A 72089-nucleotide genomic window follows, 5' to 3' on the forward strand; every position below is an offset into this window, starting at 1 on the left:
AGGGCTGTTCTCAGCCCAAGTAACATCAATATTGCATGATATTGATTCTGCGGCGTTGTCCTACGTGGATGACATCTATCTCACAGATGACAACCTCAACATCTTGCCAGGGTCGATCGGATCGTCTTAGGATTCACAGCCTTGGCTACAAATTTAATTTTAGGAAAACTAAAATAGCCTTTTTCAGCATACTGTTCCTGGGGTACAAGCTTTCCAAAGAGGGGAAGAGCCTGGCCCCAGACTTTCTAGTGAAATGTGCACAACTTCATCCACCTAACACTCTCAAGAAACTACAGTCTTTACTTGGTTTCCTAAACTTTGGCAGAACTTACATTCCTGACTATGCGCAACGTATCAAGTCACTCCATGACTTAATATGCCCTGATGTTTCTAGCAGACACTGGACAATTGAACACACATGCATTCTTAGGGAATTGCAACAGGGCATGCACACATGTGACAACAAAACAAATGTGGTCATCAGAATAATTGCTGGTGCCATTGGGTTTAATTATGTCACCTTTAACGAGGGCGACACAGTGCCCATAGCATACAAATCTCATTTATATTCTAACGCAGAACAAAGTTTTACATACACAGAAGAAATTCTAACAGCAGTTCAAATGGCTGTCATAAAGGAGAGGCCACTTGCCCAAGGGAAACGCATCACTGTTGTTACCCCGGTGCCAGCCTTAGAGGCCATCACCAAAGCAAGTGTTCCTAACGCTAAAGCATTACATCCACACTGGATTCAGTGGGCAACCTCCCTCACTTCCACCGATGTTGACTACATCTTTGATCCAAAACTTCAGACACATGATTTTCTCCAATACGAACAGGAGTACCCCGCTTCTCTAGATATCTGCCTCTTGACAGATACCATACTTTCATTTACACTGATGGTTCAGCACAACCAGCTGTAGGTATGAAACATCAATATTCAGCTGCTTTCGCAGCCATGAGTGGAGTGATGAAGGATGGAGTTCTCCACCCTCACAATACCTACACGCAAACTCTAGGGGACTGCACAGCTCAGCTGGCTGAATTCAAAGCCTTTATTCCAGCGCTAGAACACACAGAGCCAGGATTGCAGACTTTAATTGTCTGTGACTCATACTACTGCATCCAGTCCTACAATGATTACCTCAATCATTGGAGCGGAATGGGTTTAGAGATTCCAAAGGGAACACCATAAAACACAAAACATTGTGGGGAAGGGTGGCTGATCTTAAAGATAAGCTACCGTGTGTCCATGTAGTACATACGCTGGGCAACCAACATGTCGGAGTACATGTTATCGGCAATACTTTACCTGATGAAGCGGCCAAATCTGCAGTAGCTACAGCTTCTGTGGCTGCAGTGACTCGTTCCCAGACGAGGTTAGTTAATCAATCAATCAATCATAGTATTTATAAAGCGCGCTATGTACCCGTCAGGGTTTCGAGGCGCTGAGGGTGGGGGGGGGGGGGGGGAGTGCTGCTGGTTTAGCGGTCGAAGAGCCAGGTCTTGAGGAGCCCTCTGAATGCGAGGAGGTCCTGGGTCTGGCGAAGGGATGTGGGGAGAGAGTTCCAGGTCTTGGCGGCGAGGAAGGAGAAGGATCTGCCGCCGGATGTCTTGCGCTGGATTCGGGGTACGATGGCGAGGGCGAGGTTGGCGGATCGGAGTTGACGTGTTGGGGTGTAGAAGTGGAGTCTGGTGTTGAGGTAGGAGGGTCCGGTGTTGTGAAGTGCCTTGTGAGCGTGGGTCAGGAGTTTGAAGGTGATCCTCTTGTCTACCGGGAGCCAGTGGAGTTCCTTTAGGTGAGGGGAGATGTGACTTCGGCGGGGTATGTTGAGGATCAGTCGGGCGGAGGCATTTTGGATACGTTGGAGGCGTTTGATGTCTTTGGTTGGGATGCCAGTGTAGAGTGCGTTGCCGTAGTCAAGTCTGCTGCTGACGAGGGCCTGGGTCACCGTCTTTCTGGTTTCTGTTGGAATCCACTTGAAGATTCTGCGGAGCATTCGGAGGGTGTTGAAACAGGAGGAGGAGACGGCGCTGACCTGTTTGGACATGGTGAGGGCGGAGTCCAGGATGAAGCCGAGGTTTCTTGCGTGGCTGGCAGGGGTGGGTGGGGGTCCGAGGACGGAGGGCCACCATGAGTCGTTCCAGGCCGAGGGAGTGCGTCCGAGGATGAGGACTTCCGTCTTGTCGGAGTTGAGTTTCAGGCGACTGTTGTTCATCCAATCGGCGATGGATTTTAGTCCCTCGTGGAGGTTTGTTTTGGCGGTGAGCGGGTCTTTGGTCAGGGAGAGGACGAGCTGGGTATCGTCGGCGTAGGAGATGATGCTGAGATGATGTTGGCGGGCCAGTTGAGCGAGGGGGGCCATGTAGACGTTGAACAACGTGGGGCTGAGGGAGGATCCTTGGGGGACGCCGCAGATGAGGTTGGTGGCTTTGGAGCGGAAAGGGGAGAGACGGACTCTCTGCGTTCTGTCGGAGAGGAAGGATGAGATCCAGTGGAGGGCTTTATCTTGGATGCCGGCTTCCTGGAGGCGGGTCAGTAGGGTGCGGTGGCAGACGGTGTCAAAAGCGGCTGATAGGTCGAGGAGGATGAGGGCTGAGGTTTCGCCGTTGTCCATTTGATGTCTGATGTCATCTGTGGCGGCGAGGAGGGCGGTCTCAGTGCTGTGGTTTCGTCTGAATCCGGATTGTGAGGGGTCCAGGATGGAATTGTCTTCGAGGAAGTGGGTGAGCTGAGTGTTGACGATCTTCTCGATGACTTTCGCTGGAAAAGGGAGGAGAGAGATCGGACGGAAGTTTTTGAGGTCGTTGGGGTCAGCCTTGGGTTTTTTGAGGAGGGGTTGGATTTCTGCGTGTTTCCAGCTGTCCGGGAAGGTGGCAGAAGTGAAGGAGAGGTTGATGATCTTGCGGAGTTCGGGGGCGATGGTGGCGTTGGCTGAGTTGAAAACATGATGGGGGCAGGGGTCCGTGGGGGAGCCTGAGTGGATGGTGTTCATGGTTGCTATGGTTTCTGCCTCGTCCACGTGGGTCCAGGCGGTGAGGCGGCAGTCGCGGGAGGAGACGTCGGGGGTGGGGTCTGGCGGTGGACCGGTGATGAAGCTGTCGTGGATGGTGGTGATTTTCTGGTGGAAGAAGGTGGAGAGGTCGTCGCAGAGTTTCTGGGAGGGCGGGATGTCGTTGGAGTTGGCTTTCGGATTGGAGAGTTCCTTCACGATGCCGAAGAGTTCTTTGCAGTCGTGGGCGTTGTTGTTGATGCGTTCGGTGAAGTGGGCGCGCTTGGCGGTGCGGATCCGTTGGTGGTGTTCGCGGTTGGCGTTTTTGAGGGCGGCGAGGTTGTCGGGTGTGCGTTCTTGGATCCATTTCTTTTTGAGTTTCTGGCAGTTGCTTTTGGAGGTGGTGAGATCGTCTGTGAACCAGGCTGGTTTTCTCTTTCCTTGGGTGGTGGTGGGTTTCTTGAGAGGGGCAAGGGTGTTGGCGCAGTCGAGGATCCATTGATGGAGGTTGATGGCGGCTGTGCTCGGGTCGATTGCGTCGGGTGGAAGGTTGTTGACGAGGGTGCTGGTCAGTTGTTCTTGGGTGATTTTGCCCCAGCGGCGGTGGGGAGGTAGCTGGATGCGGTGTTGCTCTGTGGTTTTCTTATAGGTGAAATGGACACAGTGATGGTCAGTCCAGTGGAGTTCGGAGGTGTGGCTGAAGGAAATGTGGTTGCTAGAGGTGAAGAGGGGGTCAAGGGTGTGTCCGGCGATGTGGGTAGGTGTGTTGACTAGCTGGCGGAGACCGAGGTTGAGGAGGTTGGAGGTCAGTGACGCGGTGTTGACGTCGTTGGCATTTTCCAGATGGTAGTTCAGATCTCCCAGGAGGATGTAATCCGGGGAAGCGAGGGCGTGGGTGCTTGCAAGGTCGGCGATGGTGTCGTTGAAGGGGGGTCTTGGTCCTGGAGGGCGGTAAATGAGGGTTCCTCTGAGGGTCGTGTTGGGGTCCGTGTGGATCTGGAAGTGGAGGTGTTCGGCTGTCCTGAGGGTGTCGTCCGAGTGGGTGTGGATTTTGAGGGTAGCTTTGTGAGCGATGGCTATTCCGCCGCCGATTCCGTTGGTTCGATCTTTTCTGGTGATTTTGTAGCCGTCCGGTATGGCGATGGCGATGTCCGGAGACGAGGAGTCGTTCCACCAGGTTTCGGTCAGGAAAGCCACGTCAGGAGCAGTGGTGTCGAGCAAATCCCAGAGCTCGATGGCGTGTTTTCGTGCGGAGCGGGTGTTGATGAGGATGCAGTTCAGGTGGTTGGGGTTGGATGTTTTCGTAGTTGGATTGGTCGTTCTGATGCAGGAGAAGTTGCAGGTACGGCAGGAAAAAGGTCCTTTAGTGTGCTTCGGGGATGCCCGGTAGCATTCAGTGGAGGGGCCGGGGTTGAAGGCGCGGAGTTCGTTGATCGAGTAGCGGATGCGGGGGGCGCAAGGGCCAGGGGGTGTGGCGCTGGGCGCGGTCCAGGCGCGGACGGGCGCAGACGGGCTTGCCTCTGGCGCGCCTCCGGCGCAGACGCGCAGCGCCAGCCATTAAGAAGGGAGGGGGGAGGGAGGAGCAGCTGGGAGGCGGGAGGCGGGAGGGAGCGGCAAATGGGGGCGCGAGGGGGGCGGGGCCGCAGGGAGGCAGCGGCAGGGAACGGGGAGCGCACAAGGGGCAAAACACTGAAAACGAGCAAAATACAAGCAGTTACAATAAGAAAAAGCACACAATCAGAAAAACAAAATGGCACAATATACGATCGGGGAGACAGCAATCAGGGGGGCACAAAGGGGGCAGAAGCGCCGGCGGCGAGGCGCTGAAAAAAGCGAAAAAAACGAAAAACACTTACGGGACGGCGGAAAGCGGCACACGGGTCAAGTGAAGCTAGTCAGAGCCCACTAGACCCCAGGGATGAGGCGCAGGAGGATGCCTGCGGGTGGAGGAGGGCCTCGAACACGCAAACAGCAGCGTGGTCAGGGAACAGAGGCAGGAGGCAGCAGGTTGGTGCTGCGGTCGTGGGGGGCGAGCTCAGGACCTGAAACAAGTCAGAGGTCGCTCACTCGCGACGCGCAGCGCCAGCCATTAAGAAGGGAGGGGGGAGGGAGGAGCAGCTGGGAGGCGGGAGGGAGCGGCAAATGGGGGCGCGAGGGGGGCGGGGCCGCAGGGAGGCAGCGGCAGGGAACGGGGAGCGCACAAGGGGCAAAACACTGAAAACGAGCAAAATACAAGCAGTTACAATAAGAAAAAGCACACAATCAGAAAAACAAAATGGCACAATATACGATCGGGGAGACAGCAATCAGGGGGGCACAAAGGGGGCAGAAGCGCCGGCGGCGAGGCGCTGAAAAAAGCGAAAAAAACGAAAAACACTTACGGGACGGCGGAAAGCGGCACTCGGGTCAAGTGAAGCTAGTCAGAGCCCACTAGACCCCAGGGATGAGGCGCAGGAGGATGCCTGCGGGTGGAGGAGGGCCTCGAACACGCAAACAGCAGCGTGGTCAGGGGACAGAGGCAGGAGGCAGCAGGTTGGTGCTGCGGTCGTGGGGGGCGAGCTCAGGACCTGAAACAGGTCAGAGGTCGCTCACTCGCGACGCGCAGCGCCAGCCATTAAGAAGGGAGGGGGAGGGAGGAGCAGCTGGGAGGCGGGAGGCGGGAGGGAGCGGCAAATGGGGGAGCGAGGGGGGCGGGGCCGCAGGGAGGCAGCGGCAGGGAACGGGGAGCGCACAAGGGGCAAAACACTGAAAACGAGCAAAATACAAGCAGTTACAATAAGAAAAAGCACACAATCAGAAAAACAAAATGGCACAATATACGATCGGGGAGACAGCAATCAGGGGGGCACAAAGGGGGCAGAAGCGCCGGCGGCGAGGCGCTGAAAGAAGCGAAAAAAACGAAAAACACTTACGGGACGGCGGAAAGCGGCACACGGGTCAAGTGAAGCTAGTCAGAGCCCACTAGACCCCAGGGATGAGGCGCAGGAGGATGCCTGCGGGTGGAGGAGGGCCTCGAACACGCAAACAGCAGCGTGGTCAGGGGACAGAGGCAGGAGGCAGCAGGTTGGTGCTGCGGTCGTGGGGGGCGAGCTCAGGACCTGAAACAGGTCAGAGGTCGCTCACTCGCGACGCGCAGCGCCAGCCATTAAGAAGGGAGGGGGGAGGGAGGAGCAGCTGGGAGGCGGGAGGCGGGAGGCTGTAAGGCCTGCTAGAGGGGTGACTTACCTATGCCACAGGCAGCATTTTGAGTGCATGGCATCCTGAGGGGGATGCCATGTCGACTTCCCCTTTTTCTCCCCAACACACACAATCTGCAATGGCAGTGTGCATGTGTTAGGTGAGGGGTCTCTTAGGGTGGCACAACATATGCTGCAGCCCTTAGGGACCTTCCTTGGTCACAGGGCCCTTGGTACCACTGGTACCTTTTACAAGGGACTTATCTGTGTGCCAGGGGTGTGCCAATTGTGGAAACAATGGTACATTTTAGGTGAAAGAACACTGGTGCTGGGGCCTGGTTAGCAGGGTCCCAGCACACTTCTCAGTCAAGTCAGCATCAGTATCAGGCAAAAAGTGGGGGGTAACTGCAACAGGGAGCCATTTCCTTACACCCAAGCTCTCATGACTCACTGTGTCTCAGCCGACGAGGAGTGAGTTCCTGTACTAGCAGCGCCAGGCAGGACACCCAGCAGGCGATGCCGGGGTGCCGGCGTCTTTCACGTTCCAGAGTGCTGTCCCGTTCAGCCGGCCAGCTCTGTGTTCAAAGGGCAATCCAATAATGTTTAGGCACCCAGGAGGTGGGTCAGGAGACAGCACCCATGCAATCGGCCCACTGATGGGCCCCAGCTGCCTCCCAGGTCTCTCCGGTCCCCTCTCCCAGCTCAGCACCATGCCTCACCAGCCAGCAACATCCAGGCCGAGTATGCTCCCCGAGGGATCAAGCGTCAGAGCAGGTGTACTTCACCTCCTCATCCGCGATGTTCTCTGCATCTCTGTCTCTCTGCCGGGGTTCCCCTGTCTCATCCGCATGAAATTCTGACTCCCCTATAAGCTTCAGCTGAAGGCAAGTCTCTCCCAAAAGCATACCCTACAAAATATTCTTACCACATCAGTGTGCAGAATGTTGCCTATGCAAGACCAGAGATTAGATCTAATAAAAGCAGCACATGAGGGTGTCGCTTCTGCTCATGCTGGGATCTTGGCCACAGTAACACTCTTACAGAAATGCTTCTGGTGGCCAGGTCTATAGGTCTATACAAACAGACAAAACAAAACATCCTTTGTTGTGACATTTGCCAGCAAATCAAGGGCTCAAACATGAAATGCCCACAGCAGGCATCCCTCTTAATGTCCAGCAGGCCACTACAATGTGTGTACCTGGACCATAGTTGTCCGCTCCAACCTGATGGTGCATACAAATACATTTTAGTCACTGTAAATTCTTGTTCTAGATTACTATGCGTAAGGCCTCGGTGGTCGGCTGACGCTCGAACTGTTATAAAAGACATGCAGATCTTCATCGGTACATATGCGGTTGCAGCATTTCATTCGGACCAGGGCCTTGCATTTGCCTCTAAGACATTCAGGGACACCATAGGGATGATGGGTGTTGAACTCCATTACTACTCACCATACAATCCCAAGGGAAATTTGGTCGCTAAACCGTGATTTAAAGCAGTCCTTAACAGCTAGAACATTAGGTTCTGGCCGCAGCTGTCTTCATCACCTATATGGGGTCCAGAGAGCACTGAATAATCTGCCAAAACGTTCCTTGGGGGGATGCATTCCCTATGAGGTTCTCTTTGGGATACCTATGTATGTCCCAGATCTTGATGGCCCTGGTTTGGTGTCAGCAGACACACCTTTTGACATAAATGTACATCTCACTGTTTAACAGGAGCTTCATCAATTTTGTGATGATAAATCATCCGCCAGTGCTGCCACTTTAGGAATAAGGGATTTACCAACAACTTCCACCGGCAAGATTCCTAAAGTCAGGGATCTGGTTCGTGAGAAGATCGCTGTGAAGAAGGAATTCAGTCCATCCTACAGAGCACCGGTCCCAGTCCTGGGAGAACAAGGCTCTAGAACTGTCATCTTACCACCACTGCCTGGTTCCAGAGCAAATGGATTCATTTCTAATGATTATGTCAAAGTTCACCATGTGGCCGATCCTTCACAGTAGACCCAGAGGACCCTTGGGTAGTTCCTGGTCCCCTCTCACTACCCAACAGGATATACCTCTTCAAAGCAGAAATAACAACCCTACTTCTGACTACACAAGCATGTCCAATGATGCCACAAATACCTCCTCGACCGTGGGGAGGGCAGAAACTGAGCTCTTGCTGATTCCAGTTACCACTTCAATGACAGCACCTGTCCAAGATTTGGCTGTTTTCTACACCAACACTACACAGACTGACTACACAGTCTACTATGAGCCTCCACGCGAAGTGGATCCATCCACCAGTGATGCACCTGCTTCTGCGTTTGCAGAGACTGCCTTTGGCTATTTCATCGACATTGATGACTTTTATTCAGACTCATCCACTCCAGTAATTGAAAATGTATCAAACACACGTAAGCTGTATCTGTGGCTTAAAAATAACTATTTTATTCACTCATGGAACCATTTACGTTCTGCTTGAAATTATTTGCATTATTTCTATGGATTGGTTTCATGACTGTTTTCTTTTTTATTATAAATGGTCAATTCCTTCCTGAACCCTCCTCTGTTGCACCTGTGGATGAGGTCTTAATTCTATATCATTCCTCACATAAGGTCCGAAGGGACTTGTCCATTGTGAACATTTCGGCTGTACCAATTCCTGATGGGATTGTGTGGGACAATGTTCGTTTTGATATATACGGGCCTACTGAGGTCATTCAAATTCCGTATGTCTTCAAAATTTCTATGAATGATGTAATTATACCTGGACCTGGTGTTGTATCTGATGATTGGGATGACAGTTGATTTGGTGTTAACTGAAATGAACAACTATTCATTGATTGAAAGTGATGATATATATGGACATACAATGAATTATGGGGAAATGTTCTGCTATAATAACTGGGGACACTACTACCTGCACCGTGCCACTAGACACAGACCAGTACTTAACTACACACAGTGGAAACACTGTTTAACACCACCTGTGGGACCCCAAAACGTTATACAGATAAATGTACTTATTTTTCTGGGCATGACATAAAACATCCACAATCATATTAATTAAAATTACCTGCATCATGAATTAGAAATGTTTTGCTAACTGATACAAAGCTGATTTATTTTGATTCCTTTGTTTCCTGTCTTGCAGTTGAAGGTTATGAATACTGGAGGAAAACTGTTGATTTAAAGAGTGTATGGGGAACACAAGGTTGGCAAATACAGGGTAGGGAAGCTTTATTTAGAGCATGCCTGATTCTGTGCAAATGATCTTTTAAATTACACCATTCAGCAGACATCCTGTCTGGGGTTAGCAAAACTAAAAGAAATGAACACACCCAGTATCCGCACACAGGCAAAGTTTAACGATTGGCCATTCTTCCTGAATGTCACTGAGGAAGATCTAGATGCAAAGGTTCAGACTGGTACCTATAACTCTTCTCTTTCCAGTCACGGCTGGGGGTTGATTTGGCCAATAGACACAAATGAATGTCAGACACATTTTTGGAATTCCTCAAGGGGTTTCAAGATTAGCCAGCCAGACCATCGCTTTGTCTCGGGTGAACACACATGTATAGTTACAACATGCAGTGTGGGTAAACTGTACCAACAAGGGATACAATCTAATACATTAGCCACAGCTAAAGAACATCTCAACACTCTCTCTGAGGATATAGACTTGCAGGACTTTTTGCTAGGTTGTAGGAAGCCACGTTCTTAAAGATTCATCTATGCTATGTATAATGAGGACAACAGAAAGTCAGGGCACTCATGAATAAAAGTTCAATCAATCATATGCTCCGTGTCTTGGTATCTTGTTCTCAATCGTCCAGCAAAAGTCGGACCAGGATATACGTGAAGAAAGTTCAGTTTATTCTTGAAATGAAATGTCCCTTTAGAGCAAAAATAACCATGAGGTGTCCATTTAGAACAACAACAGCCAACACGTGTTTCGTCTTGTGAGGAAATTAATCCCAAAAAGACTTCATCAGGGCTTATGCTATTATTGTATGAGACCACAGCTCCTAAGGTTTTATAAACCACTCTCCTGGCAATCTATTGGCATATATCCCATAACGTCACGTCCATACTCAGGCACATATTCCCAAACGGTGTGTGTATAAACCCATAAGTATCTGCAGAAATTGAAAGGAGAAGGATCCCCATTCCTTGTCTCCTATGGTGCTCTCATGTATCGTAAAGCCCTGATGAAGTCTTTTTGGGATTAATTTCCTCACAAGACGAAACACGTGTTGGCTGTTGTTGTTCTAAATGGACATCTCATGGTTATTTTTGCTCTAAAAGGACATTTCATTTCAAGAATAATCTGAACTTTCTTCACGTATATCCTGGTCCGAGTTTTGCTGGACGATTGAGAACAAGATACCAAGACATGAAGCATATGATTGATTGAACTTTTATTCACGAGTGCCCTGACTTTCTGTTGCTGAGATTTGTTTCCTATGAAACTTAGGAGTTTGGGGGATCCTCCTGTCATGAGCACCGTGCATGTACTTAGTTAGTGTCACTACTGTCAATTTTGGTGACTTACTGTGAGCGCTGACTCCTATGTTGTTTCTTCCATTGCGCATTTCTGTTTTCTGTCTATGTATAATGAGATCTGTAAGCTTTCTCAGAAAAAAGCTGCTGCTCATTTAAGGCAAATAGACAAGGAAAACTCAGAAAAGGCTTTAGCTGTTGTTGAGAACGCCATGAACACTCTGTCCAACAGGATTTATTCCCTATCAAACATAGTGTTGTCCGCGATTGATATCATTCAGACAGACATGTCCCTTTTATACCATGGACAAAGTCAGCTGCGTTCCATCATGCAGTTGGGTTGGACGCTACAGACTTTGAAAAATGGCCGAATTCCATGTAAGTACAATAACGGTATTGAATTGTTCACTGCTTTTAATTTATCCAGGGAACAACAGACAACGGCTAAAAGGGAAGCAAGTTTCACTATGCTTCACATAGAGAAGTTAAAAAAGTTGCCTTTCACAGTTGCAGAAAGTCCTTCAACAGTATGGCTCCCACTTGACAACATTAATCTGCCTAGTTCCACTTTTCGCTTTTTGAAATACCTGAAACATCTTGCTGTGGGCAGGTACGAGCGATTAGGTGATACCTATAATGAAGAAGAGTGGGAGTTGCCCTTTGAATACAAATGTCTGAACAGAGAAACAGAGGCCTTTCTCAGCGGAAGTAAATGCGAGAATACTGTTAGTCATTCAATGATCTCCAAACAGGTGTCTCTTCACCGCCTTTGCAATGCGGGGGTCGTAAACTTGGCCTGTTTTCTGAAGAATACTCCAGTCCCTTTGATTTGACCAGCATTTCATGTACTTTCGAATGGAAGTTATGTGGTGCTGAGCAACCAAAGCTGCTGCGGTATGCGACCAGGAATTGCCTACGTAATTTCAGTCTCATGTCGTTACGTGTTGTGGACAAGTTTTATTTCCCCCCACAAGAGAGATAAAAGTATCAGAAATGTGGCCTCATATTGATACTGATAATGTAAATTATGACAAGCTGAGCAGACTACAGGCGCTACTGTTCCAAAAACAAGTCATGTTGACATCAGCTAGAAAGACATGCTCTCCAGATTGCGAGATCATCAGCCAAGGTACAATCCCTATTAAATACCAACTTCCCCAAGCACTTTGGAGAGCTTGTGTCCAGAATTTTTAACTCCTCGAGCACTACTGGGATTGTCTACTTCTTTAAGGCTGTTGGGTCTGGATTTGTGTCCATCTTCTCAACTGTCTACTGAGTCATCCCATCGGCCATCCATTCACTCTTTTCCAGGGTGTTTGGAGGCTTTCCTATAATTTTGGCATTGATTGGCGGAGAACTACTGCTATTTCTTTTGGTTCACAGTGGTTCTGTGTTCCAGCTATGCGAAGCAATGGAGCCACTGCCACTAGCTCAACTGTGCCGTGAATGCATGGTTTAGGTCTTTAATGCTTCGTTGCTGGAGGAATCGGAGCGTGATTGGTCATTGTCATTCCGACCACTCCAATGGTGCGCGCAACCAGTCCTTCACTGTGTATGGTGCCTCTTTGAACACTTGCCTACTGTGTGTCTTGCTGTTATGCCAGTGCCTCAGGTGGACCAAGCACTGATGATGTCCCCGATGAGGGTTCATTCACAGTCGTGCCCCTTGAGACTAAAGCTGATTTGTGAGGCCACTTATGAGCCACCCTTGGTGATCAATCTGGCTCTTTTTGGCGCTATGGAGAGTGCCACTCCTGCAGGTGGACCTGAACAACAGACTGCTACGCACTACTGCTCCGTGGATCTGTCTGCCTATCCTGTGATCGATATAACATCTGACGATGTGGCCTCTTTCCTGAGGTCCTTTCCGTTTGATGGCTTAGAAGATGCTCTTTAAGATCATGACTATTGTTTGAAAATTTGATGATTGGATTATACCAAATTCAAAGTTTACATTTTTTGCCCTTACTTTGGCCTGCTGTGCTTGTCATGATCGACTTTATATCTCTTTGTATGTTTTTAGCTATTGATTTTTAACACATTTTTTAATGTGATTTTTATCTAGTTTTTATGCTTTTAGCTTTTAGTCCAGAACATTTTTAGCATTTGGATTCAATTACCTTCGGTGGCGTAAAGTTATGGCATCATACATTGTACGGCAATGGGGAGGGTGTAGTGAATCCTAGTTTGTTTTACTGGGATACAAGAGTTAGCTCAGCCTTTGGCTTGCAGACTCGTGCCCCGTCACCTAGTGACTTTTACCCTACTTAGCTTGCTTTGTTTTAGCGCATATATTTAATTAAATCTTTTAAGATGGCTGCCTTGTTTTTAGTTAGACCATTGTTTTAGTCTTGCGTTATCAGTGCCACTGCGCTAAGGCGCCAATATCAAGTGACAAAGATAAACAAACTGTAGGTGTTCACATCAGGTACTTTCCCTTGTCACGCTTTCAAGGGAATTGTTTACATAAATTACTGACCCAAGCATGTCTTGTTATCTATTGTTTGGGAACAGACCTACGTCAGGGGTCCAAGCAGATCTGTATAAATACTCCTCACTTAAACAGATAGTCAGAGTGATTCCGACCAGATGCCATCGCTGCTATAGATGCTACACATCGCCTTGACGCTGACCCAGTCTTCTCATCCCTACAGAGTCTGAGCTCGAGACCTCATTTCAAGTTAACGAGGGTTGGGGGCTCTTCTCATGAACATGGCATTGGCAGATTAGGTTTAACATACCTAGCTCTCTTTTAGGTTAGAGGTCAGGCTCATTATGCTGGGGTATTAGGACATTTTTCACATCTTTTGTCATTACATGTTATTGCAAGATGGTGGGGGTCTTTGTATTAATGATTTTTGTCTTTACCATTCTCTTTCTTGCACTGTTCAATATCATAATCACTGATTGCAGCCCATGCAACTTATCGCAGATTGCAGTTTCGTTAAATAAAACCTATTGAAACTTTACTGCATCTTTATCATTGCCTGTTTTTGCTGGAGACGTGTTCATGTGAGAAAGGGGAAATCTCAGTTTAACCACAACACTCCCTGAGATGTCACACTCTTGAGTCTATGCATAAAGGCTGCCACAAATCACCTTTTACTGCTTGGGTTTCTGGTGAGGTGCTGCTTGTAAGCCGGGAGGGTTGGGACGACCATTGTGGCTTGTTGTAGGACTGTCATAGTCACCTATAAACATAAGTATTGTCATCCTTAAACCAGCAGTCTTTCTTGGAGCAAGTGTCAAACTATGACACCTGCCTTGAACCCTCACAGGCCAGCCCTGCTGTTTGAGCCCTGCATTTTCACCTGAATGCAGGACTACCAGAGAGACTCCAAGGGCAAGTTTGCGGTCCTCCTTTTCAAAGCCACAGGGACAAAAATGTCTTGCACTATTTTGAACCTGAACCCGGACCCAGCCTGAGTGAGTCCTGAACCACCAAGTGGTGTGCCACCAGTCCTGGACCCTTGGTTAGGGTGCTAAAGGTGCATAGATAGCCAAAATCAAAAACCTGGGATTTGGAAAACTTTGGGCTAGAACCTGCTCTGATAACCAAGGGAAGACCCAGACCAACTTGCTCGTCAATCCACCCAAGGTGCATTGCCAGTTAGCATGAATTTGTGGCTGCTCCCACTACATTCTTCTCCATAGCAGCAAATCCTGTTCAGTGGTCCTTTGCCAAAGGGGTATCTGACCTCCTGGAACTGTCCACAGCCACCAGCCTCACCCTACTGGAGATTTTTGACTTCTGAAAAAGTGGCTAAGTTCCCAGCAGTTCCCCTACAATAACACTCCCTCCTCAGACACTGCTTGCAGCCGTGCCCCACTGAACTTTACCTTCTTAGTATATTTTTCTTGAAAATTCTTCTCAGTCCGAAAGTAAGCCCAATCCAGTTCTTGTATCCAAACCAAGTTTCATTGTGGACGGACATATTTTTCAACTTTGGCCGGTCGTGCATGAATAGATGTCCGTGATCGGTGTTTTGATCTTTTTTTAGGTGTTAGTTTTTACCAACAACTTTTTCAAAAATTGCACTTTTCATGTCACATAATTTATTAAAATGTATTTTATTTATCTAACTAGGTGTGGGATTTTTCTTATGTTCTGCATTCACTTTATTAATGTTTGTATGCTGCATAAATACTTCTCACATTGCCTCCAAGTTAAGCCTGACTGCTTTTGGTGTCATCGACGCAAGGCTAAGCACAATTTAATTTAGTCACTTTTTGTGGTTCAGCTGCCACGGATTGTGGCTGGTGCTTAACCAGGGATCACACTTCAGTCAAGAAACAACCCACTTTCTCACAATTAGCAAATATATAAGCCTAAAATGTACAACTATTCTTCTCCATTACCCGCTGTACTAATACGACTGAGCTTGAAGTCCCTGTACTTAAAACTCAGTTTGCAACTCATCATTATCCTCAAAAGTTCTTAATAAATGGCATAATCCCAAACTATCTTCAGAGGTAGTAAGTACTTTATGACAACTAAACCTGCTCTACGTAAGTTCCCTCTTGCTTCTTCATCTGAGTTGAAATTCTTAGTCTTCTTAAACTGAGTCAAAAACCCTCGCTCTCATCTACCTAAGAATCATCCTAAATGGCACTTTAATTTAAGAGATGTCTCAAACTTTTGTTTCTATGGAAATCGGGTATGAAAATGGTAGCCCTTCAGCTTGAGTTTGATACAAAATACTGATCCCCTTTCAGTCCAGTTTCAGACTGAGATGTACCACAACAACAATTCCTCAAGTGCTTGATGAAGCTTTGCACATCATAGTTATAAAATATGCCCTCCAAGTGCTTTTTATATTTGTCTTTACAGTGTTTGACACAGTAGACCATATGGTTTCCTGTTCCATTTTGCTCACTTGTATGGGGGTACATCAAGTGATTCTGAACAATGTCTCTTCTATCCTTTTAGGAGGTTCAAAGTTTAAGACAAATGAGACTTCAATGTTCTTTGTTTTACCACTTCAGTTGGGAGAATGACAAGGGGCTATCTTGTCCCCTGCCCCATTCAATTTGTACAAGGAACTTATAGAAGCTATGTCACTTAAAGGCAGTGTTCATCAATGCCGCTATGTGATAGATGCTGCTGTACAAGAGAATAGTTTCCTGTGATGGCATGCCTTTCTTTAAAACCCATCTTGACTTCATGTAAAGACCATTTCCCTCCTTTTGTCCCAAACTAAAATCATCCAAAACAGAGGGGTCCAGCCACAAACTGCATTTTGTTGCATGGTTAATAGTGCCTCAAAAATATTACTAGACTAGCATACTATAAAATGCTATTCACTCACCACTCACCTACATGGGGAGGTCTATGCTTCTGCCTCTTCTATCTTTTATTTGCAGAGATCTGTGCACCTTCTATGGACATCCTGTACACATAAGTATACATTTTAGTAGTGACTGTAGGAGGGGCAGGGGAGAGGCTAGAAATGGGGACTTTTTACAAGTAAATGGGATTGATTTCGGAAAGAGTAAGAAGGGTTTAAGGGTAGATTAAGAAGGGGTTTATGGAGGAACATGCATGTACCCACAAAAGAGTAAGCCCATTGCTGTTCATACACTGCACTTCTATAGTTACTACAGCCAAAGAATACCCCAAACAGTTGTGAATGTGCTTCAGCATAGAGCTAGAGTAAGTCCAGCACCATCCATGGCCAATCACTGACACTGCAACACTCTCCAGTAGAAAATAATGGAGGTAGGGACTTAAAGCAGCTGTCCATAGGAAATAATGTTAACATAAATTAACTCTTTTTTTTTTTTTTAAGTATCTATAAAATTATTTTCAGATTAAAATAACTATATATAATGTACAAATAAATATTATTTCATTGTGAACTATTTTAATGAACATTTTCATTCTGAAAGTAAATATGATTTATTTAAATTCAGTTTCATTAAATTCATTTTAAAATCTTTAAAAATAATATAAACTAAATTGAATATACTTATACTGTATGTATTAAACATTTATTTCATAACTCAGTTAACAGTGCAGTAACATTTGTAAAAAATATTCTACATTTAAATTACATTAAAAAAAATCTATAACATTGACATGTAACATAAAAAGTGCATTATATACTTTAATAAACTCTTATTAATTTCTCTGTACTTTTATGAAGATCTCTGCCCTAATTCCGGAGGGCCTCGCCAAGTGTGTGGAACACAAAATACAATCAAAAATCTTACTACTAGTAGCAACAGTAGGGTCACTAAAGACATATTTCACTGACTTAACCCTATATTTCCGGGATGGGATGTGTAAGTGCACACTTAAAAGGAACTTTGCACATATAATTGCCAATAGTAGTATGTTGTAATGTCCCCTTTTTGGATGGTCAGCCCCACTTTTTGCTGCTTGATGCTGTTGCTTTTGACCTCAGTACCAGTGCTCTTTCCCTTAAATTGTACTGAGACATTTGCAAACACAATTGGCAAGCACTTTTGCCACCTCCGTAAGGCCTTATTAAATGGTACCAGTGATAGCCAGGGCAGGGATGGTAAATGATTCACAGGGCAGCAGCACTAATTATGCAACCCTGCCTGATCTGAGAAAAAGTAAACCTGCAGAGCTGTCATGTCAGCCTGCACGAGCAGCTTCTTTTCTCAAGTTTGACTCTACTCCACCACGTGCAGACAGATTTCATTCACTGTCTTAGCACAGTTCAGTCACCCCTAAGGCAGGCCTCCTACAGTCCAGAAAGTAGGGTGCACTGAGTTATGAGTGTGGGCATGTACGCACAAGCATATATGACCCTGTGGCAGCATTTAAAACGTAATGCTACCGCAAGTGATTGGCGTTCCATGGGATAACATAGGCTGGCACCCGGGCAGTCCCCAGATGTCAAGCTTCATGATAGCCCAGACGATTTCCCATGTGTTTGGTATCAAACACTGTGCGCTTTTTAACCCGGAGCTCAATTCTCATGCCCAGGATCAACTAGCATGTACCCTGGTGGCATTCTTAGAGGATACCCACCAAGATACCAGCTTTCCCCTGCCATGGGTGGCTCTCTGGAGTCATTTGCCGCCAAGACAAAGAGCCTGCCCTTCTGCTGGATGTGCTGACACTTACCCCAAGACAGAGACAAAGGACCTGGGAAGGAAGAAGTTCATACTACCTCCTCTCAGGAAGGCTAGTGTTTACAGTAATCAAGGTGGTGAGCCTCAAAGATTTCACTGCCCTTGATATGTAATCTCTTGTCTCCCACTCAAGGACAAAGGGGGTCATTCCAAGTTTGGCGGGCGGCGGTTGCCGCCCGCCAAACTTCCCCCGTAAAAAGACCGCTCCGCGGTCAGAAGACCGCGGGGGCCATTTCGACTTTCCCGCTGGGCCGGCGGGCGCCCGCCAAGGGAGCACCCGCCGGCCAGCGGGAAAGGCCCTGCAACACAGGAGTTGCAGGGGTGCGACGGGTGCAGTTGTACCCGTCGCGATTTTCACTGTCTGCTAAGCAGACAATGAAAATCATGCTGGGGCCCTGTTAGGGGGCCCCTGCACTGCCCATGCCAGTGGCATGGGCAGTGCAGGGGCCCCCAGGGGCCCCACGACACCCGTTCCCGCCATCCTGTTCCTGGCGGTAAAAACCGCCAGAAACAGGATGGCGGGAAGGGGGTCAGAATCTCCATGGCGGCGCTGCAAGCAGCGCCGCCATGGAGATTCAGCCCAGCCAGGGGTAATCCGTCGGGAAACCGCTGGATCCCCTTTTCTGACCGCGGCTTTACCGCCGCGGTCAGAATGGGCAGGAAAGCACCGCCAGCCTCTTGGTGGTGCTTTCCGTCGGTCACGACCCTGGCGGTTTTTACCGCCAGGGTCGGAATGACCCCCAAAGTCTGTCCCATGCTGACCAAACTGGCAGATGGGAAAATTAGCTATTCAGGAAGCGTACACCCCCCCCCCAAAGACTACCCACAGGGTAGGCTAGGAGGTCTGTAAAGCTGAAGAAGGGTTCTGCCATGTTGGCAACCCTTAGGAGTAGTGGGGTCTGGATAGAAAAGTGATGTACTCTCACAGGAATTCATCACTTCAGGGGCAGGCTAGCCGCAGGGTCTAGTAGCCTATGGGCCACTGTGCCCCACACCATTAGTGCCCCCTAAACCATGATTTAAGAGGCTACCCCGGTTCCAGAACCTCAGTTATGACTTTGAAACCAAGAAGAGGTACAAAGAAGATGCCGTTATTGACAACAGGACTTCGAACTTTGGACTCCGCTGCAGCTCAAAGAAAGGACACTTAAGTGCCCTGAGGAGACCATGTACTGGAACTGTGTGATTGTCATATGCCTGTGGTGAAAACTTGCTGCTCTTTGCCACACTACCAAGACCGGGTTAAGGTTTACTAGTGTGTCCACTTCTAAGTAACATGTTAGTTTTGCATGTTAAGACTCCCCCGTCATTCCACATAATAATACCACCTTGCTACGTAGTAAAGTTATTAAAAAGTGTAGGAGTAACTTTACATGTGTATATTTAATCACATGTAAAGTTACCTTTGTGATAGCCACTGGAGTTTCCCATCTCTCCACAGGCTGAGACCCTACAGATCGATATTTGTGAACTGACAATATACATGCAGAAGAAACACACTGGGGGCTATTCATAGAGATAACCCACTAACAGATACTGCTCTGGACTGCTTGTAATGGATGTTTCGGGAAAAAGAGATTTAAAAAGGACAATAAAGCAAATTTGGGGACCAATGGGGTGCTATTTATTCCGCCCATAAGCATGGAGGAGGAATCCCTGGAGGTGCTTATAAACTACCAAAGATGTTCTATAGAGTCCATCCAGAAGTGACCTAGGACTATAACACTGAGGGCACTGTTAAGCCAGGAGTGCTATATTGAGTTCATCCATGAGCAACAGAGGGTCTGCCCATTGGAAGCACTATTAAACTAACAAGAGTCCTCCCAGGAACAATACAAGTGTATCCTACCGAAGGCAGCAGGAAGTAAGTGGGCAAGACATAAAAGATGGCCAGATGTCTGGGCACAAGAAGGAAAGACACAGTTAACCTTGATGCCATTCACCTGGGCATCCCCTTGGAGCAAGACCTAAGTAGGATTGGACAAATCATTCAGCAAGAGGTAGGAGGGACAAGAGAGGAGGCTTTTGACATGTGGCTCACTGGGGTCACAACATCACCATATTCATAGAAATTCTGATGCTGTGTCACAGGCAATGAGGAAAAAGAGCAAGAAAGTGACAGAGTACTCTCATGGCAGCATGCTGCCTCTCACCCATTTTTGCACTGGCTCATCAGATGCACGTTACGGCTCTGAAGTACGATACAAATTATACAAATTATAATTGGTATCTGGTTTTAGAATATATAAAAACTGGATACAAATCTTAAGTCAACTCAGTACACATCCTACTGAAAGGTAATGTTCTGAGTCTCTGGTGTTTGGGTTTTGGCTGCACATCTGATGACTTCCCAATTTACCTTTCTTATGTGTAGAGCAGGCAAAGATGCCACTTAGAACACTGTCCATTAAGAAACAGCACCTAAATCTGTGTTCCCATTCCTCCACTCTTCTGTGTCTTCTTGCTTACCATATGAAGGCATGAATTAAACAGCAGCAGTTACCCCTTATGAGGGTGAGGGAGCGTCGACCCCGCCCCCAGGGAGAGCCACGCTAAATCAATGTGAACAATGTAATAGCAATGAAATTATTCCATTTACATTTTATTTTTCACAAGATGTGCCGCAGCCATCAGCCTGCCCCAGAGCCGGGAGAAATGAAGGGCGTGTCCTCTGTTGCATGGAGGACTAGAGCAGTAGCTGGCCAGACACTGCAAAGAGCAAATGTCAGTTTGGCCGGCTGTCTTGCACCAGCCAAACTGACATGCATACTTTGAAGCTCTTGACCCAGCTGTCCTAGACAGCTGGGTGGAGATCAAGCACTCCAGGGTTTGATAGAGCGTCTGGGCTGCCCGCTCCATCCAATCCTGGTGCTGCTCTAATGCCGGTTAACAGCTTGAGAGCAGCATCTGGATTGCTTAGGGAAGTTACTTCTCCCACTCATGCCCATTGGAGCCACAGACTGTGAAGGACACAGAGGACGCAGCCCGGGTAAGTACATTTATTTTATTTTTAATGTTATTGTAATGCATGCAAGTGTTTTTCATTTTTCATGCTTGTTTTATATATGTGTTTTGGGATACTGTGAGGCATTTCACTTCCCCCACCACTTTCATATAGTATCATGTAAATAAGTTAAATAGGCCAATTAGGTGTAGGCCAATTTTATCATGTTTAAAGGAGAGGGTGTAGGAGGCTGGACTGGCTTGTAGTGAGTACCAAGGGGTACTTACACCTTGCACCAGGCCCAGGTATCCCTTATTAGTGTAGAGGGGTGTCTAGCAGCTTAGGCTGATAGAAAAGGTAGCTTAGCAGAGCAGCTTAGGCTGAACTAGGAGACGAGTGAAACTCCTACAGTACCACTAGTGTCATATGCACAATATCATAAGAAAACACAATACACAGATATACTAAAAATAAAGGTACTTTATTTTTATGACAATATGCCAAAGTATCTCAGTGAGTACCCTCAGTATGAGGATAGCAAATATACACAAGATATATGTACACAATACCAAAATATGCAGTAATAGCAATAGAAAACAGTGCAAACAATGTATAGTCACAATAGAATGCAATGGGAGCACATAGGGATAGGGGCAACACAAACCATATACTCTAGAAGTGGAATGCGAACTACGAATGGACCCCAAACCTATGTGACCTCGTAGAGGGTCGCTGGGACTGTAAGAAAACAGTGAGGGTTAGAAAAATAGCCCACCCCAAGACCCTGAAAAGTGGATGCAAAGTGCACCTAAGTTCCCCAAAGAGCACAGAAGTCGTGATAGGGGAATTCTGCAAGAAACAGCAACACCAGCAATGCAACAACGATGGATTTCCTGATGAGGGTACCAAGTCGGGAGTGGGCAGATGCCCAGGAAATGCCAGCTGTGGGTGCAAAGAAGCTGCCACCGGATGGTAGAAGCTGTGGATTCTGCAAGAACGACAAGGGCTAGAAACGTCCCCTTTGGAGGAGGGATGTCCCACGTCGTGAAGAGTCGTGCAGAGGTGTTTTCGTGCAGAAAGACCACAAACAAGCCTTGCTAGCTGCAAGGGTCGCGGTTAGGGTTTTTGGATGCTGCTGTGGCCCAGGAGGGACCAGGATGTCACCAATTGCATGAGGAGACAGAGGGGACGTCCAGCAAGACAAAGAGCCCACTCAGAAGCAAGCAGCACCCGCAGAAGTGCCGGAACAGGCACTACGAAGTGGAGTAAACCGGAGCTCATCCGAAGTCACGAAAGAGGGTCCCACGACGCCGGAAGACAACTCAGGAGGTCGTGCACTGCAGGTTAGAGTGCCGGGGACCCAGGCTTGGCTGTGCACAAAGGAAATCCTGGAAGAGTGCACAGGAGACGGAGTAGCTGCAAAACATGCGGTTCCCAGCAATGCAGTCTAGCGTGGGGAGGCAAGGACTTACCTCCACCAAACTTGGACTGAAGAGTCACTGGACTGTGGGAGTCACTTGGACAGAGTTAGTTCAAGGGACCTCGCTCGTCGGACCGGTGAAGCAGTTCTTTGGTGCCTGCGGTTGCAGGGGGAAGATTCCGTCAACCCACGGGAGATTTCTTCGGAGCTTCTAGTGCAGAGAGGAGGCAGACTACCCCCACAGCATGCACCACCAGGAAAACAGTCGAGAAGGCGGCAGGATCAGCGTTACAAGGTCGCAGTAGTCGTCTTTGCTACATTGTTGCAGTTTTGAAGGCTTCCAGCGCGGTCAGCAGTTGATTCCTTGGCAGAAGGTGAAGAGAGAGATGCAGAGGAACTCTGATGAGCTCTTGCATTCGTTATCTAAGGAATTCCCCAAAGCAGAGACCCTAACTAGCCAGAAAAGGAGGTTTGGCTACCTAGGAGAGAGGATAGGCTAGCAACACCTGAAGGAGCCTATCAGAAGGAGTCTCTGACATCACCTGCTGGCCCTGGCCACTCAGAGCAGTCCAGTGTGCCAGCAGCACCTCTGTTTCCAAGATGGCAGAGGTCTGGAGCACACTGGAGGAGCTCTGGGCACCTCCCAGGGGAGGTGCAGGTCAGGGGAGTGGTCACTCCCCTTTCCTTTGTCCAGTTTCGCGCCAGAGCAGGGCTGGGGGATCCCTGAACCGGTGTAGACTGGCTTATGCAGAAATGGGCACCATCTGTGCCCATGAAAGCATTTCCAGAGGCTGGGGGAGGCTACTCCTCCCCTGCCTTAACACCTTTTTCCAAAGGGAGAGGGTGTAACACCCTCTCTCTGAGGAAGTCCTTTGTTCTGCCTTCCTGGGCCAAGCCTGGCTGGTCCCCAGGAGGGCAGAAACCTGTCTGAGGGGTTGGCAGCAGCAGCAGCTGCAGTGAAACCCCAGGAAAGGCAGTTTGGCAGTACCCGGGTCTGTGCTAGAGACCCGGGGAATCATGGGATTGTCTCCCCAATACCAGGATGGCATTGGGGGGCAATTCCATGATCTTAGACATGTTACATGGCCATGTTCGGAGTTACCATTGTGACGCTATACATATGAAGTGACATATGTATAGTACACACGTGTAATGGTGTCCCCGCACTCACAAAGTCTGGGGAATTTGCCCTGAACAATGTGGGGGCACCTTGGCTAGTGCCAGGGTGCCCACACACTAAGTAACTTAGCACCCAACCTTTCCCAGGTAAAGGTTAGACATGTAGGTGACTTATAAGTTACTTAAGTGCAGTGGTAAATGGCTGTGAAATAACGTGGACGTTATTTCACTCAGGCTGCAGTGGCAGGCCTGTGTAAGAATTGTCAGAGCTCCCTATGGGTGGCAAAAGAAATGCTGCAGCCCATAGGGATCTCCTGGAACCCCAATACCCTGGGTACCTCAGTACCATATACTAGGGAATTATAAGGGTGTTCCAGTATGCAAATGTAAATTGGTGAAATTGGTCACTAGCCTGTTAGTGACAATTTGTACAGAGAGAGCATAACCACTGAGGTTCTGGTTAGCAGAGCTTCAGTGAGACAGTTAGGCATCACTCAGGGAACACATAAATATAGGCCACAAACTTATGAGCACTGGGGTCCTGGCTAGCAGGGTCCCAGTGACACATAACAAACATACTGAAAACATAGGGTTTTCACTATGAGCACTGGGCCCTGGCTAGCAGGATCCCAGTGAGACAGTGAAAACACCCTGACATACACTCACAAACAGGCCAAAAGTGGGGGTAACAAGGCTAGAAAGAGGCTACTTTCTCACAGAGGGCACAAGCACTTTAGCCCTGGTTAGCAGTGGTAAAATGCACAGAGTCTTAAAAGCCAACAAAAACAGGTTCGGGAAACAGGAGGGTGAAGTTAAAAATGTTGGGGATGATCCTGCAGAGAGGGCCAAGTCCAACCGATGTCTTGCACTAGAAGTTAAATTTGGTGGATTGAGGCCTACATGAGCCAAAACCTACATTCAGACTGCCATGCCACTCTCCCGCCTATTGATTGGTGCCATTTTATATTAGGTTGTTATACCAAACCTGTGGTCCATAGGTCTCTCTCATGATTCCATGAAAGGAAAATAGGTTGTAGAGCTAATAAAATAGGAAAAATTGATTCAATTGGAAAAAGAAGATAAACAATTTGTGGATGTGAAAACTCAGCTTAATATCACTCTCCCTTTCCTGATTTTGTTGACATGTAATTATAAATGCTACAGTTGTGACAAGAATTTGGTAATTTGTTTGGTGTGATCAAATGGACAAAGGTGGTTTTCTGAGATAGTTGCTTTCCTGAAAGGCAATGGCTGGTGTATTGTTAGCCTATTTGAGCATTCTAGCTCCTCCATCAGTGTATGCCAATCTTTTATGAGTGTTCTCCAGAATTTTTGATGTTATCCATTGTCTTTGGTAATGAATCAGGTTATACTCTCATGTAGTGGTTGTTGTGGCTGCAATAATGAGTTTCTAGCCATCTTGTACACTGCTGTTATGACTTTGTCTATTGCTCAGACTGGATAGCCCTTGTGGTGAAATATGTGCACTATTGTTGATGGGTATGTAAACTTTATCCCTCAGATACCAAATAGCAGACATCTATTGTACAGGTGTATATAGAAGAAGGACACCTACAGCGTTAATATCTCAAATACATTTGTAGGTGTTGCTCAAATGTAAATTTACCTTAAAAAACAAAACAAAAGACAAGAGGTGTTTAGCAAAGCAGGAATAATTCGTACAATTAAGCACTACGGCAAGGAGAACAGTTACAGAAATGAGGTCTGAGGACTGTTTCAAAGTAGTATTGATCTGAGCTGCACTTTATACATTTCTCTGGGCAGCTTAACACAATTACAACATCCCTTTACTGGGTGAAGAATGTAAGCAGTTGTTTTAAATAAATAAGGTCCCTGATAACAAATGCAGTTGGGCCTTGACCTTCAATGGACACAATGAGAGCCAGTGGGTAACGAGTCCAGATGTCTGGCCTGAGGGGCTCGTGATTGCTGTGTGTTACTGTGCATGCTGTGTTCTGGTTGGCTAAGTGTTTCTAACTTCAAGTGACTTCATGGTGTTCTGGGAATGCATGAACCCCTCCGGCCATATGTGCTTTATTGGGACCAAACTCCTGGGACCATTGTGGTCCTGCTGCGCCTATCTGTGAGTCTGATATGAGTTTCCAGTTCAGGCATTTGTCTGCAGCTACGTGCTGTTCCACATGTGACATGTCAATCAGTCACCTCAGGTTTAGTTCTCAGAGCCTGACTTACCATGTATTTCTGAGTCGGGAATGATGGAGAGTTCATGACGGCTGAATTTGACAATAGTGATGCAATTTTGTTTTTAAATGTGAACATACATCAACATCGACTTTTTCAATATTAGGCAGCTGTGGTTGCATGTAGAAATGGTGGTTTTGAGATTGGTTGTGCTGCTGCTATCATGCTCCAGAGATGGAGTTGAGATCCAGCATAATGTCATTCCTATGGATTTTATTTATTTGTCTGGTTTATTCTAGAACAAAATATATTTTTTAACAAAAATATCAGAGTCAAGCAGTTCATGAACTAGACAATATTTTAAAGCATGGGATACTTTCATATGGCATTGCTTTGTAAACAATGATAACTAAATTATTTGAGAGGAGCAGAGTAAATTAAATCAAACAACACAGATACTCAAAAACATTATTTATTGTTTCAAAACAGCGAATACAAATTTGTCAAATGTTTCACTTTATACAAACAAAATACATTTTTTGTGTTTTATTTACCATTAACCCATTTCATAGCTGGTGAATTGACTGTGCCATATCATGCCATACGGTGTATGACTCCATCATCATCATAAAATCTTTATTCGGCCAAATTATGACCATAAAAGAAAAGTCAAGACAATTTGAAAATATACATTTCATGATTACAATTATAGCTAAATCAGTTATAATTTGTAGTAAAACATCATAGCAGCATTAATCACCACAACCATATTTACAAGAAGTCCAGCAACTGCTCTGAATAAACATACAAATTAAGGGCCATATTTATACTTTTTGATGCAAAACTGCGCTAACGCAGTTTTGCGTCAAAAAAATTAGCGCCGGCTAACGCTATTCTGAAGCGTCATGCGGGCGCGTATTTAATCAATGACGTTAGCCGGCGTTAGCCGCCGGCGCTGCCTGGTGTGCGTGGAAAAAAACGACGTACACCAGGCAGCGCCGGCGTAGGGGGATATGGAGCTTGGGCGTCAAAAAATGGGGCAAGTCAGGCTGAGGCAAATTTTTGGCCTCAACCCGATTTGCGCCATTTTTTTCGACTCCCAACCCCCATAGAAATGACTCCTGTCTTAGCAAAGACAGGAGTCATGCCCCCTTGCCCAGTGGCCATGCCCAGGGGACTTCTGTCCCCTGGGCATGGTCATTGGGCATAGTGGCATGTAGGGGGGTAAAAATCAGGCCCCCCTATGCCACAAAAAAAATTAAAAATAATACTTACCGGAACTTACCTTAATGTCCCTTGGATGGGTCCCTCCAGCCTTGGGTGTCCTCCTGGGGTGGGCAAGGATTACAGGGGGTGTCCCTGGGGGCATGGGAGGGCATCTCTGGGCTCCTTCCGAGCCCACAGGTCCCTTAACGCCTGCCTTGTCCAGGCGCTAAAAAACGGAGCAAAAGCGGCCGTACGTCATTTTTTTTGACCCGCCCACTCCCGGGCGTGAATTTTGCCCGGGAGTGTAAATACGGCGCACATGCCTTGGAGTCAATTTTTTAGACGGGAACGCCTACCTTGCATCTCATTAACGCAAAGTAGGTGTCCACGCTAAAAAATGACGCAAAGTCCATGGACTTTGGCGCTAGACGCGTCTAACGCCAAAGTATAAATATGGAGTTAGTTTTGCGTCGGAATTGCGTAAAAAAAAACGACGCAATTCCGGCGCAAACAGAGTATAAATATGCCCCCCAATATATGAATATTAGGTACAACGTACATAGAAATTGGCTAATAGACTCAGCATTTCATAAAAGCACCAGCAAGTACACTCAAGTTCTGTAGCTAGACAGCATAAAGGTGGCCATATCGCAAGCTACCCTCCGATTGGCTTTCTGCATTTCACAGTGCCACGAAGAAAGGAGCATAGTCTCAGGCATATTTCATGGCTAGTCAACAATTGTAAATGGAATAGTGCTTCTCTACATTTGCGGTGTCCCAGCTTGTTTAACAGAGGTTTAAGAAAATACCTGAACTGGGGGATAAATAATTTGCAAAAAAAACTTAAAATGTAATAGCAGCTGCTCCCCATGGCCATCACATGGGCAAGGCGGGACTAGGCCTCCCAAAGGACTCCTAACACCGCAGAAGCACAGGAGCCACCAAACAGTGCCTGCTCTGAAACGAAACATAAGAGACCTCTCCCAGTTCGTAAGGGGTATAGACAAATATATAGTGTGTCCAAAAGTTCCAAATTATGTATAAAAATCATAAATAATAAAATAAAGCCGACACTTTGCGTAGCTCGTAGTTTATCCTTCTGGCAGTACACTATTCAAGGAATTCAAATTTTTAATTTCAGCTTGTCATTTTCTAGATAGCCTCTGGGGACGTAAATAAATCCATCAACCCTAATATGTAGAAGGCTTTAGAGATCTAATTTAACCAGGGGATAGCTCAGCCCTTATCTAAACCACGACAATCCAATATTATATATGCCTACAAAGAGACGTTACAGGATTTGACCACATACTAACCCACAAAAGCAAAGTGGCCAGATTAACCTTGTCTGTTATGTATTTTAAGTTAAGCTCCAAATGCGTGATGAAGCTTGAACTGGACAAAGGAAACTGCAAGTACCTGCAACATCCTCCGTCAAACACGATTTTCTTCAGTTTGAAGGGGCAGATTATTGTAGTAGCCCCAAATCCCAGCTCCGTATGTGGCAGAGGGGACTCACTGTCCATTATAAATGTTCAAGAGGGGGCAAGTTGTTCCTTTCCCCACCCCTCTTGGTAGATTAAACAATGCACCAGCTGCTCTACTTAGTTTAAGCCATGCATGTTTCAACTGAGGCTGTCAGTAGCCCTTAGACTTAAAAATAACACCTAAATAACTGAAGTCATTTACACTACTCAAGGAATGACTCTTTAGTGTAAGCCTTGAGATGTTACTTTTACCATGCCATTATGTGAGACTTCCTGATATTAGTAATTAAATCCAAACTGCTCCTAAACTAGACAAATTGGTCAACCAGCATCAATAATGCGTTGGATGTGCGTCTCAGTAAAACCGTGTCATCAGCAAATAGCAGTGCAGGGACCTGGGTGTGGGCAATCTCAGGAGTAGCCACATGAGTCACGATTAACTAAGAGCATAGTTTATTTATGTAGGTGTTAAAAAGCAATGGGGTTATTGTGCAACCCTGATGGACACCTCATTTAAGAGGAAATTCCGTGGTCATATCTCTGTGGGCTTTCAAACGCACTTTGGCTGTGAGATCTACATGCAGCAGGTGCAGAAAGTTGACTACAGGTAGTTCCACCCCCAAATCCAGTACCATCATCCAGAGTTTGGTTCGATTCACACGGTTGAAAGCTATGGAAAGGTCCATAAAGGCCAGATACAGTGGGCTCAGCCCAACAAGTGTGTATTTATTGAGTATTAAACTTAAATTTAGGCATTGCTCCACTGTGCCCAGTCCTGACTGGGAGCCAAATTGGAATGGGCAATGGACATTCTTTTCCAGGACTCACGTGGAAAGGTGCTAAATACCACCTTGCCTATGATTTGCACTGTGCTATCAATTAGGGAAATTGGTCTGTAACATTTGGGTGAAGCATGGTCTCCCTTCTTGAATACGGGTACAATGGTGGACAAAGCCCAGGAATGGGGAATCTTTACGTTCAGGGACTGATAAAATATATTAGTGATCAATGGACCCCACATTTCCTTTATAAGACCATTGGGATCCTTGGGGTCCTGGGGCTTTCCCACCTGAACACTGCCGTATTGCCAGTTCAACCTCCTAAGGAGAACACAAAAGGACAGAGAGTTCTGTAATCTAAATTCCAGAGAACTGACCATACCAGCATCCTCGCCCATGTAATATATGGTACTAAAATGTGAGACCCAATCAGATCCCAAGACATTACTTTGCAAAAGCGGACCATCAGCAGTATTTCTATCTCTGAATTTTTTGACAGTGTCCCAAAAGATCTTACTGTTTTTCCACACTGCGACAAACTCCATGAGCTCCCAGTCCCATTGTAACAGGGCCTTGTTTCCACATTTCTAATCACACTTATAGGCCAAGCAGGACTCGCGGACTTCCACCCTGACCCAGGGGTGAGGGGGAAGAGCAATCAATGCCTTCCTCAACCTACCATTAGCTGCTGAACAGTGTGCATCAAACCAACGCGTCGCACCCTCATCGGGCCAAATAGGTTTGAATAGAGAGTGTTTGATCCCTGAGTTAAGCTACTGTAATGTTCAAACGCGCCTTCCACTCTTGCACTTTCTAAACAATTTAAAAATAACCCCTTTAATGACTTTAACAAAGTTGCAGAGTCCCTTCTGGATCTTTAAGGTGCCAAATAAGCCTTAAATCATCAGAAGAATGTTGGGAAATACAAGTATGTTTGGCATAAGGAATGTACCTATTTACCTCGAGTGACCCCCTGGCTAGGAAGGGCACTGTGATCCCCCCACCCAGTCTGAACAACCTCCCTACCAGAATACCATGACAAAAATATTTTGGTTATATACATGTAGTCAATAATCGAGTCACTTCCTCGACCTCTAAAGGATGGCAAGATGGAGCTTTTTTTCTCTATAACTGCTAATAAGGTGTACTAAATCCAGTACGGCAATATGTAATACCAGCTCTACCCCCTTATTATCTTTAACCATCCCTAGTGGCTCATCCGTCTGACCCCCTGAATCTAAGTTGTAATCGCCCAGCTTCGCATTGAAATCCAGCACAAAAAATAAAATGGCTGGGGTTTTACTGCATCACCTGCAGACTGCAATGTGGAGAGGAAGTTAAACAAATGTATAAAATGACTACAAATACTATTCACAAAATCATTATTGTAAAAATGTGGGGGCATAGTTAAGAAAAGTGCCGCTGCACACAGTGCTACGCCACTTTTCATGAGTTCTTTAGTGCCACCCTACGACTACCATGTGTGCGTTGTATTTAAAATACGTGCACCATGGCTCAGGGTATGGGACAATAGCATTATTTTTTTACGCTATTGATGTACTCTGCAGGAGTAGCGCCAACATTTTGGCGCTACTCCTGCCGAGTAATAGGGGCCCATTGTATTAAACATGCCCCCTCTTAACGCCTGCTCTGAGAAGGCATTAAAAGTGCAGAAAAATGATGCAAGGCAATCTCTTGTGCCATTTTTCACCCCCCAACGAGGGAAACCCCCCTTGGCACACATTATGCCTGGCGCAGGCATAATGTAGCACAAAAGGTTACAATGTGGCGCAATGCATGCACTTTGTAAATAAGGTGCAGCGTTTTGGGCTTTCTAGCGCCACATTAGCATAAAAAAATGGCGCTAATGTGTTGGTGGGATGGTGCTGGGGGCTTTTAAGTATGCCCCTCACAATATAAAAGGAAAAGTGTGATGATTTATCCTATACTTGCAGTGATAGCAAGGCCGGACTTCCTGAATCAACTGAAGCTTTAACCTGTAGGCTCACACTAATCCAAATAGCGAGCCCTCCCTTAGCTCTACCCCTCACGGAGGGCAAGTCTGGACTCAAATAGCATGGGTAGCCTTTGCAGGATATTGGTTCAGTAGCCCATTTTTCCTGCAGGGCTATGATGTCATACCTAGAAATAAAGGTTAGCCAATCCTTGTTTTTAACTTTCACCTGAAGACCTGCAACGTTCCTGCTAAGTATTGTGAAAGGTCGAGCCTCACAATGGCTAGCCATATCGCCCTTAAGGCCTTTCTTAGAGGGGGGGACTTCTGGAGCAGAGCTTAGATCAGTACTATTGTTGGACTTTTTTGGGGGTCAATTTATGTCAGAGAGAACATCAAATCTGTTAGACGCTGGGATGGCAGGGGAGGACGCTGTCATAGATGGTAAACCTGTTGGCCTCTGGATAGTTGTGCTGTTAGAAGGAGCTATAGAGAGATGAAAGGGAGACCATCTCTGAACCCCTGTGGTAATGCCCAGGTAAGGAGGTTGAGAAACCAAGGAATGAATGGGCCTTTGGGTACGAGAGGTGTGAGGCTTAAATTAAATAGCCTAAACGGACCAAATAAATCTTATTTCTCACTTTAATGCAGTGGCTTGGGCCAAACAAAAGGTTATGCACCAAGAACCGGAATCTGAAATTCACAAAGATGCAATTTCCAGGGGCATCACTGGGATCAGGACCTACCCATGCGCATCTCTGAATCATCAGGATATCTTTAGCGTAGACCGGGTGAAACCCTCTATAACATATGAGCCAGTTCAAGGTCATATTAAAATGCTCATCGTCATACTCATTCATTCCATGCTGACAGGGAGGTACTCCTGTAAAATTTCCACGTAAGTGCAGGCTGTGGGTGGAAGATTGACAACAGCCTGATCAGATGCAGAAGGTGAAGGACACCCTCTATGCCCGGGTGGGGCACTGGGGTGAGCCCCCATAACAGAATGAAATGTGTGAGGCTCAGCTGAGAAGCTGTCATGTGTATGGACGTTAGTATCTACCACAGCCCCGGCGGCAAAACTTTTAGGTGATGTGGACTGACCTTCCATGGGGTCCTCATTGACATTTGGCCGTACAACTCCACCTCCCAAATGTCTATCACTTGTGCCTGTATGTGAGGCTGAAGTTGACTCCGGCATGAGATGTGTTAATTTTGTCCCTCCCTTCCATAGTGATGTTAATCTCTCGAGATGATCTGCCAAAAGACTGGCCACACCACCTTCCACTAACCTGGCAATGTCCTCATTTGTTATTGAGGATTGTAGGGGAGAGGATGGATAGGAAGCTGTCAAGCCTGCAACCTGCAGGCCAGTATCCTGTGATGTTGCTATACTAACATTTGAGTTATTTTGGCCGAGTACAAGATTTGGATTTCTTGGGGGGACAGGGGATTAAGTACGTCGAGCTGCTGATGAGATAACAACATTAACAGGAGGCGGAATAATAGAAGTAGGGCTACAGGAGAGAGCTGCCCTAGACTCAGCAGTGAAGCCCTCACAGGGCACAATACAATCAGATCCAGTCCCTTGTCCAAGGTTTAGTGAGAGTCTCCTTTCAGCAAGGACAATTTCAGTATTATTTAGTCCAGCGGCCACTCAAGCATGTGGTCAATAATGGTAGGTTTGGCAGGGGGTTTAGGGGCAGGAAAACTCCCAGCTATTTTATTCTTCCCCATTGTGGGACTGCTTAGGTAAAAGCAACACTTCAGGGAGAAAAAAGGCAGACAAACAGGCAAGCTGATTGAGTCTAAAATATATCTGGGTCAGCAGCACATCGCGCTCCACCTAAAAACTGTCAAACAGTACTTTTTAATAATCTGAAGATGGAAGCCAAGAGGTGTGGCCCGGCCTCATCTGGATGGTGAAGGGTGAAGACAATCCTGATCTTGGCCCGGGCGAACACCCGGGAGCGTCCCGCGCTGCAGGAGAATCCAGGTGCTTCACAGTGTTTGTTGTAAGGGCTCCATCTCTTCTTACACCAGGGAAGGCTGGAGGACGTAGTTCTACCCCAGTCAGAAGACACCAGCAGCTCCTCAAGTCACCACAGGTAAATGCCTTAGTCCAGCACATCCCATGCTTCGGGAGTCACAAGGCGCTTAAGAGAGCATGTTGAAAGAGCCCCGCCTCTCTTTACACCAGGGGAGGCTCGGGATGTAGTGCCACCCCAGCCTCAAGACACTAGCAGCCCGTCACATCGCCACAGGTAAATGCCTCAGTTCAGCATGTAGGACTCATTTAGCCGGTTCTGAGCTTTTACATTCTGGGACCTGTGGTTTTGCTTTTGGCATTAGACAAAATGTATTAAAAATCCCAGCACGGCAAACAATGTACAACGCAGGTTACTGTAAATATAGCATTTACCGACAATTAACTTTCTGTCCCTCCTAAAAAATCCTTATATGCATTAAAGGCTCTTTATCTTCCAAAATGGTAGGTGCTGACATGCTTTTTTAATTTTTATTCTAGTACTTGTAACCCTACGCGTTTTAATGGGATATGTACTGCAAGCCCCAGAACGTTAAGGAAATAATCAAGCCAGCATGTGCTGCTCGCAACTGGCAAGGAGCAAGTTATGATCTCACTGACATACCCCTGTGCCCACCTTCTACACCCTTACATGTGCTAATTAGTATATATCACTGTGTACTCCTTTGCACCAGTCTGCTCAAATCTACATATCACCTTGTACCCCAATAATGCATACAGCCGTGTCTCTGAACTGTACATTTCCAAGCATTCCAATGATACACAGCACAAGCCAATCACACAAGGATAGACACCCCTAATCTCACTCATGAAGCACAATGCTTCTGTGAGCTGGGCAGTACAGGCCTTTTATTCCACCCAGCATTTTGTCTGTTGGCTGGAGGTCCTGCAGGGCAGTTTTTAGAGCAGAGGGCAGCTCCTCACGCCTCTATCATTTTCCCCAGCTCCCCAAGGTGAATTGCAGCAGGCATGAGGAGGCTTCAAGAAAGAAAGAGGAAGAGGGAGCGGGTCGATAGAGGGAAAGCAATCAGAGGCAGAAGAGAGGAGGGAAGGAGCAAGAGAAAATAGGTGGCTAGAAAGAGAGAGGTTTTGCGAAGAGATGAAGGGAGAAGGGCTTGTTTGAGCATTTTTGCCAGTACTGCTTTAGTTCCCTGGTCCAGCTCTGTCTGTGAGGCACATTGAGGGGGGCAGAAACCATGTAGGTACCAGGGATAGGTGTCAGTTATTTGTTTGTGGGGTAGCCCCTTGGGCAAGTGTCGCTCCCCATGAGGGTACATTACTGCTGGCCACTTCTGCCGACCGGTGGGCATATGGAGCAATTACCCCAGATCCACACCCCTGGGCGGGGGGGCAGAAAGCCTACTAGATGCCAGGGATTTTTTTTTTTTTTAATAGTGGGGTGGGGGCTACCAACCAGTATGGGCATGGTTATGCCCACAGCCCAACTGAACGGGGTAACAGTCTTTCAGCTCCCCCCCCACACTAAAAGGTGTTATCTCAATGGCAAGCAAGAGGACATTTGATAATTTGGGGTTTTGGTTTTACATTTGGGCCATGAGAGCTTGGTTAACTCTCAAAATCGTCCCACTTGGAATGGTGAGGGCTGCGTTTTTTGGACTTTGGGACGCTTCCATGTAGAAAAATCTAAAGCTGGTGTTCTTCTCTGTTACCTCTTTTGCCTCTAAAATTGTCCTCTAGATGTAAATGTGTACCTAATAAAAGCCTTAACATTAATATTAGAATGGTAATGATCAGCAATAGCTGAATATAAGATAGATTTGTATAGACAAGGTGACAGCATTGCATCTGTAGACCGAAAACAATACAAAGGCATTGAAAGGTTGAGAATTTGCACACATCATAAAGTTAGTCTGCTTATCTTTGGGAGAGTATGGTGGTATTTTTAGAAGATGCTACATTTTTTCTCCTGAATTTTCTTTTTTTCTTTTTAGGTTTTACCTGCAAAGTGTTTGAGTTGCGAAATCTCTTAGAATGAAAACAAATCCGAAAAAGGGTTTCGTTCCCGCCTATTACTTATCTTTACTTACCACTGGTTGGCTCTCCCGTCACTATTAACTCCTGTCTTCCTATAGATCAGCTGCTCCACCTAGCCCCCGACTTCCTCCTGGGCTTCAGAGTCCTAGCCCATGCCATGGAGCATGGACGAAGTACTACCTACCCTTGCTCGCTCCTGTGGTTTCACCAAAACCATTACTCCGCTGTACTGGACCTGAAGGTATTGGATCACTTTATATGAGCACCAGTTAAATTACACAAAGACACATTTGTTTTTTTCCTTTTTTAAGGCATGGAGAGATTACATGATGTGCCCAGAATGTTGAGCCAACACAATGTGGTTCCCCAAGTCAGCAGCTCTTTCTATTATGCCACATTTTTATAATCACAGTGCTTCCGCTGTGCTTGCTTATAGTCACAATGTGCCTTTGCATGTGTCCACAGCCCTCTCCGTGCATCCACAGTCCTCTCCTCTACTCCTCCGGCTCCCATGCTTTCACCCAAACCCCCACTCACGCTCTGCTCGACCCGAAGGCATTGGAGCACTTTACATGAGCAAAACGTACATTACACAAAGAAACATTTGTTTGTTGTTTGTATTTTTCATTTTTTAATGCACATGGGAGGTTACATGAGTTGCCCTGGATTACAGGATGTTGAGTCAGCGCTGAGACTCAAACTCCCAAGTTGGCAACTCTATTCGTTATGCCACATCATTATAGTCACAGTGCTTCTGCTCTGCTTACTTTATAGTCACAATGTGCCAATGCATGTGTCCATAGTCCACTCCATGCATCTCCAGTCCTCTCCTTCACCCCACTCAACTCCTGTGGTTTCCCCCAAATCTCCCCTCCTGCTCTACTCAACTCAAATGTCTAATTCCACAAGACACATTAATTATTTTGTTTTTAAAATTTTTAAGGCATGGTGGAGATGACATGATTTGCCCAGGATCACAGGATGTTGAGCCAATGCCAGACTCAAACCCAGTTCCCTAAATCGATAGCTGTTTCCACATTTTTTGAGTCACCACGCTCCTGCTGTGCTTGATTTATAGTCATGATGGGCCAGAGGCTGTGTCCGCAGTCCTCTCTTTCACCAACACCTGCTTCTGTGGTTTCACCTCAACACCCCTCCTGCTCTACTCGACCCAAAGGTATTGAAGTGCTGTAAATGAGCACCATTTACAATACACAAAGACGCATTCATTTTTTTCCCTTTTCTAAAGGCACTGGGGATTTTACGTGAATTACCCAGGATCACAGGATGTTGGGCCAATGCGAAGACTCAAACCAATTTTCCCAAGCCCGCAGCTCTTTCCGTTACACCACATCTTTATAGTCACACCACTCGAGCTGTGTTTGCTTTATAGTCACCACGTTCCAGGGCCTGGGTCGGCAGTCCTCTCAATGCGTCTGCAATCCTCTCCTTCACCCACCGCTCCTGTGTTTTCACCCAAACACCCCCTCCCGCTCTTCTGCACCTGGAGGTGTTGGAGCCCTTTATATGAACAGTTACATTACACAAATACACATTCTTGTGTTTTTTTATATTTCAAGGCACTGGGGAGCTTATGTGATTTGTCCAGAATCACAGGTTGTTGAGCCAAAGCAGAGAATGTAACTTCGCGCCCTGCTGTACTTTTCTGCTCATCGGCAGCACAGAAGCAGATTTTCCAATCAGACTTAGAGCACCCTAAAACCAGCACTACAGGTGAGTAAGCATGCAATTTCATCTCAACAAGGATTGGAAAAGCCATCAGGTTTCACATAGGCGAGCTCTATTTGCTCTGCCAATATTTCTTTTACAGCAAAACAAAAACGCTATGGTGCTGTCAGCATCACATCACTATTTTTTTTTTACTTTACACCATTTTGCACAGCAGCTCTCTCACTCAGCTCTGCAATATGTAAAAAAAAATATATATATTGACAAAGCAAATATATCTCGCACACGCGGAGCCTACGTGGTATGTCAAGTCTTGTTCTAAATTTTTCTTTACCTTTCAAATAGTATGACACTTTTTTCTGTAGAAATAAAAATCGCACTGCACTAATTGATAAGTTGGTCCCTAACCGTACCCACATCTTTTTAGGTCTAATCGTTGAACAGATATTGTAAACTCAGGCCTGAACAGTGGACGCCACCTAGTAAAAACTGATGGTGTGGTGTGCCAACAAACTAAAAACAAGCATTTACAATGCATCGGGTCTCGTGTTTGCTCATGTTAGAGCTGATCACGTTGTAAACTCCTAACCCGACTTTTCACCTATCGGGCAAAAGTGCATTTATGTACATAACCCGAAAAAGTGAAATCAAGTATGTAAAGCGCTCGACTTCTGCCAAGCGAGATCGGGCTCGTAAATTAGAGAAAAAAAAGTCCACGAGCCCGATGGAAAACAGCGAGCCTCGCATGTTTTCTGTACTTGGTCGCTGCGCTGGAGGAGGGCTAGCCACCGGAAAAGGCATGACATATGCGTGCCTTCGACTAATGAAAGCAAGCAGATTTTATTAGGGAAGCCCACCAACCAATAAAAAACACTGACGTGAGGTTGACAGGGCTCCGAGACCTTTTCTAAATACAAAAGAGTCTCCCTGCTAAACGCATGCGCGAGCGCATACAACGCAGGCTCGACCCTAATAAACATTGGCTATGCCATTAGGACTCAACTTTGTTTGTTTTTAGCCATGCTGCACAACATGTGCGATGCTGTGTAATGTGGCTAAAGTTAAAAAATAACAAAAGCTTTTGACACATGCACCATGCATGCATGTGCATGCAATGATATAGAAGCTTTTTTCAGTTATTGATCCAATAAACCAACAAAAGATGTAAAAGTACTTTTCTTAAAAGCATGTGGGCGGGGGAGATGAAGCAACATTGGGAGTTGGGGAACAGCAAAGCAACTCAGGTGTGGGTTGGGAAAAAGGAAAAGCAACATGTGGTAGGCTGGAGGGAAAGCTGAGGAAACATTGGAGGGTATAAGAAAGCAAAATGGAGGATTGGGGATGCGAAGCAACAGAGGGAGGTTGGGAGTGAAATAAGCAAAATGGAGCTCGCGGGTACAGGGAAGACACACATAGTAGAGTGTAAGAGGGAAAAGAAAGGGAGAGCCATTGGGCAACAAGAGAGCAACACATAGTGCAGGGGGTAGAGACGTGCACAAGGGAGATGGCTGAAAAGTACATGTACTCTAATGGAATGCTTCACTCAAAAGAAAAAAGTAATGCTTGAAAAGCAAGCAGTGGAAGCGGTGGTGACAGCCAATCAAAGAGACTGTAAAGAGGCAATGCTCTATGGGAGGGGCAAACACAAGATTAACAAGCTGGGACACAAATAAGAATCAGGTTAATGACAGTGACAAGGAATGCCATCCTTTAGTAAGCAGTAAGTGGGCTCAAAACCCCTCTGCGTTGGTAAGCCACAATATGCCTCGCAACAGACAGCACATGTGCTATCTAGTAGGCTCGACCAAAAAAAGATCCCTTTCAAGTAATATTGATGCTTTGTAATGTTCATAGGGCTAGCTATTCTAATGATACTAGTTCATCACTGACCCTTGATGAAGGTGGATGTGGTGTTGCTGCTAGCTAAAAAGCAGAATGTATGGTATGATGTCACGTGAGATGTGAGGTAAGAATGGAATTATAGATATGTACAGGGGTTGCAAAGGGGACAGTTGGATTGGAGTGGTTACAAGGAAGAAGTGGTTTTCGTGCCAATGCAGTCTTGAGGAATAAATGTGCTACACACTCCACTGTGTACTCATCATCCTGACAAATTGATGATGACCTCAACTCTGCAAGGAACCTGGCATGCACTACAGAGCAAACCTTGAATGTAGAGAATTGATAATGGAAACATTTGGAAATTGCCAAAGTATAGACAGTGTAGAACAGAGCAGGAGGACCTTTGGTGGAGGAGTGTCAGAGCAATGTTTAAAATTGTGTCTGGACCTATGGTACCTGGATTATGGAAAAGTTATGGGACTTACTAACTGTGGCGATTGGTAGTTTGGCAGGCATGTCTCTCATCAGTCTAGAGGCATCAAGCTGTGTTTCTGCATGTAGGTTCCAGGGACATCGGAGACATTGATGGAAGCCTAATATGAGGCACGCTGAGTGTGGGGTCACTCATGCGTGAAAGACGTGCAATCACTTTGTAAACCAGGAAATGAATAGAGCGTGTTGCAAAAAAAAATTATTAACATGCAGTGGGCTCGTAACGAGTATAAAGGAAGAAGGTGTGGTAGAAGCATCTTGGCACATCATTAGGAAATATTTGTAAAAACGGGCATGTCAATATAAAAGGAATTCGAAGAACATTTTTTTTTAGGGCAGAACGTAAAGTGGCAATGTGGTTTATGCAGTCAGGAGATTACAAGTAAATAGTCTGCTTAAAAAACCTGTTTGCCAGTATATTTTTTATAAAAACATTTATAAGAACATGAAGTACTGTCGGGTGATTATTTAAAAAGAAATGAAGAGCAGTTAATGTGCAGAATATTCAGAGACAAAATTTTAGAATAAATTTGATGCTGTAAATCTTCAGAGAAGTAATGTGTGCTGCAGAAACTTTCACATTCACACCTCCTATACCATTTTTACCTGTGCCAGGAGAACCACAAATGAAGTGGCAGGAGTGAAGGAAACATTTCAGTGATTACATGTCAACTATTGACAATGAAGCTTGATACGTTAAACAGAGAAATGTATTTTGCTACATCACCTAGGACCAGAGGGTATAATGCAATATAATCAGATGAGAAGAAAATCGGGAGTGCAGGCAAAATGGATGTTTATGAAAACGCTTTGGATGACTTGGAGACTTATTATTCGCGGACGATTTGTACTGCAATCGACAGATTCAAATGTTATCATTGGAAACAAGAACAGAGAGAGACCATTGATTACCTTGTTTCAGTGCTTAAGAAGCTGGGAATACCATGTAGATTTGGAGCACTCCAGTAAGAACTACTTTGGGACCAAATTATAATGCATACCAATAACAAAAGGGTTCAAAATAGATTATGGGTGAGTGGGGACGCCAGTCTGAAGGAAGTGTTGGCTGTTGGAGGGAAGTCAGTTGTATTTAACAGATGTGCTAAGGCAGAATAGGAGGGAAATAAGGAGGGTGGTGAGATTTGTTTTGTGAGTAATAAAAAGAATGAGAAGAGTGAGACGAAGTGTTAAGAAGGAAAGAAGTCATACATTTCAGACTTTACATTGAAAGCTGCAACTAAAGAAGTGAGACAAAACTGTTTGAGTTGTTATAGGTGTGAAGCCATGACCATGAAGTGAATAATAGGAAATGTCAGGCTAAAGATCAAATATGTTCAGTATGTTGTGTGGTAGGACATTTTACAGGAACATGAAGAAGAAAAGATAGAAGTGTGAAAGTTCAGTGTGTGTCTGATTCACAAAAGGAGTCTACTTCCAATGAAGAGCAGTCTGGTCCTGATGAGTGTATTTTGATGGTGAATGTTGTAATTTTGGATATTTCAACAAATTCTAGATGTAAATTAAGGTAAATTTGGTGTCTGACTCTTGCATCACTATACACTATTTTTAATAAAGACATGTGGAAAGAAAAATTGGAGAATGCAATCAGAAGTGAGTTGAAGGAGTCAGACAATAATCCAGAAAGTTTTACCGGGGAGCCGGTAGTGATGTGTCTTTCAAGTTTAAATGAAGACATGCAGAAGTAAAATTGTGTGTTGCAGGGTACGGGCGATGTATGTTGAGATGGATGGACCAACGAAGTTTGGGCATTGTTTTGAATCCAAACAGTAAAGGGCAAGTATTTGTGCTGGAGGATTGGAATACTGTTAGAAAAGCTTTGTGTGCAGAGTTTCCTGAAGCTTTTTCAGGAAAGATCGGAATGTTGAAAGGGTTCAAACACAAGAATTGTGTCAAAAGTCAATGCTGAACCCATAAATTACAAAGTTAGGAATGCAACATTTGTAGTCAGATATGAGATGGAAAAAGAGTTAATGAAACTATAAAGGGCAGCTGTGGTTTAATGCATAGAATCTTCCAAATGAATGTCTCCAGTGCTGGTGGCAAGGAAGTCTAATGAAAAGGTAAGACTGTGTATTGACGTGAGGGGTGTAAACAAAAACATTCAAAGGGATAAATATCCCTTACCAAAAATTAACTAGCTTCTTTCAAATACAAGAGGAATGAAGTGGTTCTCAACAGTTGATCTTTCGTTGGCTTACAATCAACCTTTACACAAGACAAGCTGGAAAATAAAAGTGTTCATAACTCCTTTTGTGTGTTTCTAGTTTGTGACAATGCCCTTTGGATTTGCCTCTGCAGTGTCAGTTTTCTAGAGATTATTGGGGCTAATTCTAAGGGCAATGATAGAGTTCTGTACTTTTTTAATTATATTTTGATAATAGGGACAAATAATAAGGAACATGATGAGAGGTTGAGATGTGTGGTGATGGTCTTGAAGATGGAAGGTTTGACTGCAGAATAATCATAATGCAAGTTTGCAAAGGAACAGGTGACAATTGTGTGACATGTCACTGGTTGGGAGGGAATCTCACCAAAGAAAGAATTGGTGGAGTTGATTAAGAAGGCTCCAGCTCTGAGGAACAAAGATGAGTTGCACTCATTCTTCGGGCTAGCAGAGTATTATTAGAAATTTGTAATAAACTTAACAGAGAAAACACATGTGTTGAAACAATTAATGAGAAGAAGGAGTACATTTGTGTGGGGTGAGGAGTGTTTGAAGGAGTTCAAAGAAATTAAGGATGGCATTTGTAATGCAGCACCTATTCAGGCTTTTGACCCAGAGTCATGCAGTGTAATAACTGTGGATGCGAGGAAGAGGGCTTTGGGTGCAAAAGGATGTACATGGGAGCATGCGCCTGCTTTTGCTTCTCTGAGTCTTACTTCTGCTGAGAAGTGTTACTCGGTTATTGAAAAAGAGATGCTAGTGTTCGTGGAGTATGGAACATTTGTATGGGGCCTGGACTTTGAGATGAAGACTGATCACAAAGCATTGGTAAAGTTACTTGCTGCAGGTGGGTTCTTAAAAGCATCTGCTAGGATTGCATGATTACCCATGAGATTGCAAGATTTTAACTGTTGAATAAAAAATATCCCTATAGTACAAAATAAAGTGGCAGATTGTTTGAGTTGACTGCCATTACCTGTGAAAGAGCTTCCATGTAATGAATTGGATGATTTCCAGGTAACTTCTGTGGATGAGGAAGGATTGAAATCAATCGAAAGGAAGGAATGGGGAGAAGCTTGAAACAAGTTGTGTGTGGATTGGGTCTTTGTTATGAGTGGTTGACAAATTGTACCTTTGCATGTTTTGAAAAAAAAGTACCAGATTTGGGACTGAAGTGCATTTTTCAATTGTGTGTACCATAAGGAGAGTAAAAACTCTGTATTAATGGCCGGGAATGGATGTAGCTATTTAGAGAGACGTAAGGAATTGTTTACAATGTGCCTATTCAGACAAGTGTTTACATATATTGAGACCTTCTTTGGTTCCTATGTAATGTCCTAAAATGGTGGGGTTGGTGGTGACAGTGCATTTTATGGGTCTAATTCAGAACATGATGGGTGAGAATAAATATGCAATTGTTTTGATTGACTACTTCAGCAAGTGGGTGGAGTTGGACATTATGCCAAGAACAGATGCACATTCTGATTTTTAAACAGCATTTTCTTGAAAGGAGGGTTACCTAGAAAATTATTGAGTGATAATTGACCACAATTCAAAGCCTCTGCGGTGGAGGATTTTAAAAAAAGCAATGGACTGATTCACTTGAATACTTCTGTGTACCATTCTGTGGGGTACAATGCTGTTGAGTGCTTTAATCTTGTGATTAAGGGAACGATTCAACTAGCAAATGAGAGTGGCAAGAAGTGGGAAGTTTAGATAAGAGGGATATTGTGTTCTTACCGCATAACCCTTCTCTCACAGGATTTAGCCCATTTGCATTGATAAGTAGAGAACCTTACATGAAGCACAATTTAGGATGGATGGACAAAGTGAGAAATGTCTCCGGTAGTGGTTAGGGAGAATATTTTGGAGGCTTTAAAAGAATACCTTTGATGCAAGGCAGGGAGTTAAGGAGGAAGAATTATAGAAAGGTGAATGGGTCAAGGTTAAGAAAGTTGGAGAGGTGACCAAAGTGAAAAGTGTTTATTCTGAACCTTTGAGAGCAGAGGAGTGTTTGCAAAATTCGTCAAGACTGAGTGATGGCCGCATGTGGCATATGAGTAGTTTGGCCGGATGCAGAGTGGACAGGGGAGAGGATGATTTGGGGGACAGGTGTGCATTGTGTGAGGATTGTTGGCTGTGGAAGGATGAGAATTTGGAATGTTTCAAGATGGATCAAGAAGGATCCACTTACCGGTGAAAAGAAGGTTTTCTGATGATGAAGATGAGAAAATGAATGCTGGGGGAAGGAAGATCCTGGAAGAGAACTGGGTAGGACCATTTGCACTCCAGCAAAATGTAAAGATTTAGGGCCTGATCTTGCCAGTAATGGTCCAGTTGTCGACTTTTCGACTGAAAACCCGTCCGCTGCTGTGACGATCCGCCAGGCGTATTTAGATGTTGGTGGTCCCATAGCAAAAGTCCTGCATTTGAATCTCGGTCTCTACCAAGAAACACCACCTGCATCGATGGTGAAAGAGAGAAAAGTGGATGTCAGCAGGACACCAGGCACCCTTCCTGCAGTGCAGATTTGGATGTGCCTCACAACGAAGAAAAAAGTGGCGGTTTGACCTCGACTTCTGAGTTGGCAGACTGGGGGGAAGGGTGAAAACACACTTTTGTTCCTCATTCCACCTCTGTCTTTGACTGGATACGACTGGACAACAACTGCAGTCACTGTAACCACTGACACATGGCAAAAAACACAAAGTCCCCTCACCGGACTCAAAGGTAGAGACGCAGCTTTGCCAGAGTACATTGGTTGGGCACTGCAATAGAGGTTTGGCCACAACAGACATATACGTGTCACAGTATTTTTTTTTAATCACTGTGACATGCATGAACATGAACATTTGTCAGAGAGAAAACTGTGTCACTCCTGGCTGGGGACACACTGGCACAAGAGGCATATCGCACTCATACATGTTATCATTCATTGCAAAATGAATGCTGTCACCACAATGATGGTACACTCACACTGGACAACAGTGTCCATGTTTGCGCATTGCAAGGGGACCTGTACGAGTAGGCTTCTGCTATCTGTTGTGCATGTGGCTGAGTCAGTATGTGTGTGTGGGTATTCACTGTTTGAGATGGAGGGAGCTGGAGTGGGTGGTATGGTTGTGTCTATATATGTCACTTGCATGTGAGACCAATGTTGTTGTGTATGTTATGTTTCCATGTGACACATTTAGGTGAGTGTTGTTGTGTGGAGGACGTTGTCATGCTGTGTGTGGTGCTTGTGTGTGAGTGTGTTTGTGTAGCTGCATGTGTAGTTGTGTTGGTTGTTGTGGTTGTGTCATGTGTGGTGCAGTGTAAATGGTCTGTGTATTTTGTGTCATTGATGTATGTGAATATGTGTTTTCAGCATGTACAGGCTCTGTTGTGTTGGAATTGTAAGAGATGATGGTGTGAATGCGGTGTGTTGTGTAGTGCAGGGGTACACATAGGGCTAAGGAGTAGTGTGTGTGTGTCACTTACCTCTATTCCATAGCCCCAGCCATTGTACGAAGTCCACTGCATTCCACTGTCATCTCCATTCTTCATCCGCCAGTCCCCCATTTGCAGAGCTGTAACATTTAATTACAACTGGTGGAACACAGTTGGCTTGATGGTCTTTTCAGGTCCACTGCCGATGTGGCTTGGCTTTAACACTGGCAAGATCTAAATCAGGCCCTCTGTGATGAGTTTGCATTTCTATGCTAATTTCAAAGATTCTGTGATGAAATAGAGTGGGTATACAAATTTTATAGCATTTAAAAATGTTATAATGAGATGATTGCTGTTCATATTTCACATGAGGAATGCTTGGATTTGCATTTCATGTTGTTCTATCATTATTTTAACTGTTAGTTATTGTTTTGTTATGTGTGTGTGTGAAAAATGATGCAAAAGCGGTGCCAAAAAAAGTATAAAAATGGGCCTAAGTCTCTGAAATGCAGCATTATTTATCATTGAAATATTAGCTTTAGATGTGTTTTTTCAAATTAAAGTATTTTCTTCAAATATCAGAGCCTGTAATTTAATAGACTGAGCTGGACAGAGCTGAGCTACATGCTGGCAGCAGGAAAGCTACCAGTCACTCACGAGCTACTTATTGGAGAAGCCTGCCCTACTGCCAGAAAGGAAAAAGGGCCCTTTCAATGCCCAGTGCTCTGGATCCCTGTGCCACTGCACCTGCTGCACCAGCTCTAGCTTCGCACTCAAAAACAGAGCATGGATGAATTGATATTCTGGTGCCAAATTTAAATAGGCAAAATCCAGTAGACGTAATGGAAGATTGGGTATGCAGCAAAATACGAATAAATCAATCAATACAAGTTTGGATTATGTACGGAAATGAAAAGAAAGCCCATTGAGCCATTGTGAACTCTCAGAGTTAAAAGCCCATCTGTATATATCAGCCGTGATCCAATCAAAAAGTTGCACACAAATTAACCTAATTTATCTCAAATGCACTATTATACAATTACCGAGGGTCAGTGTTCACGGATTAATGGGAGGCAGCTGAGGCTCATTAGCCAAAATGGTTGAGTGAAACAAAACCGAGCTAATTGGTGTTCTCAATAAGATTAAAATAATTAAACCCTACGTATGTGGATAATGTGTTTACGGTCCTTCTCAGGAAACAATAAAATAAGAGCTAGACATGCAAAAGATAGTATAATCACTACTTTAAGCAGACAGACAGCCTCTCTGCTTAAAGTATACAGTCCAGCTGTAACAGAGTTGCTGGTGACTGTTTCCGCAGGCAGGCCACATGCTGCACTCTCTGCCAACATGCTGACTTATTTACCTACTAAGGAAGGAAATAAGTCTGGTCCGAACCCTATCATGTTTGGGCATAAACCAGTGATTTGATATTCATTTGAGATTGTCTCTGTCTGGAGACATGCTTGGAAGGTAGATGCTCAAGTCCATCTCTGTGACAGCCATTTCGAGGTCACAGCATAATATTTCCAAATATTTCTTACGTTTTTTAAAATTTAGCAATGAACATTTAGATTATGGAGATTGAGCTTCAAAGAGCGTTGTTGTTTTAAAAGTGGTTTTAGTTGAGAACACAATTTGTGTGCAAGGCGCCATTTGGGGGAAGAGTTGGAGCTATAAAACAAGCAATGGCATAGCCAATAGATCTCGCCTTTGGAACCTTATAAGTGTTTAACCAGAGCTATTTTCCTTTGCCAGTGTCTTTAAGCTATGTTGTAGAGTGTTGTGGCTGCTGTGCAGCATGTTGGAAAGTTGTAATGCAAAAAGTGACATAGCATTTGTGTTACCTTATATATAACCAAGAAGCCACTATGTACATCTGAAAGACACTGTGAAAAAAAGAATTAACATAAAAATTGTTAGTTGTTTTGCCTTTGCAATGCTGGCAACATCTTCCTGCCTGTTTTAATGCTTGCTTGTTATAGCTTTGTTTTTGTTATGGCGGGACATAAACAATAGCAGGATGGAGTTAAAACACGAGCAGCAGACCGACACTAGGGGAGAATCAACAGATGCCAGATTCAGAGAGCAGACTGAGGTGGTGCTGTGTAATGCTGAGGTGGTGCTGAGGTGGTGGTGGGTGTGCTGGTGTGGAGTTAATGCTCAAGTGATGCTGAGTGATAATGAATTGGTGCTCAGTGATGCTGAGGTGGTGCTGAGCAATGCAGTGGTGCTGAGGCATGCTGAGGTGGTGGTGCTGCACTGGTGCTCAGGTGGTGCTGAGTGATGCTGAGTTTGTGCTGTGCTGATGCTGTGCTGATGCTGAGGTGGTGCTGCACTGATGCTGAAGTGGTGCTGCATTGGTGTTGAATCGCTCTTGAGGTGGGACTGCGCTGGTGCTGAGGTGGGGCTGTGCTGGTGCTAAGGTGGTGCTGTTGTGGTGCTTTGTAAACAAACGATATACGCAATAAGTTATTGTTTTAATTAAATGAAACCGCAAAGTCTCAAAGAACTCCAATAAAAATGCAAATAGATTAATGGAGTAGAAGTGTAGGGACTTCTATATGAAACCTAAGTGTGTGTTCATAGCCTTCCTGAATCAAAGGATAGTGGGTGACTCCCCTCTAATCAGAAGAGTTTGCTCCAGTTCAGACATCACTTCCTGGTCACATATTGGTCTGTTTGACTAAAGCTCACCAGGGTGTTCTGATTTTCAACAATGAACCACACATCCAAATGAGGGAATGGACTACAAGCCTGACCTTGCTGATGGTGTTTGATAAGGACATGTTGACCTCTGTGACTAACTTCACTAACACAGTAAGCACTTTAGTACTGTTTATAGTGTGCATCATTGTTTTAAGAGAGTTTGCCATTTTGTACATTTGAAGGGTGACTTTTCCTTACAGACAGCATAAACTCTTAATGTTTGTGCCTGTGTCAAGGCTTGGGAGTATGAAGGCATCCTTGCTCATTCTCATTAATGGTTGAAGATGAGCACTGCCACCGTTTTGATGAACCTTCATGTACCTTAGAGCGATCTTGAAGCCATCCCATCTGTTTCGTACCAGTGATAGAAAGTGCCTTAAAAATAGCCAACACCTGCTTTATCATTCTTTGAATACTAGTCTGAGTGTTGGAAGTTTCTCAGGAATATTATTTGAGATAAACAAGCGGCTGTTTAAGAATAAAAGAGTAGTGTATCTTCAGTGCACTATCACAGTTTTCAAAGAACATGCTCTGAGTAGATGGGCTCGTGCTGGGTGTACTCACATGCTGGTTGCTTTGAGCTCTTCCAGAAAGCAACTACACAGAGCAGATAGTACTCTCTCGATAGAACACAACATCACATTAAATCAAACCCCTCTGGGAGCATCTGAGTTCATCTCGTGGCTGACAAGGTTTCTGGAGGTGCATCTTTGGGTGCGACGGCTGTTCACAAGGATGCTCAGTTTGGATAATGAGTAGGGCTAGAGGGACACAAGCTAACAATCTTCATTTACCAGCAGTGATGCAAAGAAGGGCACAGAGACTAACTGGCCATCAACATGTGCAGAGCTACCCCCAGTTATAATTCACTATCCACTGGCTGAGATAGTGCATCACACCTCATTTCAAAGCAGACACAAGAACCATGAGCCTAGTAGTTCGACACAGGTACGGATCACAGGGATCTAGCTGACTGGGATCTCCAGGTCTGCTAGTAAAGTCTCAAAGTTAATGCAAGCTGAAGCCAACCCTGTCCCATTAACACTCACCTGTTTGGTGACCAGAACCAGCAAGCAGGACAGCAACAGGCCGAGAACCCTCACCTCGCCCTCTGGACAGAACCACTTGTGGAGACTGAACACTGTCAGCGCTCCCTGCAGAACGGAAGTTCAGCCTGATTGCACAGAGGGAGACAGACACAAACACATCGACACAGAAGGACTAAAGAGCTGTTCTGGGCATCGGCCATGCTGGAGTAGGGAAACTGGTCATTCAGGATTATGAGTGATGCGAGGCCACAGAAATAAGATGCAAAATTATATCACTAATGCTAACATCACAAGCAGAATCCCCTGGGCGGCGTACAGTTCAGCATAAAGGGAAGAGTTGGGAGCCTTAGCTATAAAGCCTCCATTAGGGAAATGCCCCCTCCAGATCTGTTTCACAGTGCGGGTTTTGGCAAACAGGGAGAAAACTCCCAAACCAAAATGGCCACCATCAAAACAACAGCACAAAATACATGTTAACTTTTGAAGGAACCTCACTTAAAGGGAATGTCAGAATGAAACAAGAGAGGGTGGCAGCCATAAAGAAAAATGAAGCATGGCAAATGAAGCAGCCATGCACCTTTCTCATATCAACATGACGCCCCAAAATAAACAAAACACAAACACTTTTAAGAAGAACTTGTTCTAAAGTAAACACAAAACAGTAACAGTCAAAGGTTTGGGCGCATGAGAAAATCGAAGAAAAACAAGCCAAAAGTTTACAAAAATAGTGTGTTAGACAAGCAATGGAGCAGGAGGTGTGGCTGCAATGATGAAACAGCCGAAAGTAAAAAAATAATGTGTCAGACAAACATTAAAAAAAACATTCAAGTAAGACCACATGTAACAGAGGCAGTCTACATGGGAGGGAACCAAACACCAAAAGGCGGAACAAAGACAACAAAGGGTCCATAAAAAAAGAAAGATTGCACAAGAAGCACTACAAGGAACCAATGAGAAATTATGGGCATGCAAAAGCCCGCAGAGAGAGCTACATCATGTCTCCCAAGACAGCAGATGCGTGCTGCCTAGGCTTCACCTATCAAAATCTCTGACTATTACCTATAAAGTAGTTATCTTGCTCAAGGTCCATCAATAATCAAAATCATAATTGAAAAACTTATTTTTGAAAGACAGTACAGACAGTGACTCATACTGACACTTTATGAAAAAAAAATTATTTGAATTTTCACTGAAGAGGACAAATAGACATACAATCCATCTAAGCAGTTATTTTGAAATGTACACTATTTTGCCTCTATCTGCCATTCAAAAAACACTTTTAATATGAGTATAAATTATCTACTTGAAGAATTTGTATTTTATTACAAAAGTCACAAAGAATTATATATTCTCATAAAAAAATCATACTACAAGGTATGAATGATTTTTCAGCACCGTCCCTCTACTTTTGCTGTTCTGGCCAGAGAAAAAATCCTGTTTCTTAATGACAGCTTCTGAGCATAGGGTGTTTGAAGTTGCAATGGTTCTCATCTTGTAACTTTGCCTGCCTCTTTTTTAAACTTCACGAGCTATGCAAAATGCAAAACTGCCAAAAAGAACGAAAAAGAGGTATCAGAAAAAAATATAATTTCCACTCAGGCTTTTAAGCATCCCTAGATAAAACAATGGTGGTCAGTATACTAATGAGGGATACCTGGATCTGGTATAAGGTGTAAGTACCATAGGTACCCACTACACACAAGATTAGCTTCTTACAACAACCCATCCCTGAACCCTAGAAATTCTTTAGTACCGCCTTAATTTTACCCTTTCCGGAACCCTTAAAATCCTTTAGTCCCCCTTAATGCTCATGCCTGTACTTTGCCTTCTGAAACATGGGGAGCCTAAAGAAGAAATACTGGGAAGATTTGGAGATGAATTTACTGATTACTCAGTAATTGTTCATTTCTAAGGTGACCCTTAGGGTCCCACTCTTGATCCCTGTTATTTCTATCATCACCTCCCTCCCCACAGTTATCAGTGCTTCTGGTATCTGGAACTCTGAGGAGTAGCTACCAGGTAATATCAGGGATGTTGTTAGAATCTCTTATTGGCATCGAGCAACATGCAAAAGGTTACCTCTTTAAAGAGTTAGAATACCATTTTTAAAGCTTCATTGGAAGCACTTTCAGGCACTACATTCTGCTGTTTATGTACAATGGACCTGTGCTGCCTTGACATTTGGGAGAAATGAGCACTACCCCACTAATGGAGTCATGTACATTACGTTTGTATGTTTTACTATCATAGCACAGTTCGGTAATAACTTTATCACAACGTACATGACATTACAGCAAGTTTAGATATAAATTGCTTCTATCTTTGTTTTACAGTTTTTGTTATAAAGTTAGCACCAGCTTTTTGCTTGTGTCCTGGTACTAACAGACACCAAATGCGGTCCTTTTAACTAAATGCAAAAATAGCATTAAATGCACTGAAAACAATTTTCCATGCATTTCACCAGATTTGTACTGCTTCACACATATTTTAGGTGACCCCCAAAGTAATACGTCTGAAAATTACAAAATACAACAAATATTTGTGCATGGCTAATCTAAATTTCCAAAATAAAGGCCTTTTTATGAAAGGCAGATTTCCCTTTTAAATCAGGCCTGACAGCACAGACGTGTTGATGACATACTTATACAGTACTTTAAAATATGTATAGAGTGGGCTTTGGCTTGGCGCCACCCGCCATACTATGTCTCATTTCGTTACAATAGAGGAAGTATTTTGAAATTTCATACTGAATCAGTGTTTACAAGGTGAGGGTAATAAGTGACTTTTGGATTGAGTGGGTATTGTTCTGAAGCAAATACTTTGGTTTTTAAGACTCTTGAATATTGTTTGGATGGATGCAGAAGAATGTCACAATGACAGGGTACTACGAGTATGAAGACCCTAAGCATAGAGGTGGGAGTGGCACCCTGAATAACTGAGGTGCTAAGGTGGTGCTGGGCAACTGAACAGAGAGTAAGGAACAACGTGCAGATTAAAATGAAGTGGGTGTGAAGTGATAACTATGGAGCTACTGCATCTATTTGTAGGGTGTTGGAAATGCTCCCTTTTTGCAGTGTCACCCCGGATTTGTTTGCTTAACCCCATTTGTTTCCTGGCTATAGACTATGCTAACCAGCGATAAAGTGCTTGTGCTCCTCCTTTCAACATGATGAAATTTATATACACCTAATTTGCATGTTTAACCTTTGTACAAGTCCCGTCTATATGGTATTAATGTGTACCCAGAGCCATTACAATTACAATATAAACATGACTGTAGACCTGACACAAGTTACCTGACTGCACACATTTTAACTGCAAATTCAACCTGTCAAAATAACCCCTTTGACAGGCTAAAAAATCCATTCTTTTAAATATTTCTAGGTCACCTGTAACTAAGCCTTGCTGGCTATTAAGCCAGCGTGCAGGTTATTTCAAGGTAGGGCGTATAAAGATTAATGTTAAACATTTCATTACAAAGACTAGCTCCTCAAAGCTATTTGTACTATAGCAGGGTTAGCTATCCTATAGAGAAACATTTAGATACAATATTAAGTATAATACATGTTTTTTCTGCTTGGGAAACAGCTACAAATTTAATTTTTGTATTTTTGACATATTTATTACAAACCCAGTTCACTGGTGAAGTTTGGATTGTCATACATACTTTACAAAGATGGCTTTTAAAAAGTCACATTTGCCCAGACTGAATTGCCTGAAACTAAATCTGCAATTTCCTCTCTAACGTTTCGGTGGCCATGAATGAGGTGTGAACTGGTTCCTAGGACAGGGACACAAGGTATTAGGGTCCATATTTATACTTTTTTACCGCGCGCATTTGCGTCATTTTTTAATGCAAAAACTGCGCAAACTTGCAAAATACAATTGTATTTTGTAAGTTTGTACCGTTTTTGCGTCAAAAAGTGGCGCAAATGCGGCGCTAAAAAAGTATAAATATTGGCCTAGGAGTGGTGAGGTATTGTGGTGCTCTTGACAGGATGTAGCTATCAGCCAGGCTTGCACCCTTCTTTTGTTCCTCCAGCCAGACTGGCCTTATCACAGTGAGCATCTTGCTGACATCACAATGTCAGGTCCTACTGGGGTGTCTCGACCTGTTTGACATGTTTGCTGTGGTTTTTTATATGACATTGGGGGCAAAACAGAATGTCAAAACTGTGTGTGTATCCACTGTCTGGTTGCTGAAAGCTCAGTTTTGTCCTACCAGAATTGTGTCTCTGTGTATGTTGAAGGTACAGGGACTGTCCAAAATTGTATGCCAGTGTTAGATGTAGGAAGACACTAGGAGTACCATAGTACACATCCCAGTCTAGTGTGGCTGAAGACTTTGGCAATCTTGAAAATGCCCAAGGTGGGAAAGCTCAGCCCTGGAAACCGTTGCCCCATTGGTTAGGGCACCACCAGAGGTTATTCCAACCCACTAGTTCTTGCCAGGCATAAATGTGGCATTTCAGGGCACCCACATCAGAACTCTCTTGGACCTGTGGAAGAGCAGAAGAGGAGTGAACCTGCTGTCTGAGACCTGAGAAGAGCCCTATATGACTGGATCTGCTCTTCCTCTTGTACCTAGGACAAAGTAAAGGACTCCAAGGATCATAAGGCTGACCTCCTGTTCAAGCTGTAGGCACACAATAATCTACAAGATGTCTTTCCTGCAGTTGCCCAGCTGACCAGTGGCTGACCAGTGGCAACTGGACCCAGAGTGGACCCTCCTGTTGGCCTCTGCCTGCCAGCCCATGAGTCTGTAATTGCCTCCCCGAGGTCCTGAGGTGCTTTAGAAGTGTACCCCTGTGGTGGATTAGGATCTAAAAGGTTAAAATCAAAAAGTAAAATCTTTGACCAGGATGAACCTGGTAAGTGTATCCAATCCACGCTCCATCACGGTCAGCATCAAATTATGCCTGGATTCTGTTCTACTGCAACAATTGATTATCTTTCATATCTCTGGTTCCCCTTATTGGATTTTTGTCATTTGAATGTCATCTTGTTTATAAAATTCTGCTCCATTTTCTCTAATCCCTTTTGGGATTTTAATTGTTTTGCATTTTGACTTTATTACTGTTTTGGTACTGCATAAACACTTTACATAGTGTCTTCTAAGTTAAGCCTGACTGCCCTGTGCCATAGCCACCAGGATGTTGAGCTCAGGTTCATTTGGTGAAATTAAGGGTTCATCTTGACAAGGCTTGTGATTATTGCTTGCGGTAGGAATTTACTCCCTTCAACTAATAATCCTATTTCTTACACAGAGCCTACTTGAAGCAGCACAAATGCCAGGTTTAAATTCTGCATTCCTACATCCTTACTAAAAAGCATATCTTCTGCCACATTTAGAGATGAGGGTTTCAATATAATCCCATATGAAGGGAACTTAAATGCAGAAGATAGGCTTATTGATTCTCCTAGGATACACAGTAAGTGAGAATCAACCAACTTGGGTTTGATGGGTTAGCTCAATACTACCATACTCCCAAAAGTAAAGAAATATATTGAATTCATACCGCTCTCAGTTACCCATATATACTTGGCTGGGCATGAGTATTTATCGCAGCTAGATGTTTGACAAGGAACAACTGAACGGAACACCTTTCTGAGCATCTAAAACCATACACTAAAAGAACTTTCAAATCCTCATTGCTCCATTACTTAGAGAATGTAACTTCTGGAGGAGGAAATTGCAGGTAAAGTAAAGATACTTTATTTTGGTGACACAAATACCAAAAAATACCATGGAGACTGTACTCCCTTAGGTGGTAAGTAATACACAAATTATATACACTAGTATGCAGAAATAGCTGTAAAAACAGTCAGTAAACAGTGAACATAGTGGAAATCACAATAGTTAGAAGTGGGCCTAGGGGAACACAAACCATATACTAAGAAAGTGGAATGCCCACTAGGCAAGTGTAGTGTGTAAAGGGGAGCTGGGTGTACTAAGGAAGCCTAAACGTAAGTACCACAACCCACCCCAGCGACCAGGAAAACAGACGTAAATCACAGTAAGTTTCCCAGAACACACACAGAGAAGTAAAGAAGAATATTGCAAAACCCAGAAGTGACTACAAGGTACCAACAGTGGATTCCTGGACAAGAAGACCTTTGGAAAAAGGAGACCAAGTCCAAGAAGCACAGAAGAGTTCAGGAAGTGCAGGAGCCCCTACCAATCCAGATGAAGGTTCAAAAGGTGAACCACTGTGAAGAAGAAGAGTCAGCACTGAACCTAAGAAGACAAAGTCGGGTTCATGGAGGGTTCAATTGATGTCCTACGCCGGATGGAGGTTTGCAGTCAGGTTTGCGTCGTTGGAGTCCGCCAACAAGCCTTGGTGCACGCAAACCTTGTGGTTAGTGGAAAATGGCGCTGCCGGGAAGAACCAGGCAGACTCTACCCAGGAGGAGGAGTCAGAGGGGGCCCTCAGCAACACAGAGAGCCCACAGAAGACAGGCAGCACCCACAGGACGGGGACAGGAAAGTCGCAGAAGAGGCCCAGGCAGCACTACAAAAAAGGCTCCCACGCCGCCGGACAACCACTCAGGGAGCTGTGCATTGCAAGAAGGAGTGCTGGGACCTGGAGCTTCTAGATGCATGAATATCTTGGAGGAAGAATGTCAACAAGTCTTGGCAGAGGCAAATGACACATTGCATGGGGTACTGTCCTGCGTGGGCAGGCAAGGGCTTACCCTCCCCCATGTTGGAGAGTTGGAAGAGAGGACCATCGAGACCACTTCAGTCTACCGCCCATGATGCAGGATCCATGCAGCTCAGCAGGAGAGGGGACCCACGCAGTCGTTCATCATCACAGTTGGTGCCTGCAGAAGCAGGGGAGTGACTCCTTCAGTTCAAGGGAGATTCCTTCTTTCTTCTGATGCAGGCTGAAGACGGGCTGTCCTCAGAGGATGGACGACTGGGGAAATGTTGAAGGTGCTGGAAGGAGCCGGCGATACAATGTTGCAGAAGGAGTCTTTTTTCTTAGTTGCAGCTTGTAGGGTCCAGATGCAGTTTCTTTGGTCAGAAGTCTAAGTGGAGAGTACAGAGGATTCCTGCTGAAGTCTTGCAATCTGAATCTGAGGAACCACCCAAAGGAGAGACCCTAAATAGCCCTGAAAGGGGGATTGGTCACCTAGCTGGGTGACCACCTATCAGGAGGGGGCTCTGATGTCACCTGCTGGCACTTGCCACTCAGATTCTCCCAGGGTTCCCTGCCAACCTTGAATCCAAGATGGCAAAACCCAGAGACCCTCTGGAGGACCTCTGAGCACCACCCCTGGGATGGTGATGGACAGGGGAGTGGTCACTTCCCTTTCCTTTGTCCAGTTTCACACCATAGCAGGGACTGGGGGCCCCTGAAAAGGTGTAGACTGGTTTATGCAAGGAGGACACCAAATGTGGCCTTCAAAACATTTCCAGTGACGTGAGCAGGCTACCCCTCCCAAGCCTGTAACAACTATTTCCAACGGGAGAGGGTGTAACACCCCTCTCGTAAAGGAAATCCTTTGTTCTGACTTCCTGGACTCGAGCTTCTCAAGCAACAGGAGGGCCGAAACCTGTCTGGGAGGTGGCAGCAGCTTGGGCTGTCAGGAAACCTTCAGAAGGCTGTAATGGCAATACTGTGGGTCCACTAAGGAGACCTAAAGTGCATGGATTCATACAACTAATGCTTACAAAAGCCTTGAGGTATGATTCCAACATGTTTGATACCAAACATGCCTATGTTCAGAGTTACCATTATGTAGCTGGACATAGGTAGTGACCTATGTCCAGTGCACATGTAAAATGGTCTGGGAAAATGGGCCTGGAGTTCATGGGGGCACCTCTGCTAGTGAAGGGGTGCCCTCACACACAGGTTCTTTGCACCCTGCCCTCCAGGCTAGAAGGCCTGCCATAGGGGTGACTTATAAGTAAGCTGGTGTAGTGAAAAATGTCAGTGAAAGTGTGCTTGCAATGGCAGTCCTGTAGAAGCCTTTGCCTGTGTTCACTATGGGTGGCAAAATATATGCTGCAGCCCATAGGGTTTCCCTGGAACCCCAATGTGCTGGGTACCTTGGTACCATATACTAGGGACTTATAATGGGGCACCAGTGTGCCAATTGTGGGAGAAATACAGTGATAACAGTTACCAACAACTAAATTTAGGGGAGAGAGCCTAACTACTGGGGTCCTGGTTAGCAGGATCCCAGTAGACACAGTCAAACACACTGACAAACAGGCCAAATTTGGGGGTAACCAAGCTAGAAAGAGACTACTTCCTACAGTTGTTTAAAGAAGTAGTAAGGGGGTTTAGGGTTCAAGGAAGCAGAGCTTTAAGGGATAGTAAGGGTTTTAGGGTTCAGAGAAGGGTAGCTTTAAGCGGTCTGAAGGTGTCTGTAAGGTTCAGAGAATGGTAGTAATAAGAGGCAGTAAGAGGTTTTTCGACTTAAAGTAAATTAAATATAATATTAATTATGTAATTTAAAAAAAAAAAATGAATTTAAAGTAATAATTAAATATTACAAAAAAATCTGTAACAAATTAAAAGTAATAATTAAATTCACTTTTGGGAGTTAAAAGGCTTTAAAATTGTTTGTCCAGACCATAATCTTAAAATTAGGAATTAGAAAGAAAAACACTATTCTTTTTAGAAGTCGTGCATATCTGAAGTTGATAATGGAAAGGGGAGGGGGACTGCCTGGACTGAAGAACAGCAACACATTCCTCCTGAACCCCATCCTCTCTTCTATCTTGCTGCCAGAGAGGAATAAAAATAATAATTATCTAACTATCTAGAAAACGTATATCATACCTGTTTCACCTAATGATAAATCGCTGTTGTCACACAATCGTTACACTTAATATAGAGCTCTGGCTCAGGCAACCTGGTAAACAAATGAGTACAGCACTTGGAGGGTAAGCACGTTTTCTCTGGAAGCACACAACTTGTGCACAATCAAAACATGTACTGTCCATCCATATGTCTGCGGAGGCAAAGTCCCTCTTCGTACTACTCATGAAAACTATTTTATAGATTGATCACATGAGGCCTAGAGAGGGGTGCACTGACAAGCCAGACTTAAAAATACATTATGTCCACACGTAGTTGTCCATAGTAAAGCAGTGTTGTATCGAATCTGGACCTAAGAACTCTCTGTTAAGTTTAGTAAGCGTGGTTTGAAATTGTTTTCCAGAAATCTGTGAATATCAAGCAAATGTTAAAGTCACCGAGGCTTCAGTCATTAAAGATCATACCATGTTTTCATTCCCAACAGAAGTGCACCTCAATTGGTCCCAAATCTTTTCAAATCAAATAATTTAAACAATTCAAGGGTCAAAATATTGATTTTAGTGATGTAACTACACTTACACTTGCTGTAAACCGTGGAGTATCTGAAAGTAGTAATTTTGCGTTATTCGCTCATGATTCCATGTTCACATTTATTTAACATTTCAGACGTAAACAAGTACTCTCTGTCGCCACTTAAATTCCTGAAATTGTGTGACCCATGTTGAGATGTGACAAGAGGTACACTATGTAGGTGCCCCCAACTTGAAATGCTCTGTGTGATTTTTAAGAGCATAGTGAACACCTTCGATAACTAATGGAAAACAGGAACTGTCTCGGAATGCAGGCCCCATGAGCGGAATCATAACACACCAGCGCTCCCATCGCATTAACGTCGCCTCCTAGAGCCTTTCTGTCTGGTACCAGCTGCCATACGGAACCTCTTAAGTTTTAATTTGCGCTTGTGCACACTGTGCTGCATAGGTGGCAGGAATGCTCCCTTATAACGTTTGAGCAGAATGCCGCCTGGTATATCAACTTCAAAACTATTGGAAGTAAAGTCTTCAAAGGTCCATGACCTGACGCCCTTTGGAAACGGACATGCAAGCTATCAGACGGAATGACAGGCCTCGGGCCCTACCACTCTCACAACAATCAGAGGGGCGACAGGCCTCGGGTCATACTACTGTCCCACCTTCAAAGCATCAGAGGGTGCCCACGCAGCAATTTCCTTCTTCATAATCTAGCAATTAGATGGCAGTCATGGGATTCGTCTCTTTTTTCCGGGTCCTGTTGCTTTTTTCTATCTTTCAGGCTGCTATGCAGTTGTCAGAAGTCTGGCTTCATTGCTCTAAGGGGAGACAGACACTGATAACATTCTCTTTTGATGTGCATTCTTCAGAACCACTCTCAAATCAAAACAAAATAGAGGGTCTTCATTGGAGTTTGAAGGCAGAACCCTCCCCACCCCACTTTCTCATGCAAGAGTGATTTGAACTCCCATTCCCAAATTCACTGCTGTCTAAAGAAGGGACTAAGGAATATATTTTAGTCTTTAGATACAACAGAATAAGCGGCTGTAGGAGTCCAATTATCAATTATTGAAATTAACATTCTCTTGGGAACCGGATTGATTAAAAAACCACGTTGACGCCTTGAAAAGCTGTAGTCATTCCCCCTGTAAGTGGCTTGCTTACGCATCTCTTCTTGATCAGGAGTTTCAATTATTATGGTATGCCAGGATGTTTGTGTAACCAGTGGCGTCGCTAGGCGGCCAAGTACCACACGTGTAAATGTCCTGGCCTCCCTTGTGCCCCACAACAGGGGACTGATGCAGCCAGCAAAAACAGACACTACTCCTCTCAGCCTGGGAGTAGGGATATTGTTCTTGTTTACATGCAACTTTTTACGTACTCTTGTGTCCTCTGGGAGTATTTGCTTATTTCAGGATGGGGTGTTTCTGATTTATTTTCATACTTCACCTTACTTATGTATAGTATGTAGGCTGGAAACAGTCGCTCATGTGTAGCTGTGTGACTCAGATTATGGGTAGTGCATGATTCTAATTTCTGGAGTTTAGGCTGAACATTTCTATGACTGCCTGTCAGTGGGTCATAAATGGGTTTGGACTACATGCCCATCCGATCCTTGGCCTCTTTATAAAGCACAAAGAGCAATATTCAGGTGTGTCATTTTTAACTATGATAATAAAAGCAAAAAAAAAAGTGTGAAGGAGTTATACAGCTGTCAAAATATTGACAGGGTGAAAGTAAAAGAAAATGCAGTGCATTCAGGTGAATATGTGCATTGTGTGAGAAGGGGGATTAGTGAAGAGAAGGCGATGCAGGAAAGTAGGTATACGAGAGTGAAAAGAGGGACTGAGGAGGACAGAGTTGAGATGTGAGGTATGCATTTTTTAGAAAGATATGATAAGAAAAAGAGCACAAATGTCTCGGAGACTGCAGAACAGAGAATGGGAGAGACTGAGGCACTGCACTGGGCTTCCCCATATTGGGCGGCCCCACATATGGCGATGTGCACCATGCTGGGAATACCTTGTGTGGGGGAACGTGGGCATGACGCATCTCCATCCCACATGCAAGAGTCTCTGGCATTGGAAACTGCACCAGCACAGCCCTAGAAGCACTATAAAATGCGCACATCAACCCCAGCCATAAAAGGGGTTGCAGTCAGTGAGCTGGTCTTTCTCTCCTGCTCGCCGACCAGAACAGAATCTCTGCTGCACCTTAAGCTTTTTGGAAAAGGATTTCCAGGATTTCTTTTTTTTATTTTGTATTCCTTGTGTATTTTAAGTCCAGCACACTCCACTCATGCTCTACAACCTAAGATCTGGCACACTCTGCATTGAAGAACACATTTTGGAAACTCTTCAGCAGCCCAACGCATCTTTCTGGGAGCTGCACGGGTTCAAGCCCAGCTCATCTGAACTGAGCGTTGATCAGTGGTGGCTCCAGGTGGGGACCCTGGTGCTGCAGGTGAGAGGGAATTCGGGAGCAAGATCAGCTGGTACAATGTTTAGTGATATATTGGGGTCAAACAGTAAAAATGTCATCAGCAACTTAGTGGGCTTGGATGTTGGTTTAATTGGGTTTTACTAGATAGTGATTCTGTGGAATTTTTTCCTCCTGGGCTCCCTAGTACAAACCTCGCAGCGGAGCGTTTCTGGCTGAGTTTGGCTTAGCAGAGTGTTTGTCTGGCATTGTTTTGTAGTCATTCCACTTGGGAACTGCACCTTGCTTGGGATTGCTTAAGCTGGCAGCATTGTGTGGATCTTTTTTGAGCATTTTCTGGTCAGTCTGGTAAGCATTAACAGAGTTTTGTAGCATTGCTTGATCCTATAGGTGGTGTTTTGCCTCTGAGGTACTTCGTCATGGAAGCAAGTGGGCGTAGAAGTTCCAATTGTTCACGTACTGAGGAGCTCCCAGAAGTGCTGATGCTTTGGATCAGCCCACAGCATCGTTGAAGTCACAGCCCCCCTTTCCAGATGAAATACCCAGTGAGCAGGTGGACAGGCCAAGGAGGGTGGGAATAACTCCTAGGGTGGCATTCCCTCCAGTACCGAAGAGAGTTTGTGGGCAGAAGATGAGTAAGGGAACCCCATTAGGCTTGGCAGGCTCTAAGCAGGTCACTCTGAATAAAGATACTGGCTGTGTGGCAGGGGCGCCAGTGGATCTGACCCTGGCCCTGGACGCTCCTAGTCAGGAACCGTTTCAGTCCGTGACCACGGTGGCACAGGCCACATGCTCCATGTCTAGGATTGAGCCAGCTTCAGGTGGTACTTACGAGGTGGCTGTTAAGGGTACCGCTGTGAATGGCTCTGGGGCGGCAGCAAATGACAGTGTTGTACAGAATTTTGGCTCTGGTATGGCTATCCATGGAGGGATTGGCACAGCAGGACTTGGTAACTAATTTGGCATCCATGTTGACTTAGCTTTCAGAGGTGGGAATGCTGTCCATCCCTCAGGTGGGGGACACTCTAGCAGGGATTGGGGAGGGGGATGTTATGGAAAGTGCTAGGCGCCTGGTCTCTCACTTAGGTACCGTGAAAGGTGGTCAGGGAGCGCAGGGGAGCGTGGCAAGGCTCAGACCCAGAGGGTGTGGGGGAGGGCTGATCACTCCATTTCAAAATGCCCAGTAGAAAGTCAAGCACCCTCACGTGGCAGTGATGCCTCTGCAGCCCTTGAGTCAAGCTCTGGCAAGTGCTACAGTGAGCATTGCCAGCCCAGGGGGAGTGGTAGCTGTACTGGCATTTCCACCTGCCCAAGGAATGGCATTTACTGAACCCTCTTTACCCCTGTGGGTCTTGGTGATATTTGTTCTAAACATGAGCGCTTCGGGCTGTATGTGTCAATGGGCGTAAAACAAAAGATATGGGAGGAGGATTTCATGGACGTTTTTGATCTACTTGTTGATAAATCTGAGAAGGGGAGGTTAAGTGCTGTAAGGAATGTCTGAACTCTAGTGAATGTGGCCATTGGCCTCAGAAGAAGAAGGTTGAGGAGACTCTGGTAAACTGGGTCAGGGCTTTCTTAACCTATCGGTCCATTTTGGCAGAATGTTTCACTGATATGGGGGCTCAGCTGGCTTGTTATCAGAAGAATTTTGGATGTGCTTGATGAGTGGCACGGCTTCGAAGGATTAAGATAAGGAGTTTGGAAGGATCAGGGCCAATAGCCCTAACCTGGGGTGGGATCAGATTGATATAATCACCTGGGAGCACAATGTAAGAAATCATAGGTGTGATTTATGTATACTGAACTTCAGAAGATTATGACACCACTCAGTTTCTCAGAGTTCACATGAACATCAGGCTGCAGGCAGACGTCCCACAGTGCCCACAATTCCAACACAGGACTCAAACGATGACAGTTTGAAAATCACACCAACCTTTACAACACATTGGGAACCATAGTTACCTTGAGTGGTGGGTGCAATGGATGGCAGATGCATAGAGCAGTAGCTTTGTTGTAGATGCCAATGTGACAGCTCATTTGGAAGTGGGAATTACCATGTCAAGAACGGGATGTGGATGCAGGATGGAACACACATGCAAACACAAATTTTACGCTGTACACTCATGCAAAGGCACTGATCCCCAAGCATATGACACATACCGTAAAGGAGTACACCAAACTTTATTATATCTGTGTGAAAGGAAACTTAAACTATGGGAAACTATGGGATACTTAAACTAACCTAACTTATACTAACTATACATTACCCACAACTGTCCCTAACTACCCTAAGCTAAACGTACTTACCACATGTAACTAAACACTCTAAACATTCAACCCCTCACCCCCTTATATGACGGGACACATGTAGGACAACATATACCAATCTAAACACATACTAACTTATCCTAAACAAATATATATATATATATATATATATATATATATATTTTTTTTTAATACACATAAACCCCAATATCATCCTCCAATCGCCCACCCACCCACAAACAAACATGTAATAATATATCTCCCCCACCCCAACCCACTTATCCCAACTAAAATAACAGCCTACTTTAACCTAACACTAATCCCCCTAAACCCACTAGAGAAAAGTACGAGGAAAGAAGAGGGAGGGGACGGAACTAGGGGTGAGGATCAATAATTTCACAGATTGGCCCTCCTCAGGATTTTCTTAATCCCTCGCAGTCTCCTGCTATTGCGGGCCACCTCCTGCTGCAGAGTGTCCATGCGGCGCAACATACGTTGCATGTCACGTTGTAGGGTTCTGAACTCTGTCATGTCCATTACTTCAGCTGGGCTCGTCTGGGTAGCACTTGTTGTAGCAGGTGCTGGTGCCATGGTTGGAGGTACAGAAGGTGCTGCTTGTGGGCCTTGGGCTGACAAGGTCGAGGGACCAGCTGAAGTGGCTGTCATCCCAGTGTCCACTGTGGTTTGAGCTGTTGTGGTGGTGGCAGTTGTGGCCAATGCTGGCCCCCCTTTGCTAAATGCCCTCCATGCCCCTGTGGCTCTCTTATGACGATATCACCTAGCCATACTATGGAATCCAGTCTCCACATCGAGTATGTGGCGGTACTGCACTGCCCGCCTCTGAAATTCACGTATTTCCTGGGCATTCATGTTGGCAGCTGTAAAAATAGAGACAGGCAAACATTAGTGACATCATTGTGTGATACATGTACAGATGTTATTCTTACACTTCTTCAAAAATAGCTCATGCAGTCCAAATCACAGTACAGATGATAGAATGTCCCTGAGGAATGACATGCCAATGCAGCCTACCCGTCAACAATCTAACAGCACAGCAATGCACAACAAGGTGTGTACTTAATTAAATGATCTATGCATATTTGTACTGCTATTAGTCACATAACAAATGCTGCAAGTACTCAACATGTGCCAGGCCGACTAATCCCTATCTTCTGGATCAAATTGAAGGCACACAAGACCTATGATTTGTATATGGAACTGCCAGGACGGTATGCAGTTGGTAATAATAAGGGTGCATTGTAGTTTGGCACACATGAATGCTTGAATTACATGTCTGGCATCTACATTGTGACCATCACACCTAGCTACACATATTTTCTACCCCTAACCCTGTGCCTCGGGGGGATGGACATGCAACACATATTTTCAACCATCAAGGACAACCATGAAGCTTTGTCCAGCTGTACATGGGTTTAGTCAGTCCACCACAGGTAAGGAGGCCTGCCAACTAGGATTGAGTCAACCATTGGACAATAACATCTACATTCATGTTTCTATTTGCGGACAACCATCAACATCAGATCTCACTGACACATTTTCCAAAATCAACCACATTGATGCAAGCACCCATTTGGCCTTGACGTACATGTGGCAAGAAATCACCTTGTTCACCTGCCCCTGCCTATTGCGCAGCACTCAACTCCCAATATATGACTCTCTGCCATTGAATGTCTAACTCTTCCATAGCACACTATGTCAACCTCCAGTCAAGTCACATATCAGATCACATGCCAGCTCATGATATCTTGCAATGAGTCCAACACACAGGAGTCAATCACACAACAGCTGCAAACACAACACAGGACAAACAAATTAACACTTACTGGATACGTCTGGGTCCTCGAATCGAGCCACTTCACCTATTGTGTATGGGCTGGTCCACCTGTAAAACATGGAAGGGTGATATGTGCTCAATGTCTGCTCACTGTATAAAAGGTGGAACAATAAATCACTGTGTGTGACATTTTATATGATAGAGCTGCACATCAGGCATGTAGACACCCCAACAGACATACCACTGCAAACATGCATTGACACTGTCACTCCAGTGAGTGATAGACACACATATGCACACATGCACTGGCCCTTACAATCATGTGGTGCCAAACATGATTACTCAATTTTGTGCTTAATACATTACAGAGGGTACTCCATTTCATCTTTTGTAATTGGGAGACACATGCAATGCCACATTTCTGGTTCACTGCAATACCAGTGACCCAGGTATTGTGGCTTGTGCATAGAGGGACAATGAGTAACTGTGTGATGGTCATGTGGGTTGATTAGTTTTCTGGAATTATTGTGCTTTCAGTGGTCCATAATAGGTGTGCCAGTGTTGTTTGTAGGTTACATATGCCACATTGGTAGTGTACCCTAAGCCGTATATGCCCCCTGTGGCAACATGATGCAGGGATCCTATGTGTTACTTGATGACAATGTTATGCTAAACATGGATTGGCCACCTTTCTGATTCAAAACAGCAAAATGATGTGTGCTGACAGGGTCTTAGTTGATCATCGTTGACAGAATGCATGGGCACAGGTGTAGTCATTGCACCTGAAATGTGTTACTCTGGGCCCAGTGTACCAATATCAAGTATTGTAAATCACACATTGCCGAATCAGCAACTTAAAATTGCCAAGTTGGGTGATCAGTGGTAGTACAACCAAACTGACACTGTCCGCTAATAAAAAATGGGGCAGAAAATGTCCTACTTCTGCAATCATGATGAGGTAGGTCTCTATTTGAAAGCAACTTGGGAATGGCGGCACTCACAGGAATGCTGGCCTGCTGATCTTAGCAGACCACCATGTCTGTGACTGCCTTCATCCTGAGAAGTTAACATTTGTAGAAATGCTTCAATATATCAGCAGGGGTGTACCAAAAGTAAAATAACAACCTATTTCTTCACTAAAATAGTATCATGGAAGCAGTCAGTGGTGCACAACATCGTGCTCAAGAATAGTTTGTGACCATGCATTCACAAAGAGCACGAATCCCATGCTGACCCTTTCACTTTAGAAAATGGGTTGGCACCAAAATGACACAGATGGTAACTGCACTAGCTCAGTCCCAGCAATTGTGCCCAGGCAAAAAATGTTGTTGGGCCCTGCTACTCAATGATAGGATTTCAACGCCTACTCCGAAAAGACATGAGATGAACCTGTTTTGTGCTAATGCAATCTGGTAGCATAATGGCCCATTTGGGTTTGGCCATGTGAATGATTATCTGTCCAGACGTAAACACACAGAAACAGTGAACTTAGGACCAGATGTGTAATTTATTTTGTGTTGCATTTGCTTCATTTGTTGACGCTACAGCTATGGAAAATAGGAAAAATATATTTGAATGTAGCAAGTGTTTTGCATCGAGAAATTATGCAAATGCAGCACAAACAAAGTAGATATATGGGCCTAAGATAATAGTGAAGGTTATGAAGAGCATGGTACGTATGGCCCTGAATACTGTTCGGATATGGTTCCACAAAACTGGGGACTACATTGTTTCCATGTATTACCATGTTTAATACATCTCATTCCTCGTGCACTCACAGGCCCTGATTTATACTTTTTTTGTGCCGCATTACCATCATCTATTGACGCAAAAGCGGCACAAAATTACAAAATACAATTGTATTTTGTAAGTTTGTGCGGCTTTTGCATCAACAAATGACGGTAATGCGGTGGAAAAATTGTTTAAATCAGGGCCACAGTTTGTTCAACTTGCATTCCACATGTCTACAAACATTGCATGCAGCATGTCACAACATCTGCTACTGTCACTCCAGAGCATTGTACTGTACACATTAGTCAATTTGGTACTCACCAACAGGGCCACCAATCACCACAGCCAGGTCCTGCTCTCGGGCCACCAGGTCAGCCAGGCGATGCTTCAGCTGGTGGTGATTGCGCTAGCTGTTGAATATGCGCCTCAGGTGGAACAGCACCTTTGCCCACCTCAGCCTTCTTGCCTCTGTGTGATACCCCTGTATCACATGGCTCTCAGCCTCCAACATCAGGGGGAGGAAGTGGCACACCAGCCACACAAATGCCCCTAGCTCCTCCTCATCCATTCACATCAGCCGTGGCCTTCCCAACATCTCAACAAAATAAGAAATAAAAAAGGTAAAGAGGGAAAAACAGGGAAAGGAGGTAGGAAAAGGAAACTTATCTAACCCACAGACAGCCCAACACTACCCCAACTAATACTACCCACAAGCAGACTCCCAACAGTACAAAGACAAATCTAAATACAATAAATGACAAAAATACACTTACGCTGGATACCAAAGACACTTACCAAACACCAAAAGACAATATAAAGAGCACACAGGAGACAAATTCACAATATTCACAGAGAGACAAGTCAAAACACAGCCACACAGTCTAGAATAATCACAGACTGCAAAGTGAAAGTGAAAGTACACCCACTGTACCATTTCTGCAAACAGGATATCCTATTACATCACTTCTTGTCTCAATTGTGGCCCGTTTTTTGTTTTGTGTGTAAATTTATGACACTTACGAGGTTTGCGTCAATCTTTTTTTATGCATATGGGTGAAAATTCCCACGCATTCAAGGATCAATACATTTTCAATGGATAACCGTTTGCCTGGGGTGCATTGGTGGGATTAACGCTAGGGACCAATTGATGTATAATGTGCATAAGCGTAATGTTTTAACACATATGCGTTATTTTTAACGCATAAGCATCATTTTTTAACATGTAAGCGTAATGTTTACCGCATATGCGTCATTTTTGACACTCTCGCTTCAAAAAATCTGTCTTAAACTGTGTTTGAGTGATTTTTCAATTTTTAACATGCATGCAGCCTATAACTATACAAAGATAGGATGGTATGACCTGCAGTGTGTGTTCTAGTGTTTGGGCACATGTGGCAGACCATACTACTGCAGCCCATAATACTCATGTTGTTGTGCATCTCTTAACTGACACAACAGCAGCACAAATCTTGGAAATAAAATAGGATTTTCAAGTTTGAACAGGTGTAGCATCAATAGAGGACAGCAAGGCTATGCTACTAAAAAAAGAATCATGGCCTATGTGTTTGTGTGTGTGAATTGTCTGTTCGAATAATTTGTGTGCCTCTGTGGGAACAGCATGCAAAACATTTGGCATAATGTGCATGTATGAATGTGTTACAAATGGGTATAACCATCAGATGACATTCAATGAGGTACATCAGTCATGATATGTGTTTGTAATATCTGTTGCCTCTTACGCTGTGTGTACTTGCTTGACATTGTGGACAATACATTTCCCATGACTAACTATATACTGGAAAGATCAAGGATGGCTGATGATGGCTATGTCAGATATGTTACCCCTCACATGTCATGAAATGTTGGCTACCACTTCATGGTCACTTGTGTGTATACTACCCATGAGTCAGGCATTTGAACATGCTAGGTAGGTACAGTGTTTGTGACACAGAGTCTCGAATCCAATCATAAAATTGTTATGTACACCACAGTTTGACTCATGTAAATGACCTATGTTTCTCCTGTGGCTGTGGAGGACCAGCAGACCATTCTGCATGTGTTCACATATTTCCAGTGGTTCATTGCACAAAGGTGTCCAGTTTAAGTGTGTGGCCATGTGTACCCTGTGTCAGTATTGGCCTCCATTGTGTCACAGTTACGTGCAGGTCTAGTCATGAGTCTGTGGAGGCAACCCTTGAAGTAACAGAGTATCCTTCAAAGCAGATTTGACCAAAAGCCCAAGATCATCTAACCGCATACATGGGGATAGGGCAGCTATGGCACAGCAGAAATTTCAGAAGGCTGACGAGAGAGCAACCTTGGTGTGCTCAAATATGTTATGGATCAATAATAGAAAAACAGGCAGGCTACATTTGTACACGGGGTGGGCTCTAAAATTCCCACTGCAACAGGGAACATCAGTGCCTCTGTGCTGATTAATATCACAGCTAGCCCCATCAAAAGGTGGCGGCAGAATTGAATCTGTGTCTGGACTGACAGGGCACAAACATGTTTTGTCCTTACATACACATTAGATGCCCTTGTTTGTTGGGTTGGAGGCACAGTACCAAATGAATGCATACAGCCATAGCACACTGTCACTGTTTGGCACTAATGAATACATGCAAAACCAGACAAGGGATGGGGGCTGGATTAGCCCATTTGAATACATGTCCCAGAACAAAATACATCAAGTAAACAAATTAAACCATACTATACATTTGAGGACTGATCTTAGACCTACTAGACACAATACCCCAAGAGGAAACAGAGGGCATGGAAACCAACTATGAGGCAAATGTAGCCACAGGGAACGTCTCTGGTTAAGGCAAAGACTGTAACAGTCTGGCTAACAGGATGCAGGCTCTGTCAGGAGCAAACATGAACAAGGCAAATACACAGTGAGCAGAGTCTGACTGGGACAAGCAGGAACAACACTGTGGGAACAAAGATCAGTTTCTGGTGTACTCTGCACTGTTACACAATCCCCTAAGGTCTCTGGTACACAAATGATTTGTACGCCAATGCACAACAAGGAGCTTCAGAAAATGGCAGCATCTAAGCAGTTCCAGGCAGCAGCAAGGGCAGGGCAGAGCAAATGGCTGAGCTGCATGAGAGTGCTCACATGTGTGTGCAGCTTCAGTCTCTCACAAGTCCTGGAGTTGAGAATCCAGTTCAAAGGGCCAACCGGACCACATGGGAAGCAATGGTCAGCAGATTACAGGTGTTACCGACTACCAGGCAGTGCATTATCAGACCTGAAGTCCATGCCGACTGATGAACTAGAACTATGGCATGCCATACTGAAGAGGGAAGCACACATGAGTCAGAATGGGAGTCTGGGTGAGTATAGATGATGATTCTCAGGGTACAGATAGTCCTTTTATAGCACCCCCTAGAGAAGGGTGGGCAGAGACTTAAAACATGGCAGTGGCAGGACTTATTACTTGGGATGGTCTGTGCAGGGCATGTCTTGTGAGCAATGCTTGTCATACCTGGGTCACTTGTGCTATCCATTTTCAGGTTTGATGCACTTCCTGTCACACATGCTCCTTGCAAAGATAGCTGATGTCATACTTACTGCTGCCAATGGTCTGGTCATACATTCCTGTTACCAATGCAATTGCACTTCCACTGCCTCGTGTATGATGCACTTTTTTACCTTATGATTGATGGTGTCTTAGTTGTGCGTCATATGCTGCAATGGACCATGTTGGCAACAGGGATGTGTCTCATAGCTGTGGTACTATGATATTGCCCTTCAAATGTGAAATAGACAGGATGTATTTCATTAAAATTGAGTGTGATGTTTGCTGTACATTCATACCCATCAAATGTGATGTGCCATCTGAAGAATGCAAATTTGTATTTCTGCAATGCTCCATGAGGCAATACTCAGATTATGATTCCAGGAGATCATGTGATTCATAAAGAATTACCCAGAGCATTGAGTGATGAAGTGAGGTGTTTAATTCCATATGATAACAAAGTGGTGATAGTGACTTGTTGGAAAAACAATTTTACTATATGTTGTCTGCGACACATTCCTGCAGCTGTGTTAGGATGTTCCCTCTCATTTTCCCAGACAGCATCCTCCTCCTCTTCCTCTTCAGGCATTTGTTGTTCCGGTTCATATAGGGGAAAGTTCCTCCTCACACCAATGTTGTGCAGGATGGCACAGGTCAAAATGATCTTGCAGACCATTTCAGGGGAACATAGGAGGCTGCCTCTGGTGATGTCCAGGCACCTGAATCTGGACTTCAGGATGCCAAAAGTCCGCTGAACTATGGTGCATATCCTACGATGTGCCTCATTATAGGCATGTTCTGCTGCTGTGCTTGGGTTGGCAAATGGGGTCATGATCCATGGCTGGATCCCGTAACTCTGATCAGCTGAAAGAGAAAATGTGGGTAAGTATTTTGTTGTTGGTTGCATGGCAGTTGTTATCTTGTGTCTCTGTGACTCCTATGTGTTTGTGGTATTGTGTGGGATCATAGGCTTCTTTGATGTTCTTTCTGCATTGGGTTGTTTGACTAGCAAAACTGGTGTTTTGCTGATTGACCTGATATCTGTGGTATATTTAGAAACTTGCAGTTCAGTGTGTATCTCCCATGCGTTATGTAGTGAGAAAGATGTGTCCGTGTGCATTCACTGGAGGTGACATGATACTTCCACACACAAAATAGCTTCCACTGTGGTGGTAACAGGGTTGCACTATATGGCCTGGACATCCCATCCAATTAGACATATGTAATTGCAGGTGAAATGCAACAGTGAGGCCCTTTGATTTGGCTAGTTGACAATGCACAACACATCTCCATACGTTGGCAGCACTGAAGTGTTCAGTATTGATAATGCACAACTATCCCATGTGTGACAAGTTCTATGCAAACCTGTTTTTGTTCCCTCACCCAGTTGGCTCATGTGCAACCGTGCACCTTCACTACTGAACTTGCTCCAGGTGAGCTGGCTAACTTGGTTGTGGGGGTGAAGGTTTTAGTGTAGGAAGGTCCATCTCCCTGCACATCTGTTATGTATATGGGGAATTGTCTCAATCAGTATGTGTAGCAGTGTGCACTTTGCATTAGTGTCACATCCACATGTTTTCATAGCACAGTCCACTTCCTTATTGCTAGCTGGCAATGTCACTGAGATGTTGGTACTGCTTCAATAATTCCATGTCACCTTCATTTGAGTCAGCGTCATCATGCTATGTGTCTCATGGTGTTTGGCCTGCAGCAACACACATTACACACCCCTTACACAGGACATATTGCTTGGAAGTGTGTGGTATTGACTGTAGCCTTATGTGATATTGAAAGGTTCATTTTCCATGTCATTGTCACTGTGTGGTTTTAAATTGTTCCCGTGTGGCATTAGAGTGGCATCTATTGTTATTTGCATCCGTCATTTGTCCAGAGGTGTGTATCCCACTGGGTCAGGATATCAAGCATGACTACCAGTGTCACACCTCAGTGTCCTCCTGGCCATGTGTAAATGTAGTTGTGTATGTGTTGTGTGTCCTACAGGGTTGCTGTGCTGTGTGTAAATTACTAGGTTTCTGTACTTACCAACAAGAATGCCATTGACATTTCATCCATCCTGGAAGTGACGCTTGATGGTGCTGTGGTGGAAGATGAATGAATCATGTACACTCCCAAGATACTTTGCCATGATGTTGGTGAACAATCCCTGGTGATCCACAGTGGCCTGAACATTGATGGAGTGTGTGTGCTTCCTGTTGAGGTGGAGGTGCTTGGTTGCAGCAGGTGGCACAATCTGGACATGGTTGCAGTCAATGGCACCAAGCACTTGCGGGAAGCCATTCATTTGATAAAACCTCTGTTTGGTCTCCTGCTGCTTCGGCTGTGTGTTGGGGAAGCTGAAGTGGTGAGTGTGAGGGAGATGTTGGCATCAAGTACCTTGGGAAGGAAGGCAGAGAATGAGGGCTGTGAGATCCCGGCAACCAGGGCACCAGTAGTTTGAAATGAGCCACTTGCCAACATGTGCAGGACAGCTAGCAGCTTGGTCTCCGGTGGAATGATGTGGGGTGTCTGCAAGCTGGCTGCCAACTGTGGCTCAATGTGGTGCAGCAGCTGCTGTATGGCTTGCCAATTTAGTCTGTACCTCTGGATGATTTCATGTTCCCTGAGGCCCTGAAGGGTTATCCTGGTCTTGAATAGCCTCTCCTGCCTTCTGCGTTGCCTTTGGTGTCCATGTCGGTGTGGTGGTAACTGCTGTTGTTGGTCCTGTGCTCTGCGTCTTCTAGCATGCT

The sequence above is a fragment of the Pleurodeles waltl genome, chromosome 1_2, assembly GCF_031143425.1.
Source record: "Pleurodeles waltl isolate 20211129_DDA chromosome 1_2, aPleWal1.hap1.20221129, whole genome shotgun sequence".
NCBI lineage: Eukaryota > Metazoa > Chordata > Amphibia > Caudata > Salamandridae > Pleurodeles > Pleurodeles waltl.